At 39.4% G+C, this 72,089-nt stretch overlaps 1 protein-coding gene across 1 annotated transcript; it reads left to right on the forward strand.

The window, feature by feature from the left end:
* Positions 1 to 16,741: 16,741 nt before the first annotated feature.
* LOC138869473 (DNA polymerase-like) lies at positions 16,742 to 34,912 on the forward strand. The gene is made up of 3 exons (XM_070147093.1): positions 16,742 to 17,551; positions 17,657 to 17,759; positions 34,758 to 34,912. The coding sequence occupies exons 1-3, from the start codon at positions 16,742 to 16,744 to the stop codon at positions 34,910 to 34,912; spliced, it is 1,068 nt and encodes a 355-aa protein (XP_070003194.1).
* The last annotated feature ends 37,177 nt before the right edge of the window (positions 34,913 to 72,089 follow it).

Consider the following 72,089-nt stretch of genomic DNA (forward strand, 5'->3'; position numbering starts at 1 on the left):
TCATGACACTCAAATAGAATACTCTTTATCAATTGAAGTCTTCCTCCATAGGATAAAAACTTAGAAGACCAACATCTGACTCTAGCCACAATCTTCTCCACCAAAGGCATACACTAATTAATAGTCAGTTTTGTAGCAGATAGCGGTACCCCTAGGTATTTGAAGGGAAGGCTACCAAGAGAGAAATGCAGTTCAGTCAGGAGTTGTTATCTGAATTCAGCATTTACACCAGCAATGTACAGGGAGCTCTTCTCCATATTAGCTTTAAGTCCTGAGACAGATGAGAAGTGTTCAAAATAATTCATCATAAGTTGCACAGAAACTCTGTCTGCTCTACAACACTTGAGTAGATCATCAGCAAAACAGATATGAGTGATGTGTTGCTTAGAGTATTTAGGATGATAGTTGAAGTCTGGAATTCTTTGTAGCTGCTTTAGTGCTCTATTTAGGTATTCCATCACTAGCACAAAAGATATGGTGACATAGGATCCCCTTGCCTTAGACCTTTCTTTGCTGGGAATCTAACTGTTATACTATCATTTATAAACAATGTATAACTCACTGTGGTTACACACTCAATGATCAGGTTCACCATCTTGTGAGGAATCCCAAACTCACTGAGCAGTTTCTTGAGAAAGCTCCATTCAACTGAGTCATAGGCTTTTCTATTGTCAGCCTTTATAATGCATCTTGGAGACACTGATTTTCTTGTGTATCATTTCACCAACTCATGTGCAAGTATGACATTATCTAATATGTTTCTCTCCTCTATGAAGACAGATTGAGCTGGACCTACAAGGTAATCCATTGCTGCTTTTAATCTCTTAGTCAGAGTCCTGGCAATGATCTTGTATAGAGTTGATCAGCATGCAGTTAGTCTGAACTCTTTTACATATGTTGGATGGTTGACCTTAGGAGTCATGGTGACAACGGTTCAATTTATCTCTTTGAGTAGCTTGCCTATTTCAAAGAACTATTGGATTGCTTATTTCACTTCCTAATTGTTTACCAGAATGTCTTATAGAATTCAGCTGAGTATTCATCTAATCCTGGTGCTTTATCATCTGGTATTTGCTCCTCGTCATAAAGTTCAGGGGGTAATTTTGGCCGTGATCCATTTTGCGATGCATATATTGGACTAGACTATTCCTTACGTAAATGTAGTGGATAAGCTCTCTGTGTTGGGATAGGTGTTCGGATTTTCACAACTATTCTAAGAGTGTGTTGAATCCAACCGTTGCACGTTCCCCTTTAGCTAAACCACCACTTTAGGTCTTTTAACAATTAGGTATAATTTGAATTGGGTTGCTCAAACGGCTACCTTGGTGTCATTTCTATAGAAAATTTGGGACTTTTACAAGAGATAATTTTGGCCGGGAGGAAAATGCAAGAACTTTTAATACAAAAAGCTTTTAAGTTTCCCCTAAAGAAGAAGTTTAATTCTACCCAGGAATACCACCAAATTCTGTAAATGCTAATTTATTTTAGGACATTTGACTTTATAAATATACCTTTGACTATTAAATCTACCATTAGAAATTTCACATCCTCTCTATTCGAAAAAAAGATTAAAAATGAAAGGTCCACACCCATGTTATAAAATATAAAATAATCATAAAGCTGAAGGTTGCTAACTTTTAGGAAAGAATTTTGTATAAATTTAGTTACACAATTATAATTTTTTAAAAATTATTCTTGTATTTATAGGAGAAGGAAACCTTGTTCTCCAAGAAAATAGTGCTAACTTTTAGAGAAAGAAATCAAACTACTATAAAATTTCTTTCCTTATATTGTAAAAATTAAGGTAGGTATTTCTCCTTTTATAATTATATGTACATTTCACTTTTCTTTCTTTTAGTATTAACCATGCAAATTTTGGCCGTACCGTTAGGTGATCACCACACATAATTTTGGACATTAGACAAAGGAGCATAATGCTTTAAATTAAGTTAAAATTTAAAATTCTAATCCCTCATTCACTTTTATACTTTGTAACCTCAAACAAATTACGCATAGGCTAATTAAATACAACAAAAGAACACTAAAAGAAGAAAAGAAAGACAAAGTAAGACACAATTAAACAAATTATATTAAAGTGACGAGTTAATCAACAAAATTCTATTGTTAGGCTCAAGTTTAACATGTTTTACCGAGTTAATTTTGATGTTGTAAAAGTCATTTTATTTATTAATTCATCCGTGCTCATCTCGAAGTAAATCTACTCTTTGATTCCTATTAATAATCAGCCATATAAACCTTTATTATCTCAAGTTTACTTCTTCTTCTTTTCCCTAATTTTCCATGCTCGTCATTAATGTGCTAGTAGAGTTTGCAACTGTTTCAACTTCCTAATACAATAGTCTTTGGTGTCAAGAAAGAGATATTATTTTTTATTTCCCCTAAAACAATTCCTTTTTTTTTCTTCTTCTTGACATCCTTAGCAGAAGAACTTGCAATTATCATTATGTTATTTCTTTTTTCGAGAATGGTATAACTCTAGACATGGTTTTTTGGTCGAAGTCTATCCTACTAAAAATTCCTTTCAATTTGCTCTGCTTTTTCATTTTCTGTCTTTTTAAATATTGTTCTGTTAACTTCTCAACATCAGTTAGTTTCAGGGACCAAAATCACACATATGAATTAATTGAAAGTTAATATGCTTAGCTGATTAACACCAAGGATCAAAGTTGAAATAAAGCACTAATTCATGGATCAAAAATGCGAATAAAGCATTAATTCAGGGATAAAAAATGCTATTTTCCCTATAGCAAACAATAACTTGAGAAATAATGCAATTATACTTTTGGGTATTTCATAGTTTTCAACTACTTTATTAAAGCGTCTTTCTTACTAATTCTTAGCCCATTTTGCTCATAACATTTTACAGAAAATTTTAAAAATAATAGAATAACTATTTTTTTTTGGGGGGTTATCACCCAGATGCCCGTACACATATTAGAACAACAATTAATTTGGATTCGTGTTGTATAACACTTCTAAAAAAATTTCTATTTTCAGGACTCAAACTCAAGACCTCTAGTTAAGGATAGATAGATTCTATTACAGTTTGTAAACCTATATATTCAGAAAAGTGAACTCATCTCATAAATTAAAACAGGATCAAAAGAAAGAAATAAAAACATACATAAAGAATTCCTTCAAATAGGTAAACATTAAACATGTAAACATATTTTCCAAAGTAAAAGAATGAATCTAAATATGCTAATATTATATACTGATAAAAGTTATTCCTATTACCTATTTAACTTCAGTCTTAGAGTTTGATCAGTGCAAAACATAACTGTGATCCCTTTCTAAATGCCCACAGTTGCACCAAAGTACTAAGTTTCAAAGCATTCCTTTTAGTCACATCATTCCAATATGTAGTCAACACATAACTTGAACTTGTTTTCCCATTACTTTTGTTCATATTCCACTTTCTCAAATTAATATCACATGTTTCAAGAGAAGGCTCAATCAACTTCACTTTCATCTCAGACACATTATTCCCATTCCGAGTATTTAAATATGCATCTTCTTCTGGTTTAAGAAACTCATTACTCATTTGCCTTTGTGGGATTGAAAGTCTGCCCTCTCCTGGTTTAATATCAGTCTCAAACAACCTCTTTTCAATTACTAATATTGTTGTTTCAACTGAACCTCCAATTTCTGTAATTTTATTCTTGAATTCTATAGGTAATTCTCTTGGTTGGTCGTTAATTACAACATGGGCCGCAACCCTAACAATAATGTTCCTTTTCACCTTCTTCCTTTCCCTTTTAGCCTCTTCTTTATCTTCCTCCTCGTTCTTTTCTGTTTTTTCATTGGCCAAATTTTTGGTAATGAAGTATTCTTCTTTGCTTAAACCAAGTGGGTCGTAGACTTTATTTCCTGCTCTTGATTTTCCAATTGCAAAATTAGCACCAGCAGCCCAATTGATTTTAATCACTCTATTTTCCCCATCACCAGCTTTTACTACTCTGATTTCTTTTTCTTTTGAATTTTCCACAGCTTTCTTGATCATCAATTCTTCACTGCACATAAATTGTTCAGTAACTTTTCTTGGCCGTATGTTTTGCAGTGATCTTCTCCCCTTTGGGATGTCAATATCAAGAATACGTTTTTCTTGATCAAGATTATTAACTGGGAAAGATGATATTATGGACTGAATATTGTGAATGATTTTTTCTTCTTTCTTGATGCAGTACTCTTTATCTTGCTCAGCGACTACGTTGTATTCTTCTTCATACATGGATTTTAACTGAGCAACTTCAGCAACAGCCAACAAATAATCCATTCGAGTCATGTTGGGCTTAAATTCCATGTCCACAAAATCATCTACCGTCAGCATTGTGTAGCACTTAATTATGCTTACGTCAAGTAAGCAGAACAGCAGAAGAACAAATTACTAATGAAAAATAAGTGAATGGCTCTGAAAGGGAGATTTTATAGGGTATGAGGAACACCCCCCCCCCCCTGGGGTATGGGGAATTCTAAACCTGAACAAATTAGATATCTGAGCCGAAGCCTGAAAGAAGAAGGAATGCAGAAGAACTAGTTCTTATGTTGGTTTTCTTTTCTTTTTATATACTTGTTCTTTACGTAATTAATAACGTTATTGTCTTCCCTTTTTTTTTTTCCTTAAAAAGAATCCTATTTTGACTCTGTCTCAACTCGGGAAAAACCAAGAATTCTTTCTAAAAGTATAAATAAACTACTAGTTTAAACGCTACCGAAAAATAAATACGGTAGTTTCATTTATAGACATTATTATTATTTTTATAACAGCACATATAAACTTTACAGAAAAGTGGGAATTTTTGTCATTTCGTGAACAATGTAACAATATTTATTAACATTGAATTTTTTCCTATCATAAGAGGAAAGAAATTTTATTTTAGTATTGAAATTTGGAAGCAGATGTATCCAAACATTGGAAAAAGAAAACATTTCCCCCACATCGAAATTGTCTATTTTACAAGTTTTAAATGAATACCTTGGCTACTTTATGATAAAAAAAGTAGTCTATATATCAATATATTGCTGCTTTAAGATTTAAAAAAAGAAAAGAAAAAAGAACACCTTGGCTACTAGTATATTTAGGGGTCATTTGGTTTGAAGACAAGTTATGCTGTGATTATTTCATTTTGATTGTTTGGTACATGATTGTTGATAATAAATTGCGTCGAGAAAATAAAATCAAGATCGAAAAATATTGCAACAATCGTAGCATTTGATTTCAAATATTTGGGTGTTACAATCTTTCTGGTTCCTCTGATTCTACTTTTCCAATATAAATCCAAGAGCCTTTCAGTTTGATCTTAAATTTGAATGTGTTGCCATGAACAATGATCTTGAATTCAACTAGCCCGAACTTTGATTTGAACTCGTACTTCTCGAATCTTGATTTGTTCTTCGTTCTTGAGCTTGAACTTGATTGCTTGAACTTGAACTTGATTTGTTCTTCGTTCTTGAGCTTGAACTTGATTGCTTGAAGCTTAAAACGTGTGGTTTGCAGCGTTTGATCCACGAGCTCTTTCTTGCTTCTTGTTATAACTTCTGGTGTCTTTTCTAAGTTATGAAGACCCCTATTTATAGTTGCGGGAGGAAAGAGTTATGATAAGAACAAACTCTTTCTGACCAATCAAATCGAAGTATGACAAGGCCGCATTTGATTGACCAGAACATGTCACTTGCACACGTGGCACGATTTCATTAGCCTTTTAATGTGACTTGGCTTGCCTTGTCATTTCGACACATTGCATGATCCTATTGGCTCTTCCGCTTGACTTGGCGTGCCACATCATATGACATGTGGCACCAAACTGAGCCTCTAGGAAGATGACATCTTGAGCTTAATGAAGTGAGCTCATCACTCTAGCCCAATTAAATGGACTAGCCCAATGAATTGAGCCTTATTTATTTAATCCATATATATTGGATTACACAATTACTTCAATTATATTAGCCCATAATATTTGTTTGGACCAATATATCTTGAATTTAAAATATAATCTAAATTATTTTATGGATTTAATTTTAATTAAATTTATACGCCTACAATGCCCCTACTTCAAGTGTTGTCGGATATATTTGTCAAATACCGGAAGACAAGGATTGAAGTATTACGACTAATACCCATTTTCTTCTTCTTTTTTTCCAAGGAGAATCATATTTTTATTTCCATCTCAATATACAACTTTCAAAATTAAGTAAACAATTCTTGAATCCAAGTACCAGATGGATTCCTTAGGCAAACTTTACGTAAACATGGTTTTGACTGGCATGTCCAAGACCAAGTCACGCGGCCTTGAATTGTTTCTCAAACAATAGTGCAATTTAAGGCATGTGGTTCCATTTAGAAACCAACTTTTTTCAAATGTTTAATTACACTAATTTTAGTATACGTGTGTTGCACATGTGCATTGCGTCAATTAGTATAAAATGTATATAAAAATATATTGTTGAAAAATTAGCAATTGACATTAAACTAAATGTAATATTTGTTACACGTATTAAACTTCAAAAGCACTTATGAAGTTCATAAAAGTTTGTCAAATAAGAAAAAAATAATATAAAATAAATTTGAATTTGGAGTCCTAAATGTAGCATTTTTTACATAGTTAAATTAAGAAAAAATTAATTAATAAGCAATTTTTTTAATTTATTTTATACTCTTAAATATTAAAAAAATAATTATATAATTATTTTATCTAGTGTGTAATTTATTTTAAAAGGGTAAAAATCACGAACGATATTTCAGTAAAGGATTTCATGCTTTTAATATAGTAATAATATAAATATAAAGTGTTACACATTCAAAGTCTTAAAAATAAGGAAGGGCTATGGATTCTAATACAACTACAAGGATTTATGTTAAGGAAGAAAGACAAAAACTCCAAGTTAAAAGAAATAGTATACGTTCAGAATCGAGAACCCGTAGGATTCAACCATAATACTATACGTTGTGGATTCATAATAGCATATATATGCTGTGAATTCACAGCGTTATGTCTCTTAATTAAGTAACCAAAACTAATTTTTTCAAATGTAAGGAATTTTAGTTTTGTTACATAATTTAAACAAGAAAAAGGATATATATAAGGTAAAAATTTAATGAATTTTAAAGTCCTAAATATTAAGAATCTTTACATAGGTCAAATAAGGAAAGATTTAATTATTAAAATTTTACTTGATATTAAAGTCCTAAATATTAAGAAAATAACTAAATTACAATTTTGTCTATTATAATATTTATTTTTAAAGGGTAAAAAAGACGAACGATATTTTGCTAAGAGCCTTTTAATATATAGTATATAGAAGATAGATTCCTACTTGAATTATGGAATACGTGTATTACTATTCGAGGAATTGTCAAATTACTATATCTAGTTCACGTTGGAAACTACTTCTTGGAGCCGCCTAAACAGGTGATCCCACATCGCCCAACCAATATTTAACGCCAGTTCTCGATAGCTATGTTGCTCCCAAACGCACACGCAAGTATACATGGTCGATAAATAATATAGGAATGTAAGTCCAAATATTGTACCCACAGGGACTTGTGATTAACTATCAACTAAATTAAATCAAACAATTAATCTATTCAAGCAAATCCTAACGTATGAATATTTAACTAAAATTAACCTAAAGTCACAAATTAAGATATTAAAGAAAACAAGTTGGCGAATTATAGAGACGAATTCAATGTGAGTGAATATTCTAGAGCTATGGGTTAGCTAACAATCCTGTTGAGTTTTCCACTTAAATCGTCTAATTAATTTATCTGGTTTATTGATTGACAGAGTTAATATTGCTCGTAGCCTTCTCCCAAAGTACAACTCGCCTATTCAAGCTAATCTAACGCCTATATTCCTATGGAATTAGAATAAACAAGAACGCATTAATAATTCCTGTATAATAACCAAGCAAGACGATTAGGTATATTCCTATCATAACCGCAAATCCGCCCTCTTCAGAGTTAAGATCTTGCTCTACTCAATCTTATACGCAATATAGAATTCCCTCTCCCGAGTTCAATCCTAGATTCGTAGATAGTATTCAATTGGTGATCAAGCAATCAAATAATTAAGCACAAGATTGAATAAATAAACCAATATGATAAAATAATAAGAACAATTCAAGCTTCAAACTACAACGTTCATGTAGCACCCAAAACTCTAGAACTAATGAACTATGAAATTAAGAGAAGAGAAGAAAAACTAGTTAGAAGCCTCTTCCAAGTGTGATGTGTGTTCCCCCACGTCTCCTCTCCAAAATAGTCTCCCTAGGTCTCAGATGTGTCAAAAGTCCTCAAAATAGCATTTTTATATGCATTTATACCAAGTAGGGTCGGGCCCAGACGAAAACACCTTCTCCCACGCGAAATAGGACAATCACTTTGTAAAATTTGTACAGGCGCACCGCATGGGGCGACACACTGTACGGTGCGGTAATGGGAATTCGCAAAAATGCAAAACATAAAAATTGTATCCCTTTTGAATAACTTTCCAAAGATATATTGTGGAGCCCAAACGGAGTTCTGAGCGAAAAGTTATGTGTATTTTACTAGACAATGCGCCATATACCCGCTCGATTCTTCGTTTCGTTCTTAACTATCATCCGTTGATCCCCGAACACGATTCCGGCTTAATTCTTTGGGCTTTTACTCAGACTTCAACGCTCCAAATCACTTGAATTCATTCCATAATATCTATATAGCTCAGAATCACTCCTACAAGGCATAAAATATACAATTTAGTGTAAAACACTAGCGATTAAAGATCAAACTCAATTAAAGTGCAGTAAATTAGTGTAATAAGCGACTAAAATACGTAATTATATCCTATCATCAATACCCCACACTCAAACCATTGCTCGTCCTCGAGCAATCAAACTACACTTTATATAGACACGACCTTTTTAAACAATTCTCCTAACTCATCACACCAAAAATATTTAAAATAGACTAAGCACGAACATGTGACATCTTCACCTCAAGATTTGACTCACAAGTACCACGCATTATTCGAAACTCACCCACTTACTCTAAAATAGAGGTCACTGAAATCACTTTTCCTTTGTGAATCAAGTGCCCTCACACAACAAAAGATAGTAGTTCCACACAATAAAATTTAAGAACACTTAGGAACTCAAGATAGAAAGAATTCACTTAGTCTCAGAAATAACATTCATATGCCACAAAAGATGTACCATAGGCTTTCCCGTCAATTCATTAGATAAGCCTAGTACATAATCACTGATAGGATCATTCCTGAAATTAACAAATCATTAATGGGCACTTTGAAGCAAGTTGATCCTAGAAGACTAACCTCGTAGCTCACTTAGATCAATCAGTTCAAGCATTGACAAACCCGCCTTCCTTCTGTGTTCAGGACGGAGACTCTTTCTGCCTTTGTCGAACTGCCTTGACGCCTTGGCAGGCTTTGACCTGCTTTCCTTCGCTTACCGGAGAGCGGATTCTTTATTACTGACTTTTCGCGGTTGATCGCACCTCGCACCTAAAGGAGTCGGTCCTTGTGAGGAGGAGGACTCTTCTCTTGCTGTCAAAAGTGCTTACTCATGGTCTATCGTGCAGTTGATGATATCATTCTGGACTAGTTTCCAGGCATACGCCAACCATACATACCGCTTTCTCGTTCAGGAATTTCTTAAGATTAAGGTTCGAAAGGACCAGGCGGCGATGAAGTATGAGTCTAAAACACTATATGCAGAGCTGCCTTAGCTCAATAGATCAACGAATCAGGAGATGACTTCTTAAACGTTCGCGAATGGAAAAGAGTTGCTTTAGGCACGGACCACAAACCCACGAACCTAATAGTTGGATCCATGAGGAGACAGGAGAAAGCCATTCATTCCGGTCATTGAGCCCGGATTGAGGATTGATTGATCTAAACCAAAGACTTGATTATATATAGGAGAAAGGCGTTCTCATACCCTGATACCGCTTTGTGGAAACCTAGAACAGAAGAAAGTCTCTTTAGGATGGCTCTGTCCTAGCTAGACCGAGTCACAACTACTTATTATAGAAGACTCAGGCACACTTCCCTATACTTCTCCTAAGTGACATCAAAATACTCTTTCAGCCGATTCGAAAGCAGCAATAGATGAGATTGAATCAGACAGAAGGTTCACCCCTCACCCTGGGGGATTGGGGAGTTGAGACTTCCTTGCTCTTAGGCCCGCTGTAAGGCCAATAAGATCAGGAAGAAGGAGATTGGATTCTTCCTTTTATCCGGACTGACTCTAATCGTGATTTTTACTCTATTATGATACCTCCCTCTGTCGCAATAGAAATCGAGAATGGAGGTGACTTCGCTACACTTGTTTATAGTTGGAAATTCCAACTCGAAGGCCCTAGTACTACTGACTTTGCACCAGAAACAATTGAAGCCTTTTTTCGGCATCCCTTCTCAGACGTCTTATTCCTTGCCTTAGTAATGTGCAATCAGCTACTTGGCACCTTCCCTTATTCTCCTTCCTTTCCTTTTAGATCTGAGGTAGTACTAATTAATGCTTGAATTGCTCCTATTAGAAATAGGGCTACTCTTGGGTACGAAAGAAGGATATTCCGAGCCTGGGCACATCCCTTTGATAGCTTTGTTTAGCCTCCTTTACTATGTCAATCCCTCCGTATTGGTTATGGCTGAAGCCGATCCTCTCCTTGGTACTTCACCTAGTGGCTAATCTCAAGTCTCTTCTCTCGACCGGATGGGCCTATGTCACTAGAACAGGTGAGGAAGACCTCCAATCACTGTACTGGCAATTCAAGATGAACTCCTTCCATGCCAACAATAATAGTACTAAACTTTCAAAAGAAGAGAGATGAGATCAAGCTTTGAAGTTGGTAGCTGAAAGAAAGCTGTTCGTGAAGGTCAGACCAGAGCATAAGGAAGGAAGCTCACTCAGAAGCGAATTCCGACTACTATTTTAGAGTACCGAAGCTCAATGGCATTGATCACACCTACGGCCAGAAGAAAGAAAATACCTAGCGCCCCGGTCCCTCCATTGACTGACTGGCTTAGAGGGCATTCCGCACAATGACCAGTGCAATTCGCGCATCTGTCGGTAGAGGGTTCAGATAAAGTAAGTAGCTCGCAAAGAGGGAGTTCCCTGGCTGGTACCAATAGATAGAGCTACTAGTAAGATAAGCAAAGGCGGTTGAGAGTGGAAGGAGTTAACCTCTCAGCCTCAAGGTGAAAAAATATAGCAACTGACAAGGAGTAGCTGTATAGGTACCAGTTAGGGTGCCAATCTAGTATAGCACTGCTAACAGGACGGTCAGTCGATAGCGAAAGCAAAACTTCTCACATCTCTATGACTCTTTGTTCTCATGACCTCAAAGTGATTGACTACATTCAATATAAAGGAGAAAAAAGGATTTATCCCCCTATTCAACTACCCATCCAAGAGCATTTGGCTTCAGAATACTTTATTCTTTTTATTTTTCTATGGACTGCATAAATCTTCTCTTCCAGCCCAAAGGAGGATAATCTCTTTTGGCAGCTCAATCCTCACGGTAATAATTATGCCAATTCTGCCTAAAAATCTCTTCAGGTGATCAAGGGGGCTCCCTTTTTCAGTAGATGAGATTCGGAGAAAAGGTATTATCTAAACGCTTCTTTTCTCTGGCTTGCTCTTTCAAATAAAATTTTGGCCTGCAGTAATGTAATCGGGATTTCATCTCCTAAATTCTTTTTTCTATGAAAGCAAGAGGTGGAAAGTTTTGTTAGAAATTCTGCCTTATTCCATGAGATCTAGAAGCACTTCTGCTACTTTCTCTCTTCCCTAGCGCTCTTTTTTTTTTACTTTTTTCAAAGGGCAATGAAGGCCTTCCTTATAAGTTCTCGCTCGATCGAAAGGATATAACACATACGAAACCTTAGCTTCGCTGACTTTATGAGGTCTAACCTTCGCCACGACATTAGTGGCTTAGCTCTTCGCGCTTCCCGCAGGCTTTTTTATAGAGAGAGAGTAAGGGGGGGGGGGGGGGGGGCGACACGAAATATTGGTCCGCTCCAAAAAGCTGAGTTTTTCGGTTCGCCCCCTATGTGGTCGGCCTTCTTATCAGTCTGCCTCCTTTCTCTTGATGGAATATATCAATACCCGAGCTCCAGCTTTGCTTGCGTTCTTCACCGGCGCTCGCCAGATGTATCACTCATCCCGCTCCCCATGGAGCGGTAAGGAGTCTTCTTGTGTGTTATAATCTTTACGGGAATGAATTGCATTTGTTGGTTAAGAATTGCTCGGGAATTCATTGATAATAACTTTGCCAGGTTCTAGGGAGGCTACTCTTCTTTTTTGTCGATCGAGCCACTTTTCCTCATTCCACTCGTCCAGCCCTCTTCACGAACTTGTACAATCGATGCCACAAAGATATCCAACTCTATTATCAAAGAAATATGGAAAGGGGCAACAATTTGGCACAAGATATCCGGAGGTGTGGAAAGAGCAGATGTGAGAAGCGGAAAAACCATAAAAAAACAACGATTGTTCATTGAGGTTTCTATAGAAAGACCCCTTGGTTCTAGCAAACGGATCACAATTACAGGTACCTGGGAGCATACCGATGGAATGAACGAAATACGAACAGTTAACATAATATGGTCATAGATCTTAGGTTGTAACTTGATCATGAGCGAATTTGTTGATGTTGCACCCATGAAGTATGAAAAATGCCAAACATTGGGAACTACCCGGAGAGGAGTCAGGCACAGGAACAAGGAGAAGCGAAAACCACTTAAATGGAGGAATCGATTGTGTTTCGTCCTTTGTTCCCCATAGCAACTGGGGATCAAAAAGCACCAAATTTTATGACATATTAAGGGAAAAACGAAGTAAGAGCATGCTTTTGGAGATGTTGCAACATATGTCGGGAAGGCCTCCGTTGATTGTGTACGAATAAAATACGAATCCAAAGGTAGGGTAAAAAAGGGTTTAGCTAATGGAGATATTAACTCTTTCAGGAACCAGTAACACATAAACCATGCCAAACCAAGACCAATCAATATCCGAACAGAACGGATTCGAACTTCTCCTAGAATAGTTTCCGGTGCGAAATAAAATTCATAGGATATATATGAGTAATTCAAAGGATAAATATAAATATTTGATAGGATTCGATTCATTTTAGTAATGAACAAAACAAATAGGATTGATTATGTATCATAATTTCATCACTACATTAAAGGCATTTTTGTAAATATATTGATAAGATAGCTTGGTATCCAAACATAAAGAATTATGATCCTTGCGAAGCCGGTCAATGGTAGCCTAAGAGCAAGTCAAAACTACGAGAAGGGAACGAGAAGTTTTGTGAAGGTAGAGAGAGATTTTAAAATCAGAATTCAAGTTGGTGTGCCGTATGTTAAGAAGGCAGAGACCGCCCCAGGCTTCGCCCTAATTCCCATCTAAGGTTGAATAAGATTAGATTAGTCTCGCTAAATTCATTCTCGAATGATTCATCGATGGAATTAGGCCTAGGTCTATGAAAATTTCTTGTGGTTCCCCTTCTTTCTTCGACGAAGGCATACACGCATTGATAGGGAACCCAAAGAAGAGCTAGAAAAAGGAAAGCGGCACCTTAACTTAATAGCTCCATTTCTTGTTCCTGAGTGGAAGGTACTCTCAGTCCCTGATACATTGCTATTTCTTAATCCTTGCGGCCAAGGATAATGAGTCGGTTGGCTGTTAGAGTATAGACTCTCTCGGGGTTAGCGATAAGAGTACACCGGCCCATGTGGTAGCGGACGAACTAAGGATTTCGTGCTTGCAAGAAAGTGTGCAAGTGGGTGAACGCATCACCAGCCAAGCTAGTCACTTGGAACATAGGGGTATTCAATCCCCAAGCTTCTGGGCCTTGAGAACCAACTTCGGATTTGCTCCTTAGATAGTGAGTAGCAAAGAAGGGTAGGGTTTGAAGTTTAAGACATACAACTTTGTTGTTTTTGTTTCTGTATTTCTGATTTATCCATTGGGTCAGTCTGGTTGGTTCTTTGCACCTAGTTTTGGTGTAGCAGCTATATTTCGATTCATCCTCTTTTTTCAAGGGTTTCATAATTGGACGTCGAACTCATTTCATATGATGGGAGTTGCCGGTGTATTGGGCACTGCTTTGCTATGCGCAGGCTGAGAGGGAAGTGTAGCTAGTTTTGATTGAGCTCCTGACCTTTGACTCACCTGATTCCGAAAGCGTACTTTTTCTTGGTGTCATATGCCTTTCTCGTGCATACCAAGGTTTCCTTGCCTTGCTTTCTATTAATAGTACGAGGGGAAAGCACAGAATGGCAGAAGCGAAGTGAAAGAATAGACAACTCAATCCTTGACCTCTTTAACGTAACTAAGGGTAGATATTTGTCCCAACAACCTCGAAAATCAAGGGATTACCTCCGCATAGCCTCCAATGTCTGGATGGTCCTCTTAGACTGCCATCGGTCTGAGGACGAAAGGCTGTGCTAAGACTCACTCTGCTACCCAAAGCCTTCTGTAGGCTCTGCCACAAGGCTGAAGTGAACCGTGGATCTCTGTCTGATACTATGGATGATGGTATCCTGTGTAGGCGCACTATCTCATCAATATATATCTGAGCTAGCTTGCCCGTAGAGTAAGTCATACTGATCGACAGGAAGTGAGCTGACTTGGTCAGCCGATCAATAATCACCCAAATGGCGTCATGTTGCCTTGCAGTCTTCGGCAATCCAGAGACAAAGTCCATGGCTATCTCGTCCCACTTCCACTGTGGTATCTGAACTGGCTGTAAGGGTCCTGCTGGTCTCTGGTGCTTAGCCTTAACCAGCTGGCACACTAAGCATTTAGCCACATACTCAGCGGCATCCCTCTTCATACCTTTCCACCAATAGTGTGGGTGGATCGTCCTATACATCTTCATGCTCCCTAGGTGCAGGAAAAAAGGTGAGCTATGCGCCTCCTCCAAGATATCATGGCACAGGTCACTGTCCTGAGGAACACATACTCGTCCCCAGAAGATCAATCTATCCTAGTAGTATGTACATCTCATCTACATGAATTGATTCCCGTTTGCATGACTCTACTCGCGCGTGGTCATAATATTTTTTCCCCAACGAGATTCTGCAGAATAAATGAGTTAATAAACTCCATTGGATGGGTCCTTTTTTGAGTACATCTATGTAAAATCCACCCATAAGTGGAGCGAAATCTGGAGTTGTTAAGAAATTATCGTGTACAATATATATTGGTATACCCCTTAATTTAGCATTTCTGATCATATAAAAAACTATATTAGCATCCTTCTGATGGATGAAGTTCGCAAAAATGACGGAAGTAGTCTTTTTTAGATCACGAAGGTTAGTGGGAATTCTAAGTGTTACCTGCCGTCTTTTCTTGCTGGGACGATCATATATCCATATTTTGATAGCTTTCGATTTCATATAGTCCTGGACTGTATTAAAAACTGGTGTTGAATAGTAGACCGGTCTACCCATAGCTGATGCTAACTATCCTACAGAGCAGATTAAAGTCATTAGGTTTACAATATGAGGAAACCTCGACTTAAAGAACTTCTCGATATGACTAGAAATCTTCAAACATTCTTTTTTCTTTAAGCATATCACAAGACTCAAATCAACTTCTAAGGAAAGGAAGCCTTTCATTGTTGCCGATACTGAGATAGTTATGATAAACGATATCCACATGCCATATGTTGTGGGTTTTTTAGTGGTTGAACCGGGTGATGCTCCGTCAGAAGATATGGGCTATAGTATTGAAATGTATTTCAGTGAAGACAATCCGGCGTCTCTATTTCCAACTATCCATAAAAGGAGTAATAAGATGTTGTCCGACTTTCTAGAGTGGTTAGCAGTCGTAGTGAGCAAAAATCGATCAATTCATACTGTCTACTTCCACAACTTATCACGATTTGATGGTATTCTATTTTTGAAATATTTCGCTAGTCATGATACTAAACACACCTTTAAACCTGTTATGAGGAACAACTTGCTATATGAGTTAGTTGTGTATCGCGATGAGAAAATGCTATTTCGTCTAAGGGATTCACTCATGCTTCTCCCGAGTAATCTCAATACCTTAGCTAAAACTCTCTGTCCCCAATTAGGGGCTAAAGGATGTATACAGTATAATAAAGTGCAAGAGTTGAATCTTATCCAGATACGGGAAGAATTATTGGAGTATATGAAACGGGATATCCTTTTATTAGGTGGCATTATGCATACAGATCAAGCTATGTATTATTCTCTGTATCGAGTTGATATCGTGAAAAAGGACCTTGTCAGCGTTAGCTCTAGATATTTTTCGCTCTTGCTATTACGATCAAGAAAACTCCCCAATCTATATTCCCAATCAGAATGAAGATACATTCATTCGCCGTGGATACTGTAGGGTCCATACCGATGTATATAAACCTATAGGTTATAATCTATATTACTATGATGTAAACTCATTATACCCATATATTATGAAAAACTACCCAATGCCTAGGGGTGAGCCTGTCTGGCGGGGCAATTTGGAGAGCGTCAAATTAGATAGCTTGTTTGGATTTTTTAAGGCTTATATAGAGTGCCCTCCACACATAAAACGACCTTTCTTACCCTATAAAGATCCTAAATCTAAAATACTAATATTCCCTACATGTGAATTTGTCAGTGTTTATTATAGTGAAGAGTTAAAATATGCTAGAAGCGTAGGCTACAAGGTAATCCCTCTTTCGGGCTACATGTTTCAAAAGATGAATCCTGGCAGCCCATTCGAGGAGTTAGTTGGCTCCCTCTTTGAGAGCTGGTTAAAGGCAAGAAAAGAAGGTAATGAGGCCATGGCCTATGTGTACAAGATCCTTATGAATTCATTATACGGTAGATTTGGTATTAACCCTGAATCCATACAGACAGAGGTATGCAATTATGATAAATATAATCAATTAATTATAACAACAGGGTTCCAGTATGCGGAGAAGCTTAGCGATGAATACTACATTATTGCCTATAAGACTAATACAGAACGGGTTCCAGACGCGGAGTGGAGGCCGCCAAGGATAGCAGCAGTTCAGATATCAGCGGCTATCACAACATGCGCTCGTATCCATATGCATCCTTACAATTCAAGAGAAGATTGTTACTACACGGATACAGACTCAGTTATCCTTGGGAGTCCTCTTCCTGATGATGATGTCTCACCCACTGAATTGGGGAAGTTTAAGCTGGAGCACAAATTAAGTAAAGGTATCTTTTTATCACCAAAGGGTTATTGTCTTTGGACTGATAAAAATCAGATCATAATTAAACATAAGGGGTTAGCTAAACCATTGGTCAGTGATAAGTGGTATGAAACACAATACGCTGATTTAAAACGGAGAATAGTGGCCCTTGTTGATTCTAACTTCCTAATAAATTGGGCAACACTGGACATCATGAAAAAGACCAAATTAGTGAAGTTAAGTACCCAAACTAATACCAAGAGGGAACCGGTGTATGACAATAATCAAGATTGGGTTGATACAAAACCAGTGAATGTGAAAGACTACGCGGGACAAGATAAAAGAGTACTTCTATATAAATACAGGATACAATCCGATAGTATCATCAAAGATAAGCAAGGCTAGAGTCAAAGGCCAGATTCCCCTAAGAAAGCTACTATTCAAAGGCAGGGGCAGAGTAACTCTTCACCTACTCTATTCATCCATCCACCGAAGAAGAATAAGAATAAGAAAAAATATATTAACTCCGGTAAGAAGAAGAAGAAAAAGCCAGGTTAGCTTTTTGAGAGCCTATCTTTTTCTTTTTTCTTACTGAGCAACCTTTTTTATACACCGAGGGAACCTTGAACATAAATCATTGACCCCTGATGGTTGGTAGGGGAAGTGAGTGGGGGCGTATCCTAGTTTAGCTCGGACTCTACTAGTGACTAAAGGTTGAAGGGCACTGGAGGATTCTATTAATCTACGTAAGGCAGCTAAATAGAATATAAAATTACCATTTTAGGGGTTCAGGTCCAGATTCCTGGATAGGTTGTGCCGGTCTAATTGAGTTGTCGATGTATCAGCGCCCTCTTTTTAGTCTTAGTCCTCCGAATGGTTATTTTCCACTGTAGGGGAAAAGCCCGTACTTAGAATGGTTATTTCACATCACTGCCTTTTGACTGAAGTTCTTAGAAGAGGGAATGTAAAAGAATTAGACTAGGGACCTTATTCCAAGCTTAAACCTTCGTTCTCCCCGCCCTGGAATTACTGAACTCCCAAGACGTTAAGCTAGCAAGACTAATAGGTTTAGGCTAGGGCGCCAACCCTGACTAGAAGTCTGTTTTTCCCACGTCCGGTAGACTTTCTTGGCTTTCACTAATAGAATAGTTCAAGCTTATTAGAATAGGCTGAGAAAAGCTAAGAGAGAACCTTACTTAATTACTTAAGTAAAGGTGCGTAGCTGTTTAGATACTCTTACTACTTTCTTTTCTTTAGAAGTATTATGATAACATCTTGGTTAAAAAAGTGATTTTATTTTTAATAGACTATCCACACCATCCCATTTCGGTAGGGACAAAACCGGCAACAAGAGCGAATGAGAGAATTATGCCCAACCCAACTGCCTTAAGCAGAGATCCACTAGCCGGAATAGTTAATTCACATAAAGGCATTTCATTAATGGCATGGAGCATGAGCTGGGTAAGATTAGCAGAATCGATAAACTTTGTGACCTCAAACCCCTGCGGTTGATACTGTAGGTCGAAATACTTCTAGTAGTTGAATAGCGGGCCAAATATGGTGCTATCAGGCATATTAGCCATTGAGCAAGGGTCCACCTTGTACCAGACAACACAACCTACACCCGTGACCACTAGCGCCAAGTAACGCCCAAAATATGAGGGACTATATGTTACAACATCAGTTAATACCCTATCCGCATTCCCAGGTTCATTCAATAATCCACGAACGCCGGCTCCTAAACTAGAGGCAGTAAACATACTATCGGGTGAAATTTTACTAGTTATATATGATAAGCCCAGGTTGTTGTTGCAGTATACAGTCAGTTTTTCCAATTTCTCACTACAATACTCTAACTCTTTAAGTAGAAATTTAGATTGACCGGGTAGAAAACGAAATGCAAAAGCCATACTTTTATTACCAAAATTCTTCTACGACCCCGGATAATGGGGTAAAACAAAATCTAAGCAAATACCTTTCTTCATATCCTGTATTGTACCCTCCCATCAAGGATGAAATGTGTTCAAAGAATGAGAAAAAGAAGGCGTACTGCTTACGCTGACCTCTGAATTACCCGAGGAAGATCCGGTATTACCATTATCAGAAGAAGTCCCGCTATCAATCGTCAGTTTTTCGAACTTCTCACACAGCGTATAATCATCCAGGTTGTCGATATTTTCAATACATTAAAAAATCGACACCAATCTATACTCTTCGGCCGCATAACTGGAAATGAATTTTTTATGTAGGATATAAACCCTATAAATAGTGCTTCCGCTATTTAACACAGTTACCAAAGGCTCACCCGCGCCAACCCGGTTTGCTAGTTCAGCAAAAAGGCGGAGGGTAGTCTAATTCTAGGTGAGTAGGGCTTATATCAGATTTACTGAGCATTTAGCCTTGTAAGCCAACAATTTTTATAATTCACTACATAGACAAAAATATCCTATCAAATAAACACTACAAATAACGACCAAAAATAGTGTACTATAATTATCTTTTTCCTCTTCAACCCCTGAAACATCAGCTTTAACCTCTTGTTTTTCAACCTCTGAAACATCAGTTTTAACCTCTTGTTTTAAGCGAATTATATGTTAGACATTAATGTTAGACATTAATGTTAGCGAAAAAACCAACTTCCGCTATTAATGTTAGACATTAATTATATGGTTATGTCTAACTCTGCTCATCCAAACTGGGATTTTAAGCGAAAGTTGAGCCTTCCGGTACTCTCTCCCGAATGTGTAAAAGACTTTTTCAAGTTTGATTAGTGAAAACGTCGTCAACTCGTAACCGGGGAATATAAGTCCTCCTCCCAAGACTACTCAATCCCTGCTCTATGTCTTGCTGCTGACCTTAGCGAGACAATGGGAGTGCATCTCATTTGAATAGAAAGGCTTTACCTCTCTTGTTGGACGAGACTAAAAAGTCTTTTTCAAAAGAAAAGTCTTTCGACTTAACAAAGAGAGTAGGTTGGATACTAAAAGAATTCAATACAGCGAGGGAGGGGGGGGGAATGAAGGTTCCTCAATAAGATAATACTTTTTTTTAATGCTGACATGACAGGGGAAATAGGCTTGCAGAGTATGTCTTTGATGACCGAATAAAGTATAAAAATAAAACTTTAAGGGCCACCAAAAAGGAAAAAACGGACATCATGCTCGGCGGCTAAAGGGAAAGAAATTGGAAAGGTGCTCAAGATTGATTATACTACCTCTGATGTTGAGGGCGATCGTTCTATTTTATTGTGTGCAGAAGTTGATCTTACTAAGCCTTTTTTATTTTATCTAAGTTTAAATCGCACTGTGTGGAAAATTGAGTATGAGAGCCTTCATATGATCTCTTTTAATTATGGCAAAGGCAAATATGGCTTTAAGGATGATAACTGTCCATTAAAGCAAGTTGAAGGCCAAACTGATACAGCGAAAGATCCAGTTGATGGTCATGGGAACAGTAGCGATTGGCCGGGGTTGAAGCAGACCTTTCCTATTTATTCATTATAATAACTATATGAAAAGAGGAAAGGACTTTTTTATAGAGAGGGGTTGAAAATATCTCAGAGCGAACGTAAGCTTTGCCATGAGAGTAGATCAGCGGAGTTTACGATCATAAAGAAAAGGCTAACCTCACCTTACGGATCATTTCACTTGCTTGACTGGTTTGCTTTCCAGGTTACTCACTTCCGTTCTATCGGGATGAACTAGCGATATGAGAGTTATCCCATCTTCGATGACTGGTGATTCGGCAACCGATTGATTCGGCGCATCTAAGTATTGAAAAACCCAAATTCGTTGGTATCTTTGCTGAAGGTCTCTTCGCATAAACCACCATGTTAACATAAATCAATGATGTTATCCGATTTCATAAATATGAAATTTATGAAATCGGATAATGCATTAGTCATTAATTGAATGAAATTAATTTTTCTATAATTAATTGAATGTCTAACATTGATTTATGTTATATATATATGGTTATGTCTGATAATGTCTAAATTAATTTATGATAATATCTATTAATTTCTTTATTAATAGACCCTCTAAATGAATCGGATAATGCGTTAGTCATTCATTGGGGAAAAGAACATGATGATGCCTAACATGAGCGAATATCTATTCGCTCCCCTAAGCTTGTTCTTTTTCAAGAAAAAATGAATTGCAATCTTGGTTTAGTTTTGTTAATTTGAAAATTTTCATATTTATCAAGATTTTTAAGTGTGCAATCCTTTTGTGAAAATGTTGATGGGGGATGTTAAATTTATATTACGGTCAAATTTGTCTACTAGTAGTAGATTACGTCAGAGCTTTGTTACGTCAAATTTGAGAATCGTAACAAATCTGTATTACAAGTCGAAACTACAAGGGGTTGTTTGGTAGGAGTTATTACAAAAAAGGAAATTTTATCTCCTATAGTAAATGTTGATATCTTATTTATTATAAATAAATATATTTTTAAAAAATTATCTCCTATAGCTAGCTTTTAATTTTTATAGCAAAATATCTATTTATGGCCACTTCCTACCTTTAAGCCATTAAATACGTTGTGTATTATTTTTCTCTCTCCTTCTTTTTTCTCTCTCACAAAATTACCGTATAGGAAGTAAACTTCTCTCTCCCTCTTTCCTCCTTTCTCTTTCCTCTTTCTTCTCTTTTTCCCCCGATTTTTCCTCTCTGCTTTTAGAAACCCTAGGAGGGGCTGTGTTCCGCCAACGACAGATCCGGTCGGCGACCACTTCCCCCCCTTCCTTATTGTGTCACCCCTAACCCCCTCCTCCCTTATCCTTCTTCCTGCATCTGCCCCATTCTCTCTGTCACAACGCCATTCTCTCTGTCACAACGCCATTCTCTTCCCCATTTTCTCTATCAATGATTCTCCACTGATTCATCTCTATTATCTCTCTCAATTTTCAACTTTTTTTGCTCCAAAGAACTGTGGTAAGTAGAAACAAAGATTTGGGGAAACAAAAGATAAAGGAGAAACAAAGATTTGGAGAAATACAAGTGCAGATCTCAAAATTTTCGAAGCAGAAATGAGAGATTCACTACCTGGACGACTCAGAGGGGCTCGGTACCGGCGGTGACGCCCCACATGGCGACGACCTGGATATCGGTGGATTGGGGACTGAGTTTGGGGCTAAGGAACTTGAAGAGTATGTTACCCTTTTTAATTGTATTTCAATGTATCTCGCTGTATTCTATGTATTTCGTTATATTCACTGTCTTTATTAGTTTTTTCTACTTTTTCAATATATTCACTGTTTTTAACTGTATTCAATGTAATTATATAATTTTAAAGCTTCACTTTGTTTTACTGTTTTGTCCAGCAGTATATATTATAAGCAGTATGTATTCAATGTATTGTAGAATGCATTCATATGTTTTTTAAATTAATATAACTAGCTTTAGTGTATGTGCGTTGCACATGAATTCTGCGTGTATCAATAAAATAATACGAATTATGTGTAATAGCAATTGACATCGATATAGATGTAACATTCATTTAAATGGAAAAATAAATATTATTTGTCACGACCCTAAACCCGGACCCGGTCGTAATGGCGCCTCTCGTGAAGACAAGGCCAACCAACTCTTCCCAATTCGACGTTAAACAGTTAAACAATAAGAAAACAGTCTAAAACATGATTTAATATTACTAAGTAGTAGATAATATCATAAATATGCGGAAGGGTAATCCAACACAGCCCGATACCGGGGTGTCACTAGTCATGAGCATCTATAAATCCTACTAAAAATCCGATAAGTCTATACACTATTACAAAAGTCTGATAAGAGATAGAAAAGATAAAGAGGGAGAAACACGGGTCTGCGGACGTCAAGCAGCTACCTCGTGAACTCCGAATGTCCACCGGGAGCTCTCAACTCGCACTGGCAGAATCAGCAACGCCTAAATCTGCACATAGGGGTGCAGGGAGTAAAGTGAATACTCCAACTCAGTGAGTAACAAATGTAAATGAAGACTGAAAGCAAGAAATCACGCAAGGCACAAAACATTCTATAATAAAGCAGCAAAACCATTTAAAATCAGTAAATTAGTGAAAGATAGGTAAAATCCTTTAACTCAAATGTAGTTTCATGAAGAGCCTTTTTTAATAATTAAGCAGGTAATTGACAGCCAAATATAAAAAAGTAAACACACAAAGGCTCGCCCCTCGGGCACAGTATCAACAAATCCGCCCCTCGGGCATAGTATCAACAAATCCGTCCCTCGGGCAATATCTCAGAACAGTACCAGCCCCTCGGGCAATCACATAAAGCAATACCAGCCCCTCGAGCTCAATATCACATCACAATGGGTACTCGCGCTCACTGGGGGTGTACAGACTCCTAGAGGGGCCCCTTACGGCCCAAGCGCAATATCAAGCCACCTCGTGGCATCATCACTAGGCCCTCGTTCCCATATCAATCAATCCACCTCGTGGCGTACATATCACAGGCCCTCGACATCATAATCAGTGTCAAATGTTTCCTCACAACATAGGCCCTCGGCCTCACTCAGTCAAGAATCCTCACAAGCCACTCGAGCAATAGTAAAACAGTGTTTCTCAGCCCAAACATCATTTAAAAATATCATTTAAGTATTAAAACTGAGTAAACATGGCTGAATACAAAAACAATAGAAAATAACATGACTGAGTTCAAGTATAAAGTCAAAACAGTCAGGAAATATCAGTAAAAATCCCCGAAGGGTTCAAATATTTGGCTCAAGGCCCAAATATGGCATTCAACTCAAGTAATGATGACAACAAATAGATTTCAGTTAAATACGCGGAAAAATCATCAATTGGGATGGACCAAGTCACAATCGCCCAATAGTGCACGACCTCACACTCGTCATCATGCGTGTGCCTCACCTCAATATAGCACTACGATGTGCAAATTTGGGGTTTCAAACCCTCAGAACATCATTCACAATCATTACTCACCTCGAACCGGTCAAATCTCTAGCTCGCGACGCCCTTGCCCCTCGAATCGACCTCCACTCGAGTCGAATCTATCCAAAATCAGAACGAGGACGTCAAAATATGCTAAGGGAACGAAGCCCAAGCGAAAACAATCAATATATGACAAATCCCGAAATTACCAAAACCCGACCCCCGGTCCCACGTCTCGAAATTCAACAATTTTTACATCAATAGGTTCCTTATCTCCCCACGAGTTCATACATATCAAAAGTTCTCAAATCCGACCTCAAATGGTCCTTCAAATCCTCAATTGAAGACCTAAGTTCCAAAGCCCTAGTTTCCCCAATTTTCACCCTTAATTTCCATGATTTCTAGCTCTAATCCATGAAGTAATAGCATAGGAACGAGTTTTAGGTCCAAATTCTTTACCTCAATGAAGTTCCCTTGAAATCCCTCTTTCAAATCGCCCAAAGAGCTCCAAAGCCGAGATAAAAATGGTGAAATTAGCTAAAATTTGTGAACACCACAATTTATACTTTCTGCCCAGGCATTTTCACATCTAAGACACAATACCCGCTTCTGCGGTACTGCATATACGGCCAAATTACCGCTTCTGCGGTTCTTCACTTAAAAGGCCCAATCCGCATCTGCGGTCAACTCTCCGCATGTGCGGTCATACTACTGCATTTGTGGTTCCTGACGATTCCTCCAAAATCCGCTTCTGCGGCTCCTCTTCCGCACGTGCGGTCCCCAATCCGCATGTGCAGAAATTCCAGAAGCAGCTGAGATTCTGCAACTTCACATGTCTCAAACCTTTCCGTCAACCATCCGAAATCATCTTGAGCCCCACCGGGTCCTTAACCAAAAGCACAAACATATCCTAATACCTTATTCAAACTTGTTCCAATCATCAAAACACCTCAAACAACATCAAATCACCCAAAACACATCGGGTTCAAGCCAAACTTTCATAAATATTCCTAATTTTGCTTTTGATAAAAAACCCAACCAAACCACGTTCGAATGACCTAAACTTTTGCACACACATCGCAAATGGCACAACGAAATTATTGTAACTCTCGGAATTCCATTCCGACTCCTATATCAAAATCTCGCCTACCAACCGGAAATCGCCAAAATATCAACTTCGCCAATTCTAGCCTAAATCTACTCCGGACCTCCAAAACTCATTCTGATCACGCTTCTAAGTCATAAATTACCTCCCGAAGCTAACTGAACCATCGAAACTCACATCCGAGCCCTCTAATACACAAGTCAACATCCGATTGACTTTTCCAACTTAAGCTTCCTCAAAAGATACTAAGTGTCTCAAACCTTACCAAATTTATTCCCGATTCAATCCGACCAACCCGATATCACATAACACGAAAAAAGAAAGCATAAAGATTATAAATGGGAAAAATGGAGCGGTAACTCATGAGATGACTGGACGGGTCATCACATCCTTCCCAACTTAAATAAACGTTCGTCCTCGATCGAGTCAAGAGACATACCTGAAGCCTTAAATAGGTGAGGATATTTGCTCCGCATCTCCCGCTCGGTTTCCCAGGTAGCCTCCTCCACGGGCCGATCTCTGCACTGCACTTTCATCGAAGCTATATCCTTTGACCTCAACTTTCGAACCTAATGACCCAAAATAGCTACTCGCTCCACATCATAAGTCAAATCATCATCCAACTGAACCGTGCTGAAATCCAAAACATGAGACGGATCCCCAATATACTTCCGGAGCATAGAAACATGAAATACCAGATGCACACTCGACAAGCTGGGTGGAAAAGCAAGCTCATAAGCCACCTCCCCAATCCTCCGAAGCACCTCAAAAGGCCCAATAAACCGCGGATTCAATTTCCCTTTCTTCCCAAATCTCATAAAACCCTTCATGGGTGAAACCTTCAACAGAACCTTCTCACCAATCATGTAGGACACATCTCGAGCCTTCCTGTTAGCATAACTCTTTTGCCTCAACTACGCGGTACGAAGCCTCTCCTGAATCACCTTCACCTTTTCTAAGGCATACTATACCAAGTCTGTCCCCAATAGCTTAGCCTCACCGGGCTCAAACCAACCAACTGGAGATCTACACCGCCTCCCATACAAAGCCTCATATTGAGCCATCTGAATACTCGATTGGTAGCTGCTGTTATAAGCAAACACTGCAAGCGGTAGAAACTGATCCCATGACCCTCCGAAATCCATGACACAAACACGTAACATGTCCTCCAATATCTGAATAGTGCACTCGGACTGTCCGTCCATCTGAGGGTGAAAACCTGTGCTCAACTCAACATGAGTACCCAACTCTCGTTGCACAGACCTCCAAAACTGCGAAGTAAACTGAGTGCCCCTATTTGAAATGGCAGAAACTGGGACACCATGCAAACGAACAATATCCCAGATATAGATCTCTACCAACCGCTCTGAAGAATAGGTAGTACACACAGGAATGAAGTGCGCGTACTTGGTCTGCCGATCCACAATCACCTAAATAACATCGAACTTTCTCAAAGTCCGTGGAAGTCCAACAAAAAAGTCCAAGTGATCCTCTCCCACTTCCACTCTGGAATATCTATCCGCTGAAGCAAGCCACCCGATCTCTGATACTCATATTTTACCTGCTGACAATTGAGTCACCGAGTTACAAGCCCCACAATGTCTTTCTTTATTCTTCTCCACCAATAGTGCTGCCTCAAATCCTGATACATCTTCATGGCACCCGGATGAATGGAATACCGCGAGCTATGGGCCTCCTCCAGAATCAACTCCCGAAGCCCATCCACATTGGGCACACAAATCTGGCCCCACATTCTCAACACCCAATCATCACCAATGGTCACATCTCTTGCATCATCATGCTGAACTCTATCCTTAAGGACAAGCAAATATGGATCATCATACTGGCGATCTCTGATGCGATCATATAAAGAAGACCAGAAAGCACGTAAGCCAATACCCGACTGGGCTCCAAAATATCTAATCTCATGATCCGATTGGCCAAGTCCTGGACATCAACTGCAAGAGGTCTCTCCCCAAATGGAATATATGCTAAACTCCCAATACTCACCGCCTTTCGGCTCAAGGCATCGACCATCACATTGGCCTTTTCCGGATGGTACAATATAGTGATATCATAATCCTTAAGCAACTCCAACTATCTCCGCTGCCTCAAATTGAGATCCTTCTGTTTGAACAAGTGCTGGAGGCTACGATGATCAGTAAACACCTCACAAGACATACCATACAAGTAATGCCTCCAAGTTTTCAACGCGCAAACTATGGCAGCCAACTCTAAATCATGAACGGGGTAGTTCTTCTCATGGGGCTTCAACTGACGAGAAACATAAGCAATAACTCTACCCTCCTGCATCAATACACAACCAATGCCAACTCTCGAAGCATCACAATACACGTACATGAACCTGAAGCTGATGGCAAAACTAACACTAGAGCTGTGGTCAAAGCTATCTTGAGCTTCTGAAAGCTCTCCTCACACTCGTCCGACCAAACAAATGAAGCACCCTTCTGAGTTAACTTGGTCAAGGGCGATGCGATGGATGAGAATTCCTGAACAAAACGGCGATAATACCCTGCCAAACCAAGAAAGCTGCGAATCTCTGTGGCTGAGGACGGTCTGGGCCAACTCTAAACCGCCTCTATTTTCTTCGGATCAACCTGAATACCCTCGCTGGATACCACGTGCCCTAAGAAAGCCACTAAACTGAGCCAAAACTCACAGTTGGAGTATTTTGCATAAAACTTCTCCTTTCTCAATCTCTACAACACAACTCTCAAATGCTCCGTGTGCTCCTTCTGAATATGCGAATATACCAGAATATCATCAATGAAGACTATGACAAACAAGTCAAGATAAGGCCGGAACACATTGTTCATCAAATGCATGAACGCTGTTGGGGCATTACTCAGCCCAAAAGACATCACCAAGAACTCATAATGACCATATCTGGTCCTGAAAGCTGTATTAAGAATATCTGAGTCCCTGATCTTCAACTGGTGATAACCTGAATGGAGATCAATCTTGGAGAACACTCTCGCTCCCTGAAGCTGGTCGAATAAATCATCAATGCGAGGCAAAGGATACTTATTCTTAATTGTTACTTTGTTCAATTGCCTATAATCAATGCACATTCTCACAGTGCCATCCTTCTTTTTCACAAATAGAACCGGCGCACCCCAAGGTGACACACTAGGCCGAATGAACCCTTTATCAAGGAGTTCCTGAAGCTGCTCCTTTAATTCCTTCAACTCCGCTGGTGCCCTACGATACGGCAGAATAGAAATGGGCTGAGTGCCCGACACCAGGTCAATACCAAAATTAATATCCCTGTCTGATGGCATGCCCGACAGGTCTACGGGAAACATCGAAAAAATCCCTCACAAGTGGAACAGAATCAATACTAGGAGTCTCAGCACTGATATCCCTCACAAAGGCTAGATACAAAAGACAACCCTTCCCAACCATACGCTGGCATTTCAAGAATGAGATCACTCTACTAGGAACATAATCAGTCACACCTCACTACTCAATCCGTGGCACACCCGATATAGCCAATGTGGCTATCTTAGCATGACAGTCCAGAATAGCACGACACGGAGATAGCCAATCCATGCCCAAAATGACATTGAAATCCACTGTACACAATAATAGAAGATCCACACGGGTCTCCAGACCCCTAATAGTCACCACACACGACCGGTACACATGGTCTACAACAACAGTATCGTCCACCAGGGTAGATACATGAATAGGTGGAGCAAGAAACTCATGGGGCATACCCAAATAATGAGCAAAGTATGATGACACATAAGAAAAGGTGGAACCAGGATCAAATAATACAGAGGCATCTCTGTGGCAGACTGAAAAAATAGCTGTAATAATAGTATCTGAAGCAATAGTATCGGGTCTACATGGAAGTGGATAGAAATGGGCCTGACCGCCACCTGATCGACCTCCCCCTCCGGGTCGACCCCTAGCTGACTAGCCTCTACCCCTAACTGGCTAGGGGATGGTGGTGAAGTAACTGGCGCTGAAGCCGATGACTGACCCCTCTGCTGAGATAAACTCGCAAGACGACAAGGGCATTGCCTCCACATATGCCCCATCTCACCACACTCATAACAACTCCCAGGTGTTGGAGAAGGGGACTGAAGGGAACCCCTCGCATTAGAGTGACTAGCAGATACACTCGGCATATAAGAGCCCTGAGCTGATGGAGCATGGGACGAACTCTGATCTAGAAAGGCACTAAGTGATGACTGGCCCTGACGAGAACTGTGAGAACCATGACCCGATGATGCCCCACGATAACCTGGGCGAGCTGGCTGAGCATGCCTGAATGGACGGCCTCTGCCATGCTGAAACTGACCTCTCGAAGGAGTACCACTGTAACTACCAGATCCTCGAGGCCTTTTGGCCTCCCTCTCCTCGCGCTCCTGGCGACAAACAGACTCAATCTCACGGGCAATATCCACAACCTCCTCGAAAGTAGCACCAATTACCCTCTCCCTGGTCATAAGAATGCGAAGCTGATAAGTGAGGCCATCAACAAACCTCCTAATCCTCTCTCTATCTGTCGGAACCATACAAATAGCATGACGAGCTAACTCAGAGAACCTCATCTCGTACTACGTCACAATCATCTCTCCTGATGCAACCACTCAAACTCCCTACGTAGCTCTTCTCTGTGGGACTGCACACATACTTCTCCAGGAATAGAACGGAGAACTGCTGCCAGGTAAGGAGTGCTGCACCAACAGGCCTACGCCTCTCAAAAACCTCCCACCAAGTGAAGGCAGCTCCAGAAAATTGATAAGCAGTGAAAGTGACTCCGCTGGTCTCCAGAATACCCGCAGTACGAATCATCCTCTGGAATTTGTCTAAGAAACCCTAGGCATCCTCACCCTCTACACTGAAGGTCGGAGGCTGCAGTCTACCAAACCTCTCCAACCTACGCTGCTCATCCTCCGACATAGCAAGAACTACATAGTCCTGAGTAGCTGCAGCCAGCTAGGCTGGATATGTCCCCGGCGTCTGAAGTCCCTGCACGACCTGCTCAGGTGTGCGAGCGGTGGGAGTCTGATTGCCTCTCCCGACCTGAAAAGTTGTTGCGGCTGTAGTGGCTGAAACCGCCTGAGCTAGGCTAGTGAAAACTGATAAGATCTGAGCCAAGGCCTCCTAAATACCCAGAATCACCATGGGCACAACTGGTGCCTAAGCTGGTGCTGCTGGAGAGACCATAACTAGAACCTGACCCTGAACTGGGGAAGCTGGTGGATCTGCAGGTGCTACCCTAGCTACTCTACCCCTACCACGACCACAATTGCGTCCTCGGCCTCTAGTGGCCACGGCTGGTGGTACTGGTGGTCGTCCACCGGTAGCACATGTCCTCACCATTTGTGAGAGAATAGAACAACAAAAGTTTAGTACTCGGATCAACAAATTCGCACGACAAGAATTTCAAGAATATGAAGTTTTCCTAAAGGTTCTACAGCCTCTCGAGGATAAATACAGACGTCTCCGTACCGATCCGCGAGACTCTACTAAACCTGCTCATGACTCATGAGACCTATGTAACCTAGTCTCTAATACCAACATGTCACGACCATAAACTCGGACTCGATCGTGATGGCGCCTCTCGAGAAGACAAGGCCAGTCAACTATTCCCATTTCGACGTTAAACAGTTAAACAACAAGAAAACAGTCTAAAATATGATTTAATAATACTAAGTAGCAGATAATATCATAAATATGCGGAAGGACAACCCAACACAGCCCGATACCGGGGTGTCACTAGTCATGAGCATCTATAAATCCTACTACAAATCTTATAAGTCTATACACTATTACAAACTTCTGATAAGAGATAGAAAAGATAAAGAGGGAGAAAAACGGGTCTGCGGACGTCAAGCAACTACCTCGTGAACTTTGAATGTCCGCCGGGAGCTCTCAACTCGCACTGGTAGTATCAGCAACGCCTGAATCTGTATATAGGGGTGCAGGAAGTAAAATGAGTACTCTAACTCAGTGAGTAACAAATGTAAATAAAGACTAAAAGCAAGAAATCACGTAAGGCACAAAGCATTCTATAATGAAGCAGTAAAACCATTTAAAATCAGTAAATCAGTGAAAGATAGGTAAAATCCTTTAACTCAAATGTAGTTTCATGAAAAGCCTTTTTCAATAATTAAGCAGGTAATTGACTGCCAAATATGAAAAAGTAAACACATAAAGGCTCGCCCCTCGGGACAAATCTGCCCCTCAGGCAACATCTCAAAACAGTACCAGCCCCTCAGGCAATCACATGGAATAATACCAGTCCCTCGGACAATCACATAGAACAATACCAGCCCCTCGGGCTCAATCTTACATCACAATGGGTACCCGCGCTCACTAGGGGTGTACAGACTCTTGGAGGGGCCCCTTACGACCCAAGCGCAATATCAAGTCACTTCGTGACATCATCACTAGGCCCTCGGCCTCATATCAATCAATCCACCTCATGTCATACATATCTCAGGCCCTCGGCCTCATAATCAGTATCAAATGTTTCCTTACAATATAGGCCATCGGCCTCACTCAGTCAAGAATCCTCACAAGCCACTCGGGCAATAGTAAAACAGTGTTTCTCAGTCCAAACATCATTTAAAAATATCATTTAAGTTTTAAAACTGAGTAAACATGGCTGAGTATGAAAACAGTGGAAAATAACATGACTGAGTTCAAGTATAAAGTCAAAACAGTGAGGAAATACCAGTAAAAATCCCCGAAGGATTCAAATAGTTGGCTCAAGGCCCAAATATGGCATTCAGCCCAAATAATGATGGTAACAAATAGATTTCAGTCAAAATACGCGGAAAAATCATCAATCGGGATGGACCAACTCACAATCCCACAATAGTGCATGACCCCACGCTCGTCATCAAGCGTGTGCCTCACCTCAATATAGTACTACGATGTGCAAATTCGGGGTTTCAAACATTCAAAACATCATTTACAATCATTACTCAACGTACTTGCCCCTCGAATCGACCTCTACTCGCGTCGAATCTATCCAAAATCAGAACGAGGATGTCAAAATATGCTAAGAGAACGAAGCCCAAGCAAAAACAATTAATATATGACACAAATCCCAAAATTACCAAAACCCGACCCCCGAGTTCACATCTCGGAATTCAAAATTTTTTACATCAATAGATTCCTTATCTCCCCACGAGTTCATACATATCTAAAGTTCTGAAATCCAACCTCAAATGGTCCTTCAAATCCTCAATTAAAGGCCTAAGTTCCCAAGCCCTAGTTTCCCCAATTTTCACCCTTAATTTCCATGATTTCTAGCTCTAATCCATGAAATAATAGCATAGGAACGAGTTTTATGTCCAAATTCCTTACCTCAATGAAGTTTCCTTGAAATTCCTCTTTCAAATAGCCCAAAGAGCTCTAAAGCCGAGATAAAAATGGTGAAATTAGCTAAAATTTGCGAAGGTTACAATTTATACTTTCTGCCCAGGCATTTTCACATCTGTGACACAATACCCACTTCTGTGGTACCGCATATGCGGCCAAATTACTGCTTCTGCGGTTCTTCACTTAAAAGGCCCAATCCGCATCTGCGGTCAACTATCCGCATCTACGCCTTCGCTGGTGCAGTCACACTACCGCATCTGCGGTTCCTAACGATTCCTCAAAAATCCGCTTCTGCGGCTCCTCTTCCGCACGTGCGGCGTCGCACCTGCGGTCCCCAATCCGCAGGTGCTGAAATACCAGAAGCAGCTGAGATTCTACAACTTCACAAGTCTCAAACCTTTCCGTCAACCATCCGAAATTACTCTGAGGCCCCCGGTACCTCAACCAAAAGCACAAACATATCCTAATACCTTATTCAAACTTGTTCCAATCATCAAAACACCTCAAACAACATCAAATCACCCAAAACACATCAGATTCAAGCCAAACTTTCAAAAATCTTTCGAATTTCGCTTTTGATCAAAAACCCAATCAAACCACGTCCGAATGACCTGAAATTTTGCACATACATCCGAAATGATACAACTGAACTACTACAACTCTCGGAATTCTATTGCGACCCCTATATCAAAATCTCGTCTACCAACCGGAAATCGCCAAAATATCAACTTCGCCAATTCAAGCCTAAATCTACTCCGGACCTCCAAACTCATTGCGATCACGCTCCTAAGTCTTAAATCACCTCCCGAAGCTAACCAAACCATCAGAACTCACATCCAAGCCCTCTAACACATAAGTCAACATCCAGTTAACTTTTCCAACTTAAGCTTCCTCAAAAGAGACTAAGTGTCTCAAACCTTACCAAATTCATTCCCGATTCGATCCGACCAACCCGAAATCACATAACACAGATAAACAAAGCATAAAGAGCAGAAATGAGAAAAATGGAACGATAAGTTATGAGACGACTGGCCGGATCATCACATTATTATATTAACATAATAATTGAATTCAAAGTAATGATGCGTATTCTAAACCTAAAAAGACAAAGACAATATTGTGTTGTTGAGATAATAATATTTTATTTTGATGTACCATGCATATATCTTATCTGTGACGTAGTGAATGGAGATGCTCTTCCCTTAACCAGAGGTCTCGAGTTCGAGTCCTGAGCATGAAAAAAATCCTTTGTAGAGAGCGCTCCCCCCCTCCCCCGAATAAGATTCTATATGACGCAAATTTGAATATAATCGGACTCCAATGCGAGTACCTAACACGGAATGAAAAATCAGAAAAATGCACATATCTCATCTACACATAGACAATATACTTGGTGTATGTTCTTTTTGTAACTTCGGCGACCTAAACCCTTATGAAATTGGTAAACATGAATTGCAACGATAATCTTCTATAAGGTAAAGTAATGACCTTTCTGTATTCTTGCACTTCGTAGTTCTAGCAATATGACTCTTTAAACTTTTTCCGCCTATAAATTAAATGGCTAAGTTTTTGTTGATCCGTAAAAAGAGATTACGTAATCAATTAACATAAAACTGATGTTCGAATGAACATGATGAATACCTCTTACTTATGTTAGTATTTTATAATGTCGTTTGTGTAAATTAAATGGTAGTCTCAACCATGAATTATTACAATAATATTCTGTACGGGTAGTAGTATGGACTTGTTTTTTTTGTGCTCTTTTAGTTTATAACAAATTAACAATAATAATGTCAACAGAATAAACGCTTTAAATAAGAATTACTCGAATTTCAAAAGTGCCACAAAAGAATAGCCTAAAATGTAAAAGTCGTGTATTAATTTGATTCCTGAATATTTTCAACACAATGTGGTTCGGTCAGGTCCCACTGGGTAACATATCAATTTATGCCGCAAGAGTAGTAAAAGGAGCTAACATCAACATTGCAGTTCTATTGCCTATTAGCTTCTCCAAAGCTGTATTGATGCCAGTTAATTCATGACACTCATTTTTAATAAATGATATTTTAAATTACAATTATTTATTATTTTAAAACAACGTCTTGAGGCCAGCTTTTTCGCTATTAGCTCTATACCCATTTTTTTAAATTTTTTTTAACTTAAACCCACTTTTTAAACAACTTCAGTCCCCTTTCTTCTTCCCCTTTCTTCTTCTTCTTCTTCTTCTTCTTCTTCTTCTTCTTCTTCTTCTTCTTCTTCTTCTTCTTCTTCTTCTTCTTCTTCTTCTTCTTCTTCTTCTTCTGCTATTGGTGCTTCTATGAAACTTCAGTTCATAGGATGATTGCCATAACTATGTTTATCGGATTATTTAAAAACAAATTACAAATAATTACGTAAGTTAGTAGACAATAATTTGCGAATATTTCCACGTAATTCTATTCTTTTCACGTTTATTATTTCCAAAATTTATAATTTAGATACTGTTGGCAATCTGATTATTTTATAGTAGTAATACACTATGAAAGAATAAGGCGATTATTTATCTAGTATGTTAGAAAGGTTTTTCAAAAATTTCAGCTTATATAGTGCTGAAATTTTTACAAATGAACTAAATAACTTCAGCATCTTCTGCTGAACTTTTTGAAAAAGCTTTATGACAAAACTAATGAATCCAGGACAAAAAACTTCAGCTTATATAGTGTTGAAGTTTTTCAAATGAACTAAATAACTTCAGCATCTTCTGCTGAAGTTTTTGAAAAAGCTTATCCACGCCAAAAAAACTTCAGCTTATTTAGTGCTGAAGTTTTTACAATAAACAACTAAATAACTTCAGCATCTTCTGCTGAAGTTTTTGAAAAAGCTTTACGACAAAACTAATGAATCAAAGACAAAACCTTCAACTATTTTAGCGCTGAAGTTTTTACAAATGAACTAAATAACTTCAGCATCTTATTCAGGACAAAAAAACTTCAGCATATGGCCTTTGCTACTTCAGTCCCGTCTACTAAAATGCTGAAGTTTTGCGTGATTGCCTTTGCTACTTCAGCCCCGTATGCTGAAGTTACGCAAAAAAATGGGTACGCTTGCAATTATTTTTTACAAAGCGGACACAAGTTAAAACGTGACCCAAAAAGCGAGTATAGATGCAAATCCCCCTCTTCTACCTAACATATAGTTGTTAAACTTAAATATTAGTTTGATCTATATTTTAACTTAAAAAACTTCGATTAACTGCTTGCTGAAAATTAAACTGTAAAACTTCAGGGTTCGATCACGCATACTGCTACAAACAAAAGGGCAGCCTCATTAAGCTTCCGTAATGCATGGGGTCCAAAAAAGGGTCGGATCACAAGGGTTTATTATATGCAGCTTTACCATACTGCTACAGACAAATACATATATGTTACATATGTCGAACTTGCATAATTTTTCGATTTTAAATATCCAAGCTTCATATCTAGAGTCAACACGCTAAATGTACAAAGAGACATAAATCCTGTGATTTAAATAATACTGATACTCAGCAGTTGTCCTTGATGTTCAGGCTGGATTGGCTAATTAAAATTAGTAAGATATTCAGAAAACTGAGTGTTGGTAAATGGAAGACGCAACATGAATCAAAATGCTTGTTGTCAACCCTCCCGTGGAGAAAGCTCCTTGCCTCGACGACTCATTAATTCAAATATGTGACTTACATGTTTCTACCCTCCCCATATTCCCTTTTCCACACGTTCATAGTGTCGCGACCCAAATTTTTCACCGCCAGAATCGTGATGGCGCTTAACTCTTGAATGCTAGGCAAGCCAACAAATACGGCTCTAACACGTTAATCATTAACCAAAACAATAATAAACATTAACTAAAGCTAAACAAATATGAAGTGCAAAAATTTTATAATAGTTCAAAATTCTAATACATGACTACCCCAATGATCTGGTGTCACAATCCACGAACGTCTAAGAATTTCTACAAATACTGGTTTAAAGGAAACTGCATCTATTTTGCGGAATGAAAGAAAACATGAACTAAGATAGAGGGAAGGGGACTAGTACTCCAGGGTCTGCGAACGTCGACAGATCTACCTTGGGTCTCCTGTGGACTGAAGGCAGCAACCTCAAACTCTGATTAGTATGGTCCAGTACCGGGATCTGCACAGAAAGTGCAGAGTACAGTATCGGTACAACCGACCCCATGTACTGGTAAATGCTAAGCCTAACCTCGGTGAAGTAGTGATGAAGTTAGGACACGACAAACAGCATAAACCTGTGCAGTTAAAAAATATACTAACCGAATAACAAGTAATAAAAGCTAAGCAGAAATGAACGGGAAGGGGCAACATGCTATGGGAGTTCCAACATACAGAATCACAGCAGTAAAGAAAATCTAAACAACTAGTACACTGGAACCGATAACAACAAATAAACACAGCAAATAGAAAATGCACGACATCACCCTTCGTGCTTTTACTCTCAATCCTCACCATGCAATCAATAATAGAGATGTGCACGACATTACCCTTCGTGCTTTATCACTCTTCTTTACCATATGAATAATAGAAATGTGCACGGCATCACCCTTCGTGCTTTATCACTCGTCCTCACCATATGAATAATAGAATTATGCACGACATCACCCTTCATGCTTTATCACTCTTCCTTACCATATGAACAATATAAATGTATACGGCATCACCCTTCGTGCTTTATCACTCTCCCTTACCATAAGAAACAACAGAAACAATAATAACCCGACAAGGACATCACAATCAAACAACTTCGTTTCATCACTTAATTTCACAACAGAAATCTCAACTGAAGACAATACTCAACCAATATCCAAAACAAGGAAAAAACATAATAAGACTTGTTTATCATGAGTAATAATTAGTTTAAGCAGGAACAATACGTACAAAGGAACACAACGATCACAAGTATAAGACTCACTCGCATGCTATGGTCTGACAACGACGTACATATACTCGTCACCACACATATACGCCGTACTTAGCAACTAAACAAGTAGCAAATAAGGCAACAACACCTAATCCCTCAAGATAAGGTTAGCCACGACACTTACCTCGATTCCACGACCATACTCAAGCCTCAAATACTGCTTTTTCCTTAGTTTTCACTTCCAATCTGCTCGTATCTATGCATAATTAACTTATTAACATCAATTAACGCCAAAGAAACCAATTATAATGTATGATTATAGATTCCCTAACATTTTCCCTAAAAAGTCAAAAATCGACCCCGGGCCCGCTTGGTCAAAACTCGAAGTTCGGACCAAAATACGATTACCCATTCACCCCCAAGCCCGGATATGCAATTGGTTTTTAAATCCGACCTCAATTTGAGGTCTAAAACCCCAAATTTTGAAATTCCTAAATTCTACCCCAAAACACCCAATTTCCTATGAAATCCCTAGATTTTGTGATGAAATCTTGTAAAAGGATAAAATAGATTGACAGAAAAGAGCTAGAAATCATTTACCTATGATTTGGGGAAGAATTGGTCTTTGGAAAATCGTCTCTTAAAGTTTAGGGTTTGAAAATTTAAGAAAAGAATCAAAAATCTCGTCTAAGTCCCTTTTTGCACAGTTGCAGATGTCGCATTTGCGACCAGAGCTTCGCAATTGCGAGACCGGCATCGCAAATGCGAACCTGCCGCATTTCTGCTACTGTCGCAAATGCGAACCTGCCGCATTTCTGCTACTGTCGCAAATGCGAACCCTTTGGTCGCAAATGCGAAGGTTTTCCTTTCCCAGACTACTTCGCAAATGGGAAGATATGTTCGCAATTGCGAACTCTGCTGGCCCAGGTCTTCTTCACAATTGCGATAATGACCTCGCAATTGCCATGACTGTTAAGATCACAAATGCAAAGCCTGATCTCGCAATTGCAAGATCAGAGGCCTGCAACAGGTATCAGCTGCAACATCAGATTTCTAAGTTCCAAACTTAATCCGTAGCCTATCCAAAACTCACCCGAGCCCTTAGGGCGCCAAACCAAACATGCACACAAGTCTTGAAACATCATATGAACTTGCTTGCGCGATCAAATCGCCAAAATAGCATCTAGAACTACGAATTCAACACCAAAACACATAAAATTTTCAAGATAGTTCAAACTTTCTATTTTCTCAACCAAAGGTCCGAATCACGTCAAATTACTTCTGTTTTCACCAAATTTCACAGATAAGGTTAAAATATTATAACGGACCTGTATTAGGCTCCGAAACCAAAATACGAGCCCAATACCAACAAGTTCAAGCATTATTCAATTTCTAAAAGCCATTATATTTTTCAGTTAACAATTTTCTTCAAAAAATCATTTCTCGGGCTAGGGACCTCGGAATTCGATTCGGGGCATACGCCCAGGTCCCATATTTTACTACGGACCCTCCGAGACCGTTAAATCATGGGTCTGGTCCGTTTACTAAAAATATTGACCGAAGTCAACTTAAATCAATTTTTTAAAGGCGGACTCAATATTTTTCTCAAATTTCACATAAAGACTTTTCGGAAATGAGCCCGGACTGTGCATGCAAATCGAGGAGGAAGAAAAGGAGGTTTTGAAGATCTCAGAACCCCGAATTGGGTCCTAAAACATGAGATGAACTTTTGGGTCATCACATTCTCCACCTCTAAAATAATCGTTCTTCCTCGAACAGATATAGAAAAGTACCTAAGTCGGTTAAAAGATGGGGATATCGGCTCAGCATATCGGACCCGGACTCCCAGGTAGCTACCTCAACAGGCTGACCTCTCCACTACACACGAACCGAAGGATAACTCTTTGACCTCAACTGACGAACCTGCCAGTCTAGAATAACTACCGGCTCCTCCTCGTAGGTCAAGTCCTTGTCCAATTGGATAGTGCTAAAGTCTAACATGTGGGATGGATCACCGTGATACTTCCGAATCATGAACATATGAAACACTGGATGCACTGCTGATAAACCTGGTGGCAACGCAAGCTCGTAAGCCACCTCACCCACTCTCCGAAGAATTTCAAAAGGCCCAATGAACCTAGGGCTTAACTTGCCCTTCTTCCCAAATCTCATTATGCCCTTCATGGGCGACACCCGAAGCAACACTCGCTCTCCGACCCTGAATGACACATCACGAACCTTACGGTCGGCATAACTCTTTTGTTTGGACTGAGCTGTACGAAGTCTATCCTGAATAATCTTAACCTTATCCAAGGCATCATGTATTAAATCTGTACCCAGCAACTAAGCCTCCCCGGGCTCAAACCACCCAACCAGTGATCGACACCGCCTACCATATAATGCCTCATAGGGAGCCATCTGGATACTCAACTTCTAACTATTGTTGTAGGCAAACTCCGCTAATGACAAGAACTGATCCCAAGAACCTCCAAAGTCAATAACACAGGCGCATAGCATATTCTCCAAAATCTAAATAGTCCACTCGGTCTGTCCGTCCGTCTAAGGATGAAATGTTGTGCTCAACTCGACTCGCGTACCCAACTCACGCTGCACTGCCCTCCAGAAATGCGAGGTAACCTGTGTACCTCGATCAGAAATGATAGACATGGGCACACCATGAAGACGAAGGATCTCACAGATGTAGATCTCTGCCAACCGCTCCGAAGAATAGGAAACTGACACAGGAATGAAATGCACTGACTTAGTCAGCCTATCCACAATAACCCATATTGCATCGAACTTCTTTTGAGTCCGTGGGAGTCCAACAACGAAATCCATAGTGATATGCTCCCACTTCCACTCAGGAATCTAAATCTGTTGGAGCAAACCACCAGGTCATTGATGCTCGTACTTTACCTACTGACAATTCAAACACCAAGCTACATATGCAACAGTATCATTCTTCATCTTCCTCCACTGTGAGCATGTGATTTTTGCCCTGTAAGAAATATTGCTATAAAATTCCAAGAAAAATAGATTTTTGTTAATTATTAGCCATTTTAGGAATTTTTGTAGAATTTTCTTAATTGTTTGCATTTTTCTGTGCATGTTTAATTTTTATTTAGATCATAAAAAATACCAAAAAATATCGTGCATCACATTTAGGATTTTGTTTTTACATTTTTAGAATTAATCAGTAATTATTTGCTTTACAAAATTTGAAAATCACATAACTAGCTCATTTTTATATTTTTTTTTAAATTTTAGTTTTTTGATTTTTCCCCTTTTAATTTAGAATTAATTGATGTTTATAATTAGCTAATTATTTTAGTTTCACATTTTAGATAATTTAGGATTTTTAATTATTAGGATTTTTAATTAAAAAAAAGAAAGAAAAAAGAAAAAAAAGAATTTGAAATTAAAAGAAGAGGAATATAAGAGGATTAATTTTCTGAATTTGATCCAATTTTTATCTCCCAAATTAGCCCAAACCCTCCAAAACCCAAGCCCAAACCAACTCCAAACCGGTCCAGCCTTCCCTTACCCCAAACAACCCCGTTTTGGTAACACCACATCACAGCTATTGGATTTTAATCATCCAACGGCTCGAAACTCACAACTCAATAATTATAAAACTGTCCGAAAAAGCATACCCCCCTAATTGAACCCTTTCACTCTCCATCTCTCTCTGTAAATCACCCAAACCCTAGCCGCCTCACATTCCACGCCGCCTCCACCGTAAACCACCGTCGGAAATCGCCTCACGGCAGTTCCGGTGGTTCAATCGTCCCCAAAATTACACCATAGAACCCTCATCCCTCCCTCATTACGGATCTTCGATTAGTTTTCCTCGAATCATTGCCAAATCCTTCGAATATCAGATCGAAAATCCGGTTAAAAAACCCTAAATGTTCCAAATCTCACCATTTTAATATCCCAGACTCCCCTTCCCCTCCTCGTCTTAGATCCCTAACCAGTTCGTCCAAGATCCTTGTTTAGTTGTTTGAATTTCAGATCTAAGAGTTAAATCGAAAAAAACCCAATCTCCCCAAATCGACCAAAAACTTCTTTGCTTTTCTTTCCCTTCAAAGTTTAGGCTCCTAGAAGTTTTTTCTTTCAGGGAGATCCAGTCAAAGCCATGCAAGGCCGGATCCCTTGAAAGAAAAAGACCTCTATTGGTCAAGGTAAAGACAGACTTCAAGGGCTTCTATCGACTGTTTCTTCCAGTCCCAATGATAAGGTATCAGTCACTTTTATCCCTCCATTTTTTTTCTTCTTTCTTTCTTTCTCTTGTCAAATCAGTATTCCTCTTAATTCAATTTTTAGTTTGTAAAACATGTTTGTTCTTTGGACATGTTTGGTTAGTAATTTCGTTCTAGGATGCATTAGTCTGTTTGTTTGGTTTGTCTGTTCAAGTTTCACTTGTTTTGTTGATTTAGTTTAGTTATGGATTAATCTAGCTTGTAGAATAATTAGTAGTTTCAGTTAGTTTTTTTTCTTATCATAACTTAGTATGAATGCATTGTTTATTTAGCTTTTAGTTTGGTTTAATTTCGTATTGGCCCAGAGTTTATTATGAATTGATTGAAGCTTGTCTGTATATTGTAGTTTAATTGCATTAGACTTAGAATAATTAGGGTTAATTTTAGAGGTCTAAATTGCCTGATTGCTCTTTTCTCTTTCATGTTGATGTTTGGTGTTTAATTGATGAAAATATGCTTGAATTTTATAAGTTAGATCAATGTTACGTTCGAGTTTGTTTAAGATTTTCTTGGCCCATTCTGGTAATTTTGTTTAATTATAAAGGTATTAGTCTTCCTAAATTTAGTTTAGGTTCAGTTAGGAAAACATCTTCTTTTATGGAATAATTTAAATTTTTTTAGGTGGCAGTCTCATGATCCTTCTAGGCTTTTGATTTAGATTTCTGATCTTTTTTAGGTTTCTTTATGTTGGCCCTGATGTGAAAATTAGTAGAAAATTTAGAGACTCATTTGAACTAGAAAAGTTTAGATTAAGACTGAAATAAGTAGTAACCTAAAGGGTAAAAATGAGTTTCTACTTAAGCTGAAAATCAGAAATTTCTAGAAAATGTACAGCTGTCCTAGCTGTTACAAAAAATGCTGAAATATAGGAAAACTGTACCAAGGGCTGTTAAAATGGACTGTACTATTATTCCCTAGGATAAGGAATATACTTAAAAGACACCTTCCCCATAGGCAGCCTATACATAGGCTCATTCATTATGAAAAATATAGATTTTGGATACACATTTTTGCATCAGCATTTTTACTGAAAAAAGTTGTATTTCTCTGAAAAGTTCTTACTCCAACAGTTTTAGAAAAACTTCAAAAATCGCTCATTCCTCACAGGTTTTGAAACATGGTTCGAAAAGAGAAGGTTTTTCTTGGTCTATTAGCTGGGGTTTTCAAGTTTCAGCTGTTTGTTTTAGGGTTTGAAGTTTGATTCTTTGGGTTTGCTGAAGTTGTTTGGTTCATTGTTGCTGTTTTCTACTTTTGAGATCTCTCTATCAGTCTCATCTTCATTTTGCGGTTACTTCACTTTTGTTTCAAGGTACATATGACCATCTCCTTGTTTGATTCCTATGTAATGGAAGTTTCAGATGAATATGAGTTGTTTCCCTTCGTTTGACAATGTTTGTATATGCCGTTAAGTTTTTTTTTTTTACATGATGAAAGTTTTTCTTCCTCAGATGCATAAGTTTTCTTACTTCTAATGTGTGTCATAGTGTCTTGTTTTCTTCATCAGACTTTAGCACTAATTCTCTCCTGCTAGCATGCATTTCTATTTTCTTTTTGCACTGATAAAATAGTATGTTCAAAATCCCCCCCCCTTAAACCCAGGTTTGTCCATTGAGCCTGACCCTTACATGGTTAGGTTCATGGACTAAACTTCCTCTTTTATTCCCTTTGAGTTTATTCTAGCGCTTCACCAAAGCTGTCATGATTTTTGGGCTTGGAACCTACATTGGTTCATGAGTTTAACCTTTAACATGGTTAAACCCATGAATCAATATTGTTTCTAGCATTGTGTGTTTATGTTTGAGTCTGACAAAGATATTGAGTTAGTATAATTAAAGGTATTTCTGTGGATCTGACCTCTCCATATGAACAGATTCATGAAATTCTTAGTAGAATGGGGCTGATTTGGGCAGTAAGAAGCTCCATTTGTGGTGTTTAAATAGCCAGCTTGTAAGAAACAACTTTGTAGCTGATCTTTTGCAAGCTGGTACTTTGTCTGTGAAGAGTCTGATGGCAAGAATCCAAGACTAGAAGACATGCTTTTTTTATTTCTTTTAGCTTTTCTTTTTTTCTTATTAGATAATAGTTGTAAAGGAGTGGAAATCTCTTTTGTATAAAGTTTTGGACTGACAACTTTGTAAACGGACTGTTAATTTTGATTTAAGTTTAATTGTTAGTAGGTTTTCAATAGTAAACTTTTCTTTTGCAATGAACATGTTTAAAGGATGTATGTAAATGTGAATTGGGCTGCATTTGCAAGGAGGCCCAAGTCTTGGGCCCATTTGAGCAAGTCTGACTTGGGCCTTTGGGCCTGGGTAGTTGGACTTCACAGCTTGACTTGGCAGTAATTGTTTTTCATTCATTAATTACCAATGTACATCTGATACATCTTGCAAATTAATGTAGTAGAACTAACTTACAAACTTGCCTTGTGTTTAAATTTTTCCTTGCAAAAAATGATTTCGTTTAAGTTTTTTCCCTCACTAATTCGCATATATTGTGTAAAAGGTAGATAGGCCCAGGTAGATAATTGTAAGTGGGCCCGCCTGGAATGAGCCCAATATGGGTAAGGATTAACTGAAATTATGACTTGGGCAGAAGAACTTGAAGTTCTATTTTCTTGGGCCGACTTGGAGGCCCTAAGACAGCTCTTAAGGCTGAATTGCTTAAACATGAAAACGCTACTGACCCTTTCTTCTCGACCAAAAAATGACTTAAAAATAAACCTAGGTTATAGTCATTAGCCTCTTTGTTAAAGTTAGTTTTAAAATGAAGACATCCTTAGAATCCCTTTAATTAAAAAAGTTTCTTCTAAAACCATTTAAGGTGTGCCATTTTCCTTTTAATAACACATGGCCCTCATGAACTTAATTCAAATCTTCTTTAAATCGAGGTGTGCCATCAATTAAATTTTTCATATCCCTCGCAAATATTGTTATTATTTTTCGTAGTTGCTTTAGGCGCGTTCTTTAAATTGATTTTTAAATTACTAAGTTCGGGTGCACATTTCATGTGCACCCAAGTTCAATTCCTCAACAAATGTGCTGCGAACCGCGGGTGCATTTCATGTAGCGTGGTTCAAGGCGTGTTTTAAATAACATTGAACCTTCCTAAAAGCGGTTTAAATTAATTAAATGCGGTTATAAAGTTAAAATGCACAATAGGTTTAAAACATGTAATTAATCAGATAATTAGGCCAATTTTAATAGTTTAAGCGACCGTGCTAGAACCACGGAACCCGAAAATGCCTAACACCTTTTCCTGGGTTAACATAATTTCTTACTTAGAATTTCTGGCTCGCAGACTTTTTTTTAAAATAAAGTCAAAACTTCCTCGATTTGGGATTTAAAAAATTAAACCGGTGGCTTGGGACATCAATTGAACTATTCCAAGTGGCGACTCTAATTAAATAAAATAAGCCCATTTCGAATAATGTCACTTTAATTGGAAAAACTCCCTTATATTACCCTCGGGTGGTAAAAAGGAGGTGTGACAGCTCTGACGACTCTGTTGGGGATCCAAACCCAGAACTTTGGTTCAGGGTTCAAGAATTCGAGCTTAGAATAACTGTTATAGTTGGCTTGTTTTTATCTAATTTTTACATGTTGAGCCTAATGTGCTTATTGCCGCTTTTTACCGCTTTGATATTGTTTGGACTATATATAAAATTGCTACGAAACCCTCTTCTCTCTGAGTCTTCTAAATCATCTGGGAAGTATACACTTCGTGTAACTTCTTTTCTGTTAGAGTCATACCCCAAATTTAGAACGAGGTTCGGACAAGTTGCAAAGCCGGTGAAGCTTCTATATTCCTAGTACGCTGCCCCCCTCAACTTGAGCTATCCGCTCGGGTAAGCCAGGTCTAGAACAATACACTCAGGTTTTTTTAAACCTAGTATAGCAAAGCCTCATGCCGGATCCTTAGTAGGAACGCTTGTTTGCATCACGTGCATTTGACTTTGGAGACTCAAAACAGGGGTTGGGTCTGTCTAGGACAGGTGTACCCGAAATGAAAAGACCATCCTGATGCATTCTACTTGCTACTTGTGAATTTATTTGCTTCGGATTGCATGTTAACCGACTTATGAATAATGGAGAAAAGTTGGGAAAGAGAAAAATCAATTTGAGGGCTGAGAGAGATAATTACCTATCTTTGAAAAACCAAGTGTTCAAAAAGTACCGAAACTCTGTCGAAATTTTGGAAAAAAAAGAAGAAAGAAAAATTTGTTTCAAGAAAATATTTGGTATTGTTTTAATTATGTCAAAATTGCCCGAACTACGTCAGTTTGATTCTCACCAGATGCGGGATACGTAGGCAACCCTCACAGGGTCCAACTCCATTTTTGCAAAAATAACCCTAAAAAGAACAAATTTTTTTGTTTTGTCATAAATAAGTTAGGTGATGTCATTCTTGTCTAAATAGCCAAAATATCCCCAAAAGGGTGTCGAAAGGCTGCTTTTGCAAGAACAGCCGCCTATGGTTTATTTTTCAAATTTTTGGCCGATTAGCAAACACAACCCTAAAATCTTCTTTCCTGAAGTGCTGAAGGACCGTATTCGCAAAGCCAGGTTTTTATTTTGAAATGAAATTTTTTGAAAAATTGATAACTTTCTCTTGAGTCAAAATAATTCATGATTTCTTAATCAATCACTCTAATAAATGTGCAGGATGAGAACAATTGAAAATGAACCCTTCACAGTCCTTGAAGAAATCTCATTAGAACTCCACATGTGGTGGAATGACTTAGGAAAAGTTAGCATAAATACTGTGGTAAAAGTTTTGGGCGGTCTTGTTGGTCTTCTGAAAATCAAACCAAGGTTGGATGTAGTTGAGGCCCTGATACCTTTTTGGAATCCGACGCATAATGTGTTTCACTTTTCTGATTTTGAGCTCACCCCCACGTTGGAGGAAATAGCGGGCTATGACGGTCTTAGTGGGAATCTCAGAAGTCGGTACCCGGTGGCGCTAAGAACAGTGACTCCTCACAAGTTTTTAGACCTGCTGAGCATCAGTCGGGAGGTTCAAGATGGAAATCTATCCGAGGAAGTTTTCACATTCCACTTCTCGTACCAGCGCTATGGCAATCCCCACAGTTTTGAGGCACCAGATACTAGCCCGACCCATTCAGGAAACAATGATAAATAGGAGGCACGATGGGGGTTGGCTTTTATAGTGGCATTCCTGGGTGCATAATCTACCTAAGAAAGGATGAAAACATAGAATTGGGTCTTGTGGGAATGGCCGACATCATGATTAAAAAAGCTAATGGCACCCTTGTTCCAATGATCTTAGCGGAGATTTACCGAGCTTTAACCGTCTGCCGAGAAGGGGGGAAATTCTTCGAGGGTTGTAACATGCTCCTACAACTTTGGATACAAGAACATCTTTGTCACCGCTTGGGATACATGAACTATGGCATGACTGGTCTGAATTGCATTGAAGAGCATGAAAACCGGGTAGTGGGTTGTGAATTTCCAGAAGGTACAGAAGCCTGATTTGCGCATTTGAGTTCCTTAACTTCAGACAAAATTGAGTGGACTTTCGGTTGGCTCCCTGTCACTGAAGTCATTTACATGTCAGCCAAGGTATGCTATCTTCTTTTAATGGGTCTCCAAAGCATTCATCCATACGATCCACACAGGGTGCTGCGCCAACTCGGCAGGTTCCAAACTATCCCACATGACGAAGATCTGAACCGACAAGTCATCGAATTGGGTCCAAAAGCTGTATTCCCAGAAGGAAATGTTCGTCAGATTTGGAATGGGTGTAGATTTCTAGATCTAAAGACTCGGGTGCGGGATCTATCTAAAGGCGAGTTAGACCCTAATTACATGATTTGGTTTGGTAAAAGATTTCAAGTCCCCCGTGAGTCCGAACGACCTACTAAAAGACCCCACGTCCAACAATTCACTGACAATTCACAGGTGCAATGGGATTGGTTGGTGAAAGAGGCAAGCTACAAGGCCAAGATAAGCAAATTGGAGGGACAAATCAGGGATCTCAAATTTAACAATAGTGTACAAGCTGTTGCTGATGAAAGGGAAAAGAAGAAGCTGGCTCAAGAAAATAAAGCCCTTCGAGCCCAGATCCAAAAAATGAAAATAGCTGCTGAGAACCAGGAAAGAAGCTGAGCAGATGAAAGGCTCATAAGTGGTCTTAGAAGGAAAGTATCTGAGTATCAGGATGACTTAGAAAAATCCGAGGTTAATCTAGCAAGAGCCCGAGCACAGCTGACAAAGAATGCAGAGGGACGGGTGGAGTTTGTACGGTAGTTGAAAAGGAAATATGAGGGAACAGTCATAGAGTTGAAGAAAAAGCTACCCACCCTCGAAAATGAGATGGCCAAACAAGCTAAGAACTTTAAAGCAGAAAGGGAACATTGCTATGCATTAATGTCGCAGCTAGAGGAAGATATGCAACATCTGTAGTGTCAAAACCATCATGACACCCAAGTTCTAGAAGCTAGGTCTCAGCAAATTGGGTGTTTTCTCCAAGAAAAGGGTATCATTAGGGAGATGGTTAGAGCAATTGCTGATTACATCGTCATGAAGTGCCATGAATGTGAAGACATGACTAGAACCACCTTCTTTGATGTGCTGATGACCTTTGTTCGCCAAATAATGAGTGACCTGGAGCGTCTTCAAGGGGATCTTGCACATAGGCTCGTGGCAAGGCCGACTGATGTCCCACGGGCCACTGGAGTAGAAGCCCTTATATACTCTTGATTTTCATTTTTGAGTCTGTACTTCAGTTTTTAGTTTTAAAATATGTTTCTAGTCTGTTTGTAGTTTTAAATTCCTAGAAAGAGTATGATGGAGTCTTTTGTAATAGAGAACAGTAGAGTTTTAATTAATGAAAATTGGAAAATACCAAAAAATCGGTTCTTTATTTTTTGCATTTATTTCTTGAACTACGTGATGATCTGATTCATGCGGTGTCGTAATACGTAGGTAATCCTCATCGGATTTGGTCATAATTTTGTAAATAACTCAAATAAAAGAGGAATGTGGAAAGGAAAGAACCAAAATAAAAACCAAAAAGAAAAGAGAGAGAAAGACAAAAAAACCAAAAAGAGAGAAAATGAGAGTGCAAAAAGAGCAAGAGAGAAGACCGGGGAGATAAACAAAAGCCAGGATGAGACATGCAATCGTTGCAAAACATGTAGAAATACATTTAACTATATAGATGCATCACACTCCCAATGTGTGATTCCCTATGTGTTAATTGCTTCAAACTAATCTGTTTGTTGTCTACTATTGAGTATAGGTTCTGTTTTTAAGGTGGTTGGTTTGTGGTAACCTGGCTTCACACCCCTACTTCACAAGATCAAAAGACAGTGTAGAAATGTCATCAAAATGTCTTCCGCCAACAATTCCCATCTCAGACGATAGCCCGCTATCGGTTATCAGAACCTCAGAGTCAGCGCCAGCTGAAGAGAATAGGGCACTGTGCCTCCGCATACTAGAAATGTGGGAGGCCTGGTCCAATGGTAGAGAGCCACCGAGTGCCATACCCGATTTCCCGAGTTACTTCCCAGAGCAAGTGGAAATTCCAATGTCCCGATAAATTACCCAAATACCCCACTTGGATACCCCACCATCTCAGCTCACTTCACCGGAACACCTTCTGAGGTTCGCCCCCCGGTGGTTTCGAGAGTGGCCTCCAACATATTTACAGCACCACCAACCTCGGCTGCGGTACAACCGACTTTGCCTAGGCCAAGCTTTGATCCATCATCTTTCACCTTCCAAGTACCATCTTTTCCACCAGAGCCTACCCAGTTCACCACCAATTCTTACCCTCAACAACCCCGGTACGAGTTTGCTGCGGGACTAGAGAAGGCTATAGAGAACCCCGAGTAAGAGGAAATTACCTGGAAATGAGGATCATAGAATAGAGCCTTAAGAATATACAAGGTTTGAGCGGACAAAAGAGTATATCCTACACTGATCTATGCATGTTCCCACATGTGCATTTGCCCCTGGGTTTCAAGACCCCAAAGTTCGAAAAGTATGACGAGCACGGGGATCCCATAGCCCATCTCAAGAGGTACTGCAATCAATTGCGAGGGGCAAGAGGAAAAGAAGAGCTCCTAATGGCTTATTTCGGAGAGAGCCTGGTCGGCATTGCTAAGGCCATCAAAATTGGTGAGATGGTCGATAACGGTCTGAAAATAGGGCGCATACTAAGACAATCTGCCATAAGAGCTACGTCCAAGCAATTCAAGGCGGGTTCGGAGGTGTAGCAAACAGAAAGAAGAAAGAAGAGGTGGCGATGACAACTCCAAGTCTGAGAAACCCCCGTCCACCCAGAGGTTACTTCCCTCCAAGCACCCCACAACATTATTATCCTCATTAGGATGTGGCCTATGCTATGACACCTCAGTTGTATGCAGTAATGAATGCCCAGCCATACGCTCGGCGACAACAACAGTTCAACCAAAACCGAGCTCCATTCCCTAGAAACAACTCACCTCACTAAGCTCAGTATAATCCCCGACCTCCACAAAATAACTTCCCCTACAATGACTGTGCTTGGGAGCCACCCAAGAGAACTTCACGCCTATTGGTGAATCATACTCTAGCCTTTTCCCTAAACTGGTTCAAATGGGTCTATTTCAACCTGTACTCCAAACCAAGCAAAACCCGGAGTCACCCTCCTACCGAGCTGGTGCTCGATGTGCTTACCATTCGGGAGCGGAAGGGCATGATACTGAAGACTGTTGGAATCTGAAAAGGGCTTTTGAAAATCTCATAGAACAAAAGCGGATAGTGCTAAAGGATGAAGAAATTCCTAATGTGACCAATAACCCATTACCGACTCACAACAATGGGCCGGTTATTAGAATGATTTGCGAAGATAAGGAGTTTGATCCTGCTTTGAAAGCCATAATTGCAATCGCTGATGTCGAGAAGAAGTCAAAAGCTACTGCAAAATAAGACAGGGGGAGAAGAAGAGTAAACCCACCCCTCACAATACAGAAAAGGTAGTGGAAACCAAAACTAGGGCCGTACCCTAAAAAGATGTCATTCTTTATGTTCCCCGGGATCACAAGAAAGAACAAATGACATTGAGCCCTCCAAGAAGGTTTGAGCTGAACAAAGGATCTAAGATGTTCGTGCCTAAAGGGGCCTATGTGGTACGAGGGCCAGTAATTTCACCAAGACTGAATGAGCCCGTGGTTATTGGTCGCATACCACAGAAGCCCATGACAAACCCTACTGCCGTCCCATGGAATTACAACAAGGCGGTAGTAACCTACAAAGGAAAAAAGGTCCTAGGAGAAGCCAATGAAACTAACCCAGCTGAGAAGTACCTTAATGTGGGAGAAGTGAACAATGCCAAGCAGAAACGCTTCCCGATCAAAAAGCCAGTTAGTGCCGAAGAAGCAGAAGAGTTCTTCCGAAAAATGAAAACTGCGGACTATGATGTAATAGACCAACTTCGGAAGTCTCCTTCATAGGTTTCACTCCTGTATCTACTGGTGATCTCAACCAAGCATCAGAATGTGTTGATAAAAACCCTCAGCGAAGCTTATATTCCAATTGAAACCACTATTGAACAACTGGAGAGAGTGGCAGAAAGATTCTTCGCAATCAATCAAATTTCCTTTAGCAAGAATGATTTGCCCCCGGAAGGGGCCGCCCATAACAAAGACCTCCATCTGACAGTTAAATGTGAGGGGTACTATGTGAAGAGAGTCATAATGGATGGCGAATCTAGAGTTGATATCTTCCCTCTCTCAACTTTGCAAAGAATGGAGATTGGGACTGAGAGAATCAGACATAACAATGTCTGCGTGCATGCCTTTGATGGCATCAAGAGAGATACCATAAGTGAGATCGATCTGATCTTGACTATTTGTCCTGTGGATTTTGAGGTGACCTTTCAAGTCCTAGATATGGACACTTATTACAATTTCCTCTTGGGAAGACCTTGGATTCACGCGGCAGGGGACGTACCTTCCACTCTCCACCAGATGGTGAAATTTGAATATGAAGACCAGAAAATTGTGGTTCATGGAGAAGACGAGCAGTCAATTTACCGGGACCCATCAATCCCATGTCTCGAAGCTAGGAAAGGTAGCGAGCATATAATTTATCAAGATTTCGTGGTGGTGGTTGCAGATCAATGTGAGAAGGAAGCCCTTATCCTCAGCCTTTTCTGTCAAATGCATCCATCATGGTCACTACTGAAATGATCAAGCATGGTTATAAACCTAGGAAGGGACTCGGGGCATCATTGTAAGGCATCACAGAACCTATCACTTTGCCTACCAGTGAGAAGTTTTTCGGTGTGGGTTTTCATGCCACAAAAGCTGATGTGACATGGGCAGATGAACGAAAAAGCAATGGTTAGGTTTTACCTCAGCCGGTTCCACATCTCTACAAAACATTCATCAGGCCCAAGTACAACGAAGAAGAAGAAGATGAGGCCTTCACGTCCGAGGAAATTGAATAAATATGTGGGGCTGTGAGGTAGATGTTGTATGAAACCCACATGGCAATCGGGAGAGGGATCGAGCACCGCTGAGGTGCTGTATATGGGGCCCAATGCCAAGTTGCAAAACTGGAAGGCTATTCCGTTCCCAGTCAGGCAGGAATCCCAGTAGTCCAGTCTTGCCACCTTTTCTACATCACGAGTTATTTCAGGGTGTAACTGGGATGTTTCTTTTAGTTTATTGTCTTTAAATTCCAATGTATACCCTGTTATCTTCAAATTCAATGAAATGAACTCAATATTTCATCGTTCATCTCTCTTTATTCTTTCAGATTTTTGTTACTTTTTCTTATTTCTTATTTCAGTTCTAATAATGCGGCTTTAAATAACATGACATGCTTGCAGACTTCATGCCCAGATCCAAACACGCTGTCTAATTGTGAAATAATGAACCAAGAACCGGAATATGATGAAGAAGAGGCTTTTAGGAGAATAAATCGAGAATTGGAACAATTCGAGAATAAACCTAAGCCAAACTTAAATGAAACCGAGCCGGTTAATTTGGGTAGTTCTGAAGAAGTCCAAGAAACCATGATAAGCATTCACATAGATGAAAGAACTAGGGACGCATTGGTCCAACTTTTGTTTGAATTCAAAGATGTGTTTGCTTGGTCTTACGATGACATGCCAAGATTAAGTGTCGATTTGGTAGTCCATAAATTGATGACCTACCCCGATTATCCCCCTGTCCAGCAAAAAACAAAGGAAGTTCAAAACTAATATCACTGACAAGATCAAGGAAGAGGTCACAAAACAGTTAAAGGCGGGGGTGATCCGAGTTGTCCGATACACCATATGACTGGCTAATGTAGTTCCTGTGCCAAAGAAAGACGAGAAAACTTGAGTGTGTGTTGACTACCGAGATCTGAACAAAGCAAGTCCCAAGGACAATTTCCATTTGCCAAATATCCATATCCTTGTTGATAACTGTGCCAAACATGAGATACAATCTTTCGTGGATTGTTATGCAGGATATCATCAGGTGTTGATGGATGAAGAGGATACGGAAAATATAGCCTTCACCACACCCTGGGGCACCTATTGCTACAGGGTCATGCCTTTTGGTTTGAAGAATGCCGGGACAACTTATATGAGGGCCATGACTGCCATCTTTCATGACATGATACACCAAGAGATCGAGGTGTATGTAGACGATGTGATCATCAAATCCAGAACACAGGACGACCATGTTTGGGACTTGAGAAAGGTCTTTGAGCGACTGCATAAGTATGATTTGAAGCTAAATACGGCTAAATGTGCATTTGAGGTTCCGCCTGGCAAACTCTTGGGATTTATAGTCAGTCGGAAGGGCATCGAGCTAGACCCAATGAAGATAAAGTCTATTCGGGATTTACCCCCTCCGAGAACCAAGAAAGAGGTTATGAGCCTGCTAGGGAGGTTGAATTACATCAGCCGGTTCATTGATCAATTGACCTCCACTTGTGAGCCCATATTCAAGTTGTTAAATAAAGATGCAGCAATTAATTGGACGGATGAGTGTCAAGAAGCCTTTGACAAAATCAAAGAATATCTGTCGAACCCGCCAGTCTTGGTCCCGCCTGAACCTGAGAGGCCTTTGTTTTTGTATTTGACAGTCTTGGAGAATTTTTTCGGATGTGTCCTCGGGCAACATGATGTGACCAGAAGGAGAGAGCAGGCAATCTACTATCTGAGCAAGAAGTTTACCAGTTATGAAGCCAAATACACTTTGTTGGAAAGGACTTGCTGTGCTCTAACTTGGATCGCTCAGAAGCTTAGGCATTACTTGTTGGCCTACACCACCTATCTCATCACCAGGTTGGACCCTCTAAAGTACATATTCCAGAAGCTGATGCACACAGGGAGGTTAGCAAAATGGCAGATCTTGCTCACTGAATTTGACATAGTCTATGTCACCCGCACGACAATGAAAGCCCAGGCTCTAGCGGATCAGCTAGCTGAAAACCCTGTTGATGACGAATATTAGCCCTTGAATACTTACTTCCTGGATGAGGAGGTGAATTCAGTTTAGGTAACATCAGAAGACAACAATTCTTGGAAAATGTTTTTTGATGGAGCTGTGAACGCAAAAGGTGTCGGGATCGGGGCAATTTTGATCTCACCCGCTGGTCAGCACTCTCTAGCCACAGCCCAGCTTTGGTTTTTCTGCACCAACAACACCGTCGAGTATGAAGCCTATATTATGGGTATGAATATGGCAATCGACCAAGATGTTGAATAACTATTGATCATGGGGGATTCAGACTTGATTATCCGACAAGCTCAGGGTGAATAGGAAACTCGGGATGTCAAGATTATTCCATACATGCAACATATGGAAGATCTTAGCAAATGGTTCAAATCAGTCGAGTTCAGGTACATCTCTCGTTTTCACAATGAATTGGTCGATGCACTCGCTACTTTGGCCTCGATGTTGCCGTATCCAGGCAATCTCGACATTGACCCATTGGAAATCCAAATCCGAGAAAGGCATGGTTACTGCAATACGGTTGAGGTGGAACCAAATGTTCAGTTGTGGTATCATAATATCAAGAGATTCCTGAAAACGAAAGAATATCCCGAGCAAGCCAATGGAGATCAAAAGAGAACCATTAGAACCCTTGCCGACGGTTTCTTCTTGAGCGGCGAGGTCTTATATAAAAGGACTCCAGATCTCAACTTGCTAAGATGCGTGGATGCCGAAGAGGCAGGAAGAATTATGCATGAGGTGCATACAGGGGTTTGTAGACCTCACATGAATGGATACGTCATGGCAAAGAAGATCCTTCGAGCAGGCTATTATTGGATGACTATAGAAAAAGATTGCTTCAGTTTTGTCCGAAAATGTCATTAGTGTCAGGTGCACAGTAATTTGATTCATGCACCACCTACAGAACTGCATCTTATGTCAACATCATGGCCGTTCATTGTCTGGGGTATGGATGTCATGGCCAATCGAGCCAAAAGCTTCAAATGGGCATAGATTCATATTGGTTGCCATTGATTACTTCACAAAGTGGGTTGAAGCCATTACTCTCAAGGCTGTAACTAAGAAAGCTGTGGGAGACTTCGTGCACTCCAATATCATCTGCCGTTTCAGTATCCCTGCAACTATCATTACGGATAATGCTGCAAACTTGAATAGTCACTTGATGAGGGAGATATGTGAGCAGTTTAAGATCACGCATCGAAATTCTACCCCTTATCGGCCCAAAGCCAATGGTGCTGTCGAAGCAGCAAACAAGAACAACAAGAAGATTCTGAGAAAGATGATCCAAAGTTTCAGGCAATGGCATGAAAAGTTACCATTTGCATTATTGGTATATCGCACAACTGTGTGCACATCAATCGGAGCAACCCCATATCTATTGGTTTATGGCACTGAAGCTGTAATACCTGCAGAAGTTGAAGTCCTTTCCCTTCAGATCATTGTAGAAGTTGCGATTGAGGACAATGAGTGGGTCAAAGCCCGTTTGGAACAGTTAACCCTGATTGATGAAAAGTGAATGGCCGCAGTCTGCCAAGGGCAATTGTATCATCAAAGAATGGCCCGTGCCTACAACAAGAAAGTGCGGCCTAGAAACGTTGAAGTGGGGCAACTTGTTTTGAGGCGTATTCTCCCTCACCACCAGGAAGCAAAAGGAAAGTTCTCTCCTAACTGGAAGGGCCCATACATTATCAGAAAATTGTTGCCAAAACGGGCGTTATACCTGGGAGACATCGAGGGAAATGACCCCGAAATAACTGTAAATGCAAACGCAGTCAAGAGGTATCATTTCTAGTCTTTCTACAGCAACAACATTATCCGATTGGGATGACGAAGACTTTCATTCTCTCTACCCCAAGCACTCCAATCCTTTGCTAACCCTTTTGAGCCGGTTACCTTTCTTTCAGTACCCTCTTTGGAACCTGAAAACGTTTGTAAAAAAAACAAAAAAAAACAAAAAAAGAAAAACAACAAAACAAAATATATCCCTAAACTACGTTCGACTTGTTTCCGAAAGGATACATAGACAGCCTCTCTCTGGGGTTCAGTCACACCAAAATAAAAATCCGATTTCCCCCAAAAGTGAAATTAGGGCAGATATTATAATGGTTTGGCGATGATCCCGCCTGAACGGTTCCAAAGTTGTAATTCGATCCAATTTCTTTTTACCCAAACCTTGTTCAAGTCCTTCCGATCAATCGGTAAAAGATTTTCAAAATCGGATAACGCAGTAGTTTGGATTCGATGCATTCAAGATGAGAGAAATAAAATGAGAGAGTCTTATTGGTGAAAACCTACAGGCACCGTAAGGCGATGGAGAGCAGAGAAATTGAAATGAGCGAGTCTTGTTAGTGAAAACTCGTAAAAGAGCACTATAAGGCGATGGTGAGAAGAGAAATGAGAGAGGTCAATTGGCGAAAACCCGCAAAGGGCACCACTGATCGAAAATAGGGAATTCTTTAAAATCATCGGCAGACAAGAGTCCTGGCAAGGTTCCTCGGTTTTTGAGATACGAATTATGAAGGGTTTCTGCAAGATCGGACGGTTTACCCATATCAGACATCCAGTCCAAAAGGCATGTCATGTTCATTGAAGTCCGCATGTACTCAAGATATGTCCTTCTTTCCTTCCCCCCCCGAAGGGACACTTCTTGTTTTAAACTCATTCTCCATTCCATTATTACTTTTCTTTGAATCCCTTTCGATTTAATTCTTCTCCGAAACTAATACAAAGAAAAGGCGGCAAGATTGATTTTACAGGGTTCTGCCTAACAAAAGCCAAATCCAAAGAAAAGCACCCAGCCTCAGCGGGTGCATCAAGTCGATCTTGACTGGCCATGATGGTCGATGCTCCGAAGTCAAAATTATTGAAAATGAAAGAAATCCAAAGTCAAGTGCCCATAAAGGCAGAATAAGATGAAAAGGCCAAAGTCCCATACAGGTGAACCATCATGTGAAATTTTGGAATGTCAAGGTCCTTGCTTTTAGAAGAGAGATCGAACTCCAGAAAGCCAGCGAGCAACAGAGGTTCTCACTAAAAGAGTTTGGCCGAAATCAAATGATCAAAAACAATCAAGGCCACAAAACCAACCACCATTTCAAACTAACAATTGTTCTTTGTTTGAAAACATGAAACAGGTGCAATCCCAAAGCAACCTTGCAAGAAGTAGGTGCAACCAAAGAGAAACTATGCAAGGGCTAGAAACAGCTTTGCGGCAATAATCAATCCAAAAGGAAAGTCTCCTCCGAATTCTTTCCTGCATTTTTACTCATTTTCTAGAGGAAAAAAAGATGAGAAGAAAATTCAAAAATATGGTAGCCTGGGATCCCCAATCTCTATTTATGCTTTTCCAACATAGGGTCTCCATTCCCTAGTTAAATTTATTTTAGACATAGGGTCTCCACTCCCTAGTCACCTTTTCCAACATAGGGTCTCCACTCCCTAGTTGAATTTATTTTAGACATAGGGTCTCCACTCCCTAGTTGAGTTTATTTTAGACATAGGGTCTCCACTCCCTAGTCGCCTTTTCCAACATAGGGTCTCCACTCCCTAGTTGAATTTATTTTAGACATAGGGTCTCCACTCCCTAGTCGCCTTTTCCAACATAGGGTCTCCACTCCCTAGTTGAATTTATTTTAGACATAGGGTCTCCACTCCCTAGTCGCCTTTTCCAACATAGGTTCTCCACTCCCTAGTTGAATTTATTTTAGACATAGGGTCTCCACTCCCTAGTCGCCTTTTCCAACATAGGGTTTTTACTCCCTAGTTGAATTTATTTTAGACATAGAGTCTCCACTCCCTAGTCGCCTTTTCCAACATAGGGTCTCCACTCCCTAGTTGAATTTATTTTAGACATAGGGTCTCCACTCCTTAGTCACCTTTTCCAAAGTAGGGTCTCCACTCCCTAGTTGAATTTATTAGACATAGGGTCTCCACTCCCTAGTCGCTTTTTCCAACATAGGGTCTCTACTCCCTAGTTGATTTTAGTACAAATATAGGGCTCCACTCCCTAATCTCCTTTTCCCAAGAATACACAATCCACATTTTATTGCTTTCAAATAAAGAAATAGTTTAGATTTTGTTACAATAACTCACGAAATTTTCCTAGTGAAAACTGGGGCAGAAAAATTTCGTTTGTTTGTTTGCTTTGGTGCTTGACAGGTTTTTCACCGTGAAGCACAAGGTTGAGATGACCAAAAGAAGAAGTCTCAACTCAAATAAAAGAAAAGAAGAACAAGAAAAGAAGTTGAACTCTAAGTGTAGAAGAGGAGAAGAGATGCAGACTGCTCAAGATATGATTGAAGTCACAAGTTCTGCGTGTCCTGCCTTGATCCGAAAAGCTGAAGAATGAACTAGCGTTTGCAGCTAACGAGCATCAAGATTCATATCAGAGTCCACGGGAAGAACCATCCAAGACTCAAGATCAAACTTAAAAGGTTTAAAAATAGGAATCTTGTAACTCGTAGTTGATAGGTTTTAGCTAGTTTAGCTTCTTATCTTTCATTGTGGTGTAATAAGGATCTTAGCAAGCAGAAACAACATCAATAGCAATGAAATCCTAGTTTTCCGATAGTCCCAGCTACCAAAACTTCCAGAACTACTGACCTGATTAATTTATAGCCAAAGATATGTAGACAACATCTGAAGCAAGGTTCGGTCAGGCTCTTTCAAAAATGCTTCTCATGGAGTTTCAAACGGGCAAAAGTCCCTCATAATTGCTCATTTTGTCTTTGCCCGAAAACCCATCGTGTTTCCGAGCAAAGAAGGACAGCTGTGAGCATATGATTTTTGCCCTGTAAGAAATACTCCTATAAAATTCCAAGAAAAATAGATTTTTGTTAATTATTTGCCATTTTAGGAATTTTTGTAGAATTTTCTTAATTTTTTGCATTTTTCTGTACATGTTTAATTTTTATTTAGATCATGAAAAATACCAAAAAATATCGTGCATCGTATTTAGGATTTTGTTTTTATATTTTTAGAATTAGTCAGTAATTATTTGCTTTATAAAATTTGAAAATCACAAAAATAGCTCATTTTTATATTTTTTTTTAAAATTTTAGTTTATTAATTTTTCCCCTTTTTAATTTAGAATTAATTGATGTTTATAATTTTATAATTAGCTAATTATTTTAGTTTCACATTTTAGATAATTTAGCATTTTTAATTATTAGGATTTTAATTTAAAAAAAAGAAACAAAAGAATTTGAAAATAAAAGAAGAGGAATATAAGAGGATTAATTTTCTGAATTGGATCCAATTTGTATCTCCCAAATTAGCCCAAACCCGCCAAAACCCAAGCCCAAACCAACTCCAACCCGGTCCGGCCTTCCCTTGCCCCATACGACCCCGTTTTGGTAACACCACATCACAACCGTTGGATTTTAATCATCCAATGGCTCGGAATTCACAACTCAATAATTATAAAACTGTTCGAAAAACCATACCCTCCTAATTGAACCCTTTCACTCTTCATCTCCTTCTGTAAATCACCCAACCCTAGCTGCCACACATTCCACGCCGCCTCCACCGTAAACCACCGTCGGAAATCGCCTCACGGCGGTTTTGGTGATCCAATCATCTCCAAAATTACACCATAGAACCCTCATCCCTTCCTCATTACGGATCTCCGATCAGTTTCCTCGAATCATTGCGAAATCCTTCGAATATCAGATCAAAATTCCGGTTAAAAAACCCTAAATGTTCCAAATCTCACCATTTTAATACCCCAGGTTCTTCAAAAATCCTCGTTTAATTGTTTGAATTTCAAATCTAAGAGTTAAACCGGAAAAAACCCAATCTCCCCAAATCAACCCCAGAGCTTCTTTGCTTTTCTTTCCCTTTAAAGTTTAGGCTCCCAGAAGTCTTTTCTTTCAGGGAGATCCAGTCAAAGCCATGCAAGTCCAGATCCCTTGAAAAAAAGACCTCTATTGGTCAAGGCAAAGACAGACTTCAATGGCTTCTTCGATTATTACTTCTAGTCCCCATGGTAAGGCATCAGTCACTTTTACCCCTCCATTTCTTTTCTTCTTTCTTTCTTTCTCTTGTCAAATCAGTATTCCTCTTAATTCGATTTTCAGTTTGTAAAATATGTTTGTTCTTAGGACATGTTTTGTTAGTAATTTTGTTCTAGGATGCATTAGTCTGTTCGTTTGGTTTGTCTGTTCAGGTTTCACTTGTTTTGTTGATTTAGTTTAGTTAGGGATTAATCTAGCTTATAGAATAAATAGTAGTTTCAGTTAGGTTTTTTTCTTATCATAGCTTAGTATGAATGCATCGTTTATTTAGCTTTTAGTTTAGTTTAATTTCGTGTTGGTCCAGAGTATATTATGAATTGATTGATGATTGTCTGAATATTGTAGTTTAATTACATTAGACTTAGAATAGTTAGGGTTAATTTTAGAGGTCTAAATTGCCTGATTGCTCTTTTCTCTTTCAAGTTGCTGTTTGGTGTTTAATTGATTAAAACATGGTGGAATCTTATAAGTTAGATCAATGTTAAGTTCGAGTTTGTTTAAGATTTTTCTTGGCCCATTCTGGTAATTTTGTTTAATTATAAAGATATTATTAGTCTTCCTAAATTTAGTTTAGGTTCAGTTAGGAAAACATCTTCTTTTATGGAATAATTTAGATTTTTATTTTAGGTGGCAGTCCCATGACCCTTCTAGTCTTTTGATTTAGATTTCTGATCTTCTTTAGGTTTGTTTAAGTTGGCTCTGATGTGAAAATCAGTAGAAACTTTAGGGACCCATTTGAACTAGAAAAGTTTAAATTAAAAATAAAATAATTAGTAACCTAAAGGGTAAAAAAGGGTTTCTACTTAAGCTGAAAATCAAAAATTTCTAGAAAATGTACAGCTGTCCTAGCTGTTACAAAAAATGCTGAAATATAGGACAGTTGTACCAAGGGCTGTTAAAAAGGACTGTACTATTATTCCCTAGGATAAAGAATCTGCTTAAAAGATACCTTCCCCATAGGCAACCTATATATAGGCTCATTCATTATGAAAAATACAGATTTTGGATACACATTTTTGCATCAGCATTTTTACTGAAAAAAGATTTATTTCTCTGAAAAGTTCTTACTCCAACAGTTTTAAAAAAACTCCAAAAATCCCTCATTCCTCACAAGTTTTGAAACATGGTTTGAAAAGAGAAGGCTTTTCTTGGTCTATTAGCTGGGGTTTTTTGGTTTCAGCTGTTTGTTTTGGGGTTTGAAGTTTGATTCTTTGGGTTTGCTGAAGTTGTTTGGTTCATTGTTGCTATTTTTTGCTTCTGAGATCTCTCTATCAGTCTCATCTTCATTTTGCTGTTACTTCACTTTTGTTTCAAGGTACATATGACCATCTCCTTGTTTGATTCCTATGTAATGGAAGTTTCAGATGTTTATGAGTTGTTTCCCTTCATTTGACATTGTTTGTATATGCTGTTAAGTTTTTTTTACATGCTGAAAGTTTTTCTTCCTCAGAATGCATAAGTCTTCTTACTTCTAATGTGTGTCATAGTATCTTGTTTTCTTCATCAGACTTTAGTACTAATTCTCTCCTGCTAGCATGCATTTCTGTTTTCTTTTTGCACTGATTAAATATTATGTTCAAAATCCCCCCCCTCCCAAACCAGGTTTGTCCATTGAGCCTGACCCTTACATGGTCAGGTTCATGGACTAAACTTCCCCTTTTATTCCTTTTGAGTTTATTCTAGCAATTCACCAAAGCTGTCATGATTTTTGGGCTTGGAACCTACATTGGTTCATAAGTTTAACCTTTAACATGGTCAAACCCATGAATCAATATTGTTTCTAGCATTGTGTGTTTATGTTTGAGTGTGACAAAGGTATTGAGTTAGTATAATTAAAGGTATTTCTGTGGATCTGACCTATTCATATGATCTGATTCAAGAAATCCTTAGTAGAATGGGGCTGATTTGGACAGTAAGAAGCTCCAGTGGTGGTGTTTAAATAGCCATCTTGTAAGAAACAACTTTGTAGTTGATCTTTTGCAAGCTGGTACTTTGTCTGTGAAGAGTCTGATGGCAAGAATCCAAGACTAGAAGACATGCTTCTTTTAGCTTTTCTTTCTTTCTTATTAGATAATAGCTGTAAAGGACTGGAAATCTCTCTTGTATAAAGTTTTGAACTGACAACTTTGTAAACAGACTGTTAATTTTGATTTAAGTTTAATTGTTAGTAGGCTTTCAATAGTAATCTTTCTTTCTGCAATGAACATGTTTAAAGGATGTATGTAAATGTGAACTGGGTTGCATTTGCAAGTAGGCCCAAGTCTTGGGCCCATTTAAGCAAGGCTGACTTGGGCCTTTGGGCCTGGGCAGTTGGACTTTACACCTTGACCCGGCAGCAGTTGTTTTTCTTTCATTAATTACCAATGTACATCTGCTACATCTTGCAAATTAATGTAGTAGAACTAACTTGCAAACTTGCCTTGTGTTTCGATTTTTCCTTGCAAAAAATGATTTCGTTTCAGCTTTTTCTCTCACTAATTCACATATATTGTGTAAAAGGTAGATAGGCCCAGATGTAAATAATTGTAATTGGGCCCGCCTATATGAGCCCAATATGGGTAAGGATTAACTGAAATTATGACTTGGGCAGAAGAACTTGAAGTTCTATCTTCTTGGGCTGACTTGGAGGCCCTAAAACAGCTCTTAAGGCTGAATTGCTTAAACATGAAAACGCTACTGACCCTTTCTTCTCGACCAAAAAATGACTTAAAAATAAACCTAGGTTATAGTCATTAGCCTCTTTGTTAAAGTTAGTTTTAAAATGAAGACATCCTTAGAATCCCTTTAATTAAAGAAGTTTCTTCTAAAACCATTTGAGGTGTGCCATTTTCCTTTTAATAACACATGGCCCTCATGAACTTAATTCAAACCTTCTTTAAATCGAGGCGTGCCATCAATTAAATTTTTCATAGCCCTCGCAAATATTGTTATTATTTTTCGTAGTTGCTTTAGGCGCGTTCTTTAAATTGATTTTTAAATTACTAAATTCGGGTGCATATTTCATGTGCACCCAAGTTCAATTCCTTAACAAACGTGCTGCGAACCGCGGGTGCATTTCATGTAGCGTGGTTCAAGACGTGTTTTAAATAACATTGAACCTTCCTAAAAGAGGTTTAAATTAATTAAATGCGGTTATAAAGTTAAAATGCACAATAGGTTTAAAACATGTAATTAATCAGATAATTAGGCCAATTTTAATAGTTTAAGCGACCGTGCTAGAACTACAGAACCCGGAAATGCCTAACACCTTCTCCTGGGTTAATAGAATTCCTTACTTAGAATTTCTGGTTCACAGACTTTTTTTTAAAAATAAAGTCGAAACTTCCTCGGTTCGGGATTTAAAAAAAATGATAACTTGGGACACCAACTGAACTATTCCAAGTGGCGACTCTGATTAAATAAAATAATTCCATTTCGAATAATGTCACTTTAATTGGAAAAACTCCCTTATATTACCCTCGGGTGGTAAAAAGGAGGTGTGACATCCACCAATGATACTGCCGCAAGTCCTGATACATCTTAGCGGCGCCTGAGTGAATAGAATACCGGGAACTATGGTCCTCCTCTAGAATCAATTCACGAAGTCCATCCATATTAGGCATACAAACACGATCATGTATCCTCAAAACCCCATCATCTCCAACTGTAACCTGCTTGGCACCACTGTGCCACCCTGTGTCCCTAAGGACAAGCAAATGAGGGTCATCATAATGCCGATCTCTGATACACTCAAATAATGAAGATCGAGCGACTGTACAAGCTAAAACACGATTGGGCTCAGAAACATCCAACCTCACGAACTGATTGGCCAAAGCTTGGACATCCAAAGCAAGTTGTCTCTCACCGATTGAATATACGCAAGACTGTGCATACTAGTTGACTTCCTGCTCAAAGTATCGGCCGCCACATTGGCCTTCCTAGGATGATACACGATGGTGATATCATAGTCTTCAATAGCTCCAACCACCTTCTCTGCCTCAAATTGAGCTCCTTCTGCTTGAACAAATACTGCAAACTCTTATGATCCGTGAACACCTCACACGACACGCCATATAGATAATGCCTCCAAATCTTTAGTGCGTGAACAATGGTTGCTAGCTCCTAGTCATGAACTGGATAATTCTTCTTGTGAATCTTCAACTGTCGCTAAGCATATGTAATAACCTTGACATTCTACATCAACACCGCACCATGTCCAATACGAGATGCGTCACAATATACTGTATATGGCCTTGAACCTATGGGCAACACCAACACCGGTGCCGTAGTCAAAGCTGTCTTGAGCTTCTGAAAGCTCGCCTCACACTCGTTTGACCTTCTGAACTGGGCACCTTTTTGGGTCAACCTGGTCATCGGGGCTGTTATTGATGAAAACCCCTTCACAAACCGACGGTAATAACCCACCAAACCCAAGAAACTCCGGATCTCTGTAGCTGATGTGGGTCTAGGATAGTCCTTGAATGTCTCAATCTTCTTAGGATCCACCTAAATACCCTTTGCTGATACAATGTGACCCAAGCGAGCAACTGAACTCAACCAAAACTCACATTTCGAAAACTTAGCATATAATTGGCTGTATCTCAGAGTCTGAAGAATAATCTGAAGATGATGCTCGCGCTCCTCTCGGTTGCGGGAGTAGATCAAGATATCATCAATGAACACAATCATAAAGGAATCTAGATAAGGCTTGAACACCCGGTTCATCAAATCCATAAATTCTGCTGGGGAATTTCTCAACCCAAATGACATCACTAGAAACTCATAATGCCCGTACCGAGTGTGAAAAGCTGTCTTAGGGACATCGGATGCCCTAATCCTCAACTGATAGTAGCCAAACCTCAAATAAATCTTTGAAAATACCTTGGCACCCTGAAGTTGATCAAATAAATCATTAATCCTCGACAATTGATACTTGTTCTTGATGGTGACTTTGTTCAACTACCGATAATCTATACACATCCTCATCAATCCATCCTTCTTCTTAGCAAACAATACTGGCGAATCCCAAGGCGAGACACTAGGCCTAATGAAGCCCTCATAAAGCAAATCTTGCAATTGTTCCTTCAATTCTTTCAGCTTTGGCGGGGTCATACGATATGGCAGAATAGAAATGGGCTGAGTGCCCGGAGCCAAATCGATGCAAAAGTCAATATCCCTATCGGGTGGCATCCCCAGTAAGTCTGTAGGAAATACCTTTGGAAACTCCCGGATAACTGGCATAGAATCCATAGAAGGAACCTCAGCACTTGAATCACGAACGTAAGCCAAATAAGCCAAACACCCTTCACGACCATATGCCGAGCCTTCATATAAGAGATAACCCTACTGGTAGAATGACCAGGAGTCCCTCTCCACTCCAATCAATGCAACCCCGGCAAAGCTAAGGTCACGGTCTTGGCATAACAGTCCAATATAGCATGATAAGGCGACAACCAATCCATCCCCAAAATAATATCGAAGTCAACCATATCGAGAAGTTGGAGGTCTACACTAGTCTCAAGACCCCCAATAACAACCACACACAAACGATAGACATGGTCTACAACAATAGAATCCCTTACTGGCATGGACACATGCACGGGAGCACTCAAATAATCATGAGGCACAAACAAATATGGGGCAAAATAAGATGACACCTAGGAGTATGTAGACCCTGGATCAAATAGAACTGAAGCATCTCTACTGCAAACTAAAACCGTACCTGTGATAACTGCATCAGAGGACTCAGCCTCAAGCATGGCTGGAATAGGATAACATCGGGGCTGGGTGCCACCACTCTGAACTACATCACTGGGACGGCCTCCTGCTGGCTGGCCTACACCTCTAGCGGCATGACCTCTACCTCTAATACCTCAACCTCCGCCTCTAGTTGCCTGACCCCTACCACTAGCTGGTTGTGCGGGCGGTGGAACACCTAGTGCCAGAACCATGGCACGAGAACCCTAATGTTGAGAACTACTTGAGGCTCGAGGGAAAAATCTAGCAATGTGCCTCGGATCGCCACAAGTATAACAAGACTTCGGCTACTGAGACTGCTGACCCTGAAACTGACCCTAACGGCCAGAGTAACCACCATAAAAACTCTGAAGTGGAGGTGCACTGATAGGTGCTGATGGTGCACTATATGGTAGCTAATCTGAATATTGCATATGATGGCCATTGCCACCTGGAGCACCGTGAGAAGTCTGAAGTGCTGAATGAAATGGCCTGGGAGGGTGGCCCCTACCAAAAGAATTCCTGCCTCCAGACGAGGCACCACTGAACCTGCCAGAATAATGGGGCCTCTTGTCAGAACCCTAACCACTCCCCTAAGCTAAAACCATCTCGACTCGCCTGGCCACATTGGCTGCATCCTAAAAAGAAATCTCACTCCCTGACTCCTTAGCCATTTGCAATCTGATAGGCTGAGCAAGTCCCTCAATAAACCTCCTCACCCTCTCTCTCAGTGGGAAGTATAAGAAGGGCATGATAGGCCAAGTCAATAAATCTGGTCTCATACTGAGTGACGGTCATAGAACCCTGTTGGAGGCATTCAAACTTCCTCCGATAGTCCTCTATCTGAGTGATAGGATGGAACTTCTCCAGAAATAGCTGAGAGAACTGATCCCAAGTCAAAGCAGGTGACCTAGCTGGTCTAGCCAAACAAAAATTCCTCTACCATTTCCTGGCGGAACCTGATAGACGAAAAGCAGCAACGTCGACCTCGTTGGTCTCCACCACCCCCATGTTCCGTAGAACCTCGTGACAACTATCCAAATAGTCCTGGGGATCCTCTCAAGATGTACCACCATAGGTAGTAGTGAAGAGCTTGGTGAACCTATCCAACCTCCACATGGCCTCAGAAGACATAGCCGATCCATCACCGGTCTGTGCTACAACACCCGGCGAAACTACCCCAACTGGATGAGCTGCAGGAGTCTGAAACTGAGAAGTCATCTGCTCCAAAGTGTGAGTAGCAGGAGTCTGTGCTTCTCCCCCAGCTCGAGATATGGCTGGTGCTACAGGAAGTATTCCAGCCTGAGTAACACTCTCCATAAGGCCCACTAGTCGGACCAAAGAATCCTGAAGTACTGAGGTAGCTATGAATCCCTCTGGAACCTGAGCTGGCCCTGCTGGAACGGTTTGGGACGGAACCTCATCATCAAAGTCTACCTGAGGCTCCGCTGCTTAGGGGTGTCAATGAATATTCGAAAACCGACTAAACCAACCGAACCATACCTAACCGAACCAATTATTAGGTTTCTTTTTAAGAAACCGTAGATTATTTATATAAATCTATAACCTCACCTATAATTAGGGTAGGTTTTTTATTTTATAAAAATAAACCGAATAAATTTTACATGTGGAAAATATATTTATCTAGTAAGTTTAAAGATAATAATAATGCATTAAAGTTTTCTTTGCGCCTTGGAATTATGAAAACTATTACAAGCCAACAAGTAATTAAACTCAAAATACTAATTCATAAAACCTATTATACTACTTCAACTTAAACTAAGTTATTTCAAGTATCTTTATTAGCAAGACACAATGTATTCTAACTATTATGAGTAGCAAACTACAATGTATTGAATATGTTTCCTTTTATATAATTTAGATTTATCTTTTTGAATATTTAATCTTCTATAGACTTTATTTTTGAGTCACAGCTTGGTTAATATCTTTTCACTCATGTGATTTATATTTTTTTTGCTTTTGCTTGGTTTTTTTTACGTTGTTGTAGAATAGTTAATGGATCTATATTCTAGCCATATTTTATTTTTTTAATTCATCACCCTTTAAACAGTAAAAATATCTCGAGAGTTTTGCAAAGTCCTATAAAAGAACGTATGTTATTGCATTCTACTTCTACTAGTGAATTTTACATGATATTTAAAAAAATACTAAAAATTAACCGAACCGTACGGGTATCGAAGAAAAACCGAAATGGCTGAGACTGTTTCAAAAAGTTTAATTTTGGTTATACATAATAGAATAACCGAAAAATTGGTATGATACAAATTTTATATAATAAGTAGCCGAACCGGACCATTGACACACCTACCGCCGCTGGTGCTGCTGCTCGAGCTCTAGGCTGAGCCCTACCCCTGCCTCAGCCTATAACATGGCCTCGGCCTTGTCCTCTGCCCTGCATAGGAGCTGTCACTGGGGGCTCGGGTTGCTGAGCAACTGATGAAGCGGTACGTGTTCTCGCCATCTGCGAAAGAACAGAGTAGAAATTCAATTAGAAGTGAGAAGTCAAATCGCACGACAGAGAAGAATAGATGTGAAGTTATTCCTAAACTCTGTAGCCTCTGGGGGATAAGTATAGACGTCTCCGTACCAATCCCCCAGACTCTAACCAGCTTGTTCGTGAATTGTGAGACATAGGCAACCTAGTGCTCTAATACCAACTTGTCACGATCCGGATTTCCCACCATCGGGATCGTGATGGTGCCTAACTCTTGAATGCTAGGCAAGCCAACAGATACGGCTCTAATACGTCAATCATTAACCAAAACAGTAATAAACATTAATTAAAGCTAAACAGATATGAAGTGCGAAAATTTTATAATAGTTCAAAATTCTAAAACATGACTACCCCAATGATCTGGTGTCACAATCCACGAATGTCTAAGAATTTCTACAAATACTGGTTTAAAGGAAAATACATCTATTTTGCGGAATGAAAAAAACAGGAACTAAGATAGAGGGAAGGGGACTCCAGGGTCGGCGAACGCCGGCAGATCTACCATGGGTCTCCTGTGGACTGAAGGCAGCAACCTCAAACTCTGATCAGTATGGTCCAGTATCGGGATCTGCACAGAAAGTGCAAAGTGCAGTATCAGTACAACAGATCCTATGTACTGGTAAGTGCCAAGCCTAACCTCAGCAAAGTAATGACGAGGCTAGGACACGACAAACAACATAAACCTGTGCAGTTAAACAATATACTAATAGAATAACAAGTAATAAAAGCTAAGCAGAAATGAACGGGAAGCGGCAACATGCTATGATGGTTCCAACATATAGAATCACAGTAGTAAAGGAAATCTAAACAGCTAATACACTTGAACCGATAACAACAAATTAGCACAACAAACAGAAAATGCACGGCATCACCCTGCGTGCTTTTACTCTCAATCCTCACAATGCAATCAATAATAGAGACGTGCACGACATCATCCTTCGTGCTTTATCACTCTTCCTCATCATATGACTAATAGAAATGTGCACGACATCACCCTTCGTACTTTATCACTCTTCCTCACCATAAGAAACAACATAAACAATAACAACCTGGTAAGGACATCACAATCAAACAACTTTGTTTCATCACTTAATTTCACAACAAAAATCTCAACTGAAGCCAATACTCATCCAATATCAAAAACCAGGAAAAAAACATAATAAGACTTGTTTAATATGAGTAATAACTAGTTTAAGCAGGAACAATACGTACAAAGAAATACAACGGTCACAAGTATAAGACTCACTCGCATGCTATGGCCCGACAACGACGTATAGATACTCGTCACCACACCTATACGTCGTACTTAACAACTAAACAAGTAGAAAATAAGGCAACAACACCTAATCCCTCAAGCTAAGGTTAGCCACGACACTTACCTCGATTCTACGACAAATTCAAGCCTCAAATACCACTTTTTCCTTAGTTTCCACTTCCAATTCGCTTGTATCTATGCATAATTAACTTATTAACATCAATTAACGCCAAAGAAACCAATTCTAATGCATGATTAAGATTCCCTAACATTTTTCTCAAAAAGTCAAAATCGACCTCGGGCCCGCTTGGTCAAAATTTGAAGTTCGGACCAAAACCTGATTACCCATTCACCCCCGAGACCGGATGTACAATTGGTTTTGGAATCCGACCTCAATTTGAGGTCTAAATCCCCAAATTTTGAAATTCCAAAATTCTACCCAAAAACACCCAATTACCCATGAAAATCCCTAGATTTTGTGATGAAATCTTGTAAAAAGATGAAATAAATTGAAAGAAAAGAGTTAGAAATCGTTTACCTATGATTTGGGGAAGAATTGGTCTTTGAAAAATCGCCTCTTGAAGTTTAGGGTTTGAAAATTTGAGAAATAAATCAAAAATCCCGTCTAAGTCCTTTTGCCACAGTTGCAAATGTCACATTTGTGACTAGAGCTTCACAATTGCGAAGCTGGCAAATGCGAGACAGGCGTCGCAAATGCGAACCTGCCGCATTTCTGCTACTGTCGCAAACGCGAACCCTTTGGTCGCAAATGTGATGGTTTCCCTTCCCTGACTACTTCGCAAATGCGAAGATATGTTTGCAATTGCGAACTCTGCTGGCCCAGGTCTTCTTCGTAATTGCGATAAAGACCTCGCAATTGACATGAATTTTTAGTTCGCAAATGTGAAGCCTGATCTCGCAATTGCGAGATCAGAGGCCTGCAACAGGTATCAGTTGCAACAACAGATTTCTAAGTTCCAAACTTACTCCGTAGCCTATCCAAAACTCACCCGAGCCCTCAGAGCTCCAAACCAAACATGCACACAAGTCTTAAAACATCAAATAAACTTGCTCGCGCGATCAAATCGCCAAAATAACATCTAGAACTACGAATTCAACACCAAAACACATGAAATTTTCAAGATAGTTCAAACTTTCTATTTTCTCAACCAAAGGTCCGAATCACGTCAAATTACTTCCGTTTTCACCAAATTTTATTATAACGGACCTGTACCGGGCTTCGGAACCAAAATACGGGGCCGATACCAACAAGTTGAAGCATTATTCAATTTCTAAAAACCATTATATTTTTCAGTTAACAATTTCCTTCAAAAATTCATTTCTCGGGCTAGGGACCTCGGAATTCCATTACGGGTATACGCCCTGGTCCCATATTTTACTACGGACCCCCCGGGACTGTCAATCACGGGTCCAGGTCTGTTTACTAAAAATATTGACCGAAGTCAACTTAAATCAATTTTTTAAAGGCAGACTCAATATTTTTCTCAAATTTTACATAAAGGCTTTCCAGAAACGTGCCCGGACTGCGCATGCAAATCGAGGAGGAAGAAAAGGAGGTTTTGAAGACCTCGAAACCCCGGATTGGGTCCTAAAACACGAGATGACCTTTTGAGTCAGCACACGTAATCTTTTCCTGTATCATTAAATTCAAAGAAAGTAATTTGAATATGATAAATAAATCATTAGAAAGCAATTAGCATAAAGTACTAACAGAAGATAAGATACTTGCCTTTAAGGCTTAACAATCACCACCACCATGATAAGCAACAGAATAACAATATCCTTTCAACTCAACTTTGTTTAGATATCAAGCAAGTTTCCAGCAGAATTAGAAAAAAATAAATCACATAAAACACCGATAAGAAAATAAATTAGAAAAACACTTCAAAGCAATAATCTGATACTGACGAATTACTCATAGCCAAAGGAATTACGAACGTTTAGTATGCCTGACGCAATAAAAGAGACTACCAAGAACAAAGACGATAAATTCGTCCACAGGCGTTCGCTAGATGATTTGCTATGATAATCTTAAGCTATAATATTTGAGTCCAACCACTGGGGTTCAACGTATTCTCATGGGATTGACTCCTAAACCTAAAAGGAGTTCTAAATAAACGAAAATTCCCTACTTTAAGTTTTCTATTTTTACTTTCTCTTAGAGATCTTATTTAAATAAGGAAGAATTTAATATACAAAACATAATTAATTTTGAAGTCCTAAATATTAAAAAATAACTTAAATTACAATTTTATCCAATATATAATATATCTTTAAAGGGTAAAAAAAGCGAACAATATTTCGTTAAGGGCCGTCGTGCTTTTAATATAATATAGATTTATGTATTCAGATGTATATGCGTATTCAAATGGATCTGC

The sequence above is a fragment of the Nicotiana sylvestris genome, chromosome 5 (genome assembly GCF_000393655.2).
Source record: "Nicotiana sylvestris chromosome 5, ASM39365v2, whole genome shotgun sequence".
NCBI lineage: Eukaryota > Viridiplantae > Streptophyta > Magnoliopsida > Solanales > Solanaceae > Nicotiana > Nicotiana sylvestris.

What these genes read in the sequence shown, in the direction of transcription:
- LOC138869473 (XM_070147093.1), top strand. Translation starts at nt 16,742, where the DNA reads ATGAATCCTGGCAGCCCATTCGAGGAGTTAGTTGGCTCCCTCTTTGAG. An exon ending in ACGCGGGACAAGATAAAAGA is followed by an intron (nt 17,552 to 17,656) that starts GTACTTCTATAT and finishes ATTCAAAGGCAG; the next exon opens with GGGCAGAGTAACTCTTCACC. An exon ending in GAAGAAGAAGAAAAAGCCAG is followed by an intron (nt 17,760 to 34,757) that starts GTTAGCTTTTTG and finishes AAACAACTTCAG; the next exon opens with TCCCCTTTCTTCTTCCCCTT.